Below are 71,368 nucleotides of genomic sequence, written 5' to 3' on the forward strand. Positions count from 1 at the left end.
TAACAAGACTCTTCCCCATCCGTTTCTCCACCTCTTGTTGCAGCGAAGCGGCCACCATGAATTGCTCCTTGAGGCCTAGGCCCTGTGAAGTATATTACGCAGGTCACCCAGTGAGTAAGGGGATTTGAACCTTGTTTGCTCCCAGGTCCGCTACCGCACACCGGCTCTATTGAAGTCTCTCCAGGCCCATCTCTACAAGCACTTTCTGAACAAGATGGGATGAATGTCCATATTCCTTTTGCCTCCCACGAGCCCTGGAGATCTTTAAATCCATCCTCACCAACATGGTTCATTAGCCATGGAATGTGGCTTGTCCGGTGCTTAGCCACCCACCTTCTTTTGGGGGTCCATGCCTGGTTTGGTGAAGGTTTCAGCCTACCCGCAACGCCATCTGTTGACCTGCCCTCAGAACCGTTTCCTGGAATCGCTTGAGCGTCACAGATCTATTCCCCCACTGTTGCCTGACATAACAGCTTGTATCAAATGAAGCCACTGTCAGACCTTTTCCGGAAATGAAGCCTTAACAAGCCACACAATTGACTGGGATATTAATGACCTGTTATTTTAGAGCTTCGTGTCTATTGGGGGAGAGGCTGGCTATGATGCTCAGAGTGTGTCAACGACTGCCAGAAATGGGTAGGGATCCTGAAATTTGGACCAAGGCACTGTTCTCAGCTCTCCTCCTCCTCTTTCTGTCCCTCTGGCCACATTCCCGCCATACATTTTTAGCACTAGAACTCCCCCATAGAATTATGGGAACTGTAGTTTGGGCAACGGTTCCAGGTGTTGTTGGGAGGCCTCCATGCCCTTCACAGCGCTACAATTTCCAAAATTCCCTGGGAAGAGGGTTTGACTGTTCAACCACTCTGGGAATTGTAGCTCAGTTTTGGAATACAGTACAGTTGTTATTTGAACTCTCTTTGTGAATCCTGATGACACCTTTCCACTCGTAACCAATGTCCAAGGCAGCTTACCATAGATTAATAAAATTAAAAACCAGGACTCTATCCTTCCTGATTCAGTTCATTAAAAGAGATAGATTATCCTACAACTCGCCTTCCAAGTTAAGTGTTGAAACTCTCAAGAGCCACGTGTTTTGCTCCATCCCATGTTATTTTAGAGTTGTATCACCCCACACAGAGCATCTTGAAGAGCTAAAAACATCCTTAAAAAACAAAACAAAACATGATAAAGAGGAATTAGTGCTCAGAGTTCTCAAAAGCTGCAATAAGACCCCAAAGAGACATAGGCAGAAAGGGCCTTTGAAATAATGGAAAATGGATTTAGGTTATCCATAAATATAACCTTTCCAAAAGTGCTGACTGAGCAAAGTTTATAGCAGTGATGAATCTGCTCATAAAGGGCAGAAGACTGGAGGGAACTGGCAGATCCAAAACCCTCTGCACAGACCGTGCCACTCCCAGCCCACAAATCCATCTTCATTCCTTGCTAAGGCTATTGGGGGATTTCTGGGTAGGGGCTTCTCCCTGGACATAGTTCCAGCCCCCTTGCTCCTTTCTCACCTACAACTCAGACTTCACCTTTCACTGCGGTATATTTTATTGGAAATGTGGGTGGTTGCTCTGCTCTTTCCTCTTCTAGCCGGGGAAAGTTTGGGAACCACTGCCATAGACTATTGAGCTAAATGGATCAATGGACTGCATAAGGCACCTTCCTGCGTGATCTCTAAAGCAGAGCTGGCTCTATTAGTAAGCAGAGGGAGGCAATGGCCTCAAGTGACAGATGGAGGGGGCACAGCAGTGGGAGCTTCCTTTAAAAAAAAAACACCCAGGTTCACAAAGACTCGAGTATGGAACAGAAGAGAAGGCACACAATGGTAAAGGGCCCCCTAAGTTATTTGCTGTTGCTGTTGAACTGACCTGCATTGCAGGGGGTTGGAATAGATGACCCTTGGGGTCCTCTACAATTCTGCTGGGATACCAGTTGCAATTTAAAAGCACCACCACAATCAAAGCACACCCTAACAATTTCTGCACCACTGCCAATTCAGAGACTTCCCTTCCACTCCATCCAGGTTCCAACCTAGAGCTAAGGAACACCCCCACCCCCCACCCTGAAAGGCACAGTCCACCAAAGAAAAGAACAAGCAGGAAAAGAAGCTCTCTCCACTCCATCGTCCTTTATGCACCGGCATGGCCTTTAATAAAAACAGGTAGTTTTTTTCATCTTTTAAGCCATAGTGTTTTGTATTTTTTTTCTTAAACCAGATCAAAATCAAAAATTAAAAAATAATCCATAAAAATGTGGTATAAAAATTCTCTTCCATATGCTACATTACAGGGCAAGATCTTCTGCTACACAAATACGTAGATTTTTTCCCGTGTTTAAATTTTATTTTCTCCTTTAGTACAAAAAACCTCAGGAGGGCGAGTCTCCCTCCTCCTCCCCTCCCACTTTCACTTGATCCAAGAGGCTGGGAGAGGGAAGATTTGCCAAAGCCACACGAAACCCCCACTAGATGCCAACGCCACCCCCAGTCCCCGTCGCACAGAAATCGCTTCGTGTTAGTAAACTTTTTAAAAACAACAACAACCTGCATTTAAACGTTACCATCTCTATCACTTTTACTTTCATTGGAGTGTTTAAAATAAAATAAAAAAGCCCACACAAGTTGCTATTATCTTTTTTCTTTCTTTCTCTCTGGCTCCCTGAGCATATTGTTGAACGTTGCTTTCTTGAAACCCCTTCCTCAGCATCTAGGCCTGAAGGCCGCATGTGACAGGCATGGTGGGGTCCAAAACCTATCCGGACACGGACCTCTCATTGCTTCGCTCCAAAGACGGAAGTGCTTTTAAAAAATAAAAAGAAGAATCCCTATAGAAGACGGTGGGGATTGTTCCGTTGCTGCCGCCCGTCAGCGGCTGAAGGTTGCAATCCGGACAAGGGCTCGGGTCTTGGAAAAAGAGACAGCGGATGCTTCACAGGTACGGCAATAGAAGATGGGGTGTTGGAGGGCAATTTCGCTCCCGCTGGGGGCAAGTGGTGGGTCAGCAGAGTCTCTCTACCAAATGAGGGTTTGGAAGGGGGGGGCAGGAGAAAGATGGCCACCAAAACCAAAAAGCAAAACCCCAGTGGAATACAGTTACAGCAGACCAAAGTAAGGAGAGAAAAAAAAATACAGAGCTGGCCCCCGAGGCCAGGAGGAGTCCCCCACCGTATTAAAACTCGTCCGCTATTTACATTTCCCACAAGTCTTACGGAGAGACAAAGGAGGAAGAGTCTCTGCCGGGAAGCAAATCTGGTCCAGAGTTTGCTTCCCGAGATCACAGGCATGAGAACCAAGAAGTTAAAAACCAGGAAAAACCACAAGCCAGCTGAGGTCTCCGGAGAAGACGTTTGCAAAATCCCGCACAGCTGGACCAAGCGCCAAGGTCTCAATCGCCACCAGAGCAGCAGCAACCCCAAGAGGGTGACGGAAGATCTCCCCCAGCCCCACAGCCAGGTGGCGCAGCTTCCACAACAGAGAGCATCATGGGAACGTGCTCAGGCACTCTCCATCTGCCTGCTGGAGTCCCGACCACCGCCTGGTCGGATCGCAGTCTGCTTGGAGTGTGGTGGCCCTGCAGAATCCCCTGGGCTCAGTAGATCACCTCGTAGACCGTGGCCTTCTTGTCCCCCGAGCCCGTGACGATGTACTGGTTGTCCGCCGAAATGTCGCAGCTCAAGACAGAAGAAGATTCTTTCGACTGGAGGCAGGAAAAGAAAGGGAAAGGGAAACAGAGCAGGGCTTTAATCAGCTTCAGCAAACGCTTAGGGGTGTCACATGTCAAGATCTATCAATACTAAGAGACAATAAGGGTATAAGTGACGTATCAGAAACGTGGTGGAAACGTTGAGGATGGGGCTCAATGGGACACAAGAGCTAGAACTGGGGTCCCCAGTAAGGTTTGGGTTCCCTGGGTTAGACCGTGCTGGTGGTGGCTGTGTCGTTCTGGACAGTGCTGGTGGATGCAGATGATAGAACTGAGCAACTACAAACACATCTGTCAATGCTGCTGCAATGGATCAAACCCTCCCCTCACCTGCAGGGCTTGCCAAGGGCCTCAAGGAGGAGGAGGAGGAAGGGAGGTATCCTGCACCCTCTGGCTCTGTTTACAACCCTACTCCTTTCCGTCAGTCCTTCATCAACCCAGCCAATTTGCTTCAGCTCCACTTTGCCTTCCAAGGTCTGTAACAACTCACGCCCCACTCCACCCCTGATCTTGTTACTCAAGTTAACAGGGGGGAAAGCACTCTGCTCGTGCTCAGAGGTGCTGTTTCCTGTCCCATCAAGTCACACTTTCCAGCTGGCGTCTTGGCACCAAGATGGAGTGGTAGAATCCATCCCCTTTCAATTCAGATGGCACCCAAGGCAGGACTTGGATCCTGGTAGCAGGAATGACCCTTACCTGGAATATGCTTGCTCCATAGGGAGTCCTCCAAGCATTGAGGAGGTTATCTTTCCCGGTGCTCACAAACCACTTCCCTAAAGGCACACAAAGCAGAGTTTCAATTCTTCCAGGTCAGAAAGGAGGTCAGAATAGTGACAGAATCCAGTGACGTGATCCCTAGAAACCCTAGAAAAATCTCAACCAGGAAATTCAGCTCTCAGTAGGATTTAACATAGGAGAGGGAAGACTTGTGGGGTCTCTTTTTTTTTTTTAACTAGAACCACCAAGAGTCAATGTGGTATAGTGGTTAAGTGTGTCAGAATAGGGCCTAGGAGACCTGGGTTCAAATCCCCACTTAAGCCATGAAGCTCACTTAATGACTGAGCCAGTCACTTAACCTCCCTCACAGGGTTGTTGTAAAACAGCAAGGAGGAGAATTATGTATGTCACCTTGAGCTCCTTGGAGGAAAGGTAGGATAACAATGATATAAAGAAATAAAAAAGGTCTACCAACCAGGGCAAGGTACAAAAGGCGTAACACTTGGAATTAAATAATTATGGGCCCAAGATTTTGCTTTTGGGGACTAGAACTGAACTGGACCCCAAAAAACCTTCACTCCTGCTTACCCCAAAGCTTCCTTCACTTCAGCAGTAGAATTTACTCCCAGGGAATGGGGGGTCATTTACATGTTGCCATTGTAAAACCATGGGAAATCCTTGCAGATCTACCAAAAATCACCCAGAGATGGACTGGTTGACTCCGATTTACCACTTTGTCCACCACCCCAATCTAACTTTTGTAAATGGCAGTAATGGGTTCATACTCTCCTACAACATAGGTATTCTATGACATCCTTCCCCAACCTGGTGCCCTCCAGACGTTTTGGACCACAACTTGCATAAGCCCTAGCACCCTAGGGCTGGCTGGATCTGGTGGGAGTTGACGTCCCAAACATCTGGAGGGCCCTAGGTGGGAAGAGGCTGCTCTAACTCACAACAGCAGCCACATCTCAGGTTCCACCATGGAAGAAAAGGAGGCAAATAAACAAAAAGCAAGCAACTCCATCAGGTCAAGACCTGTTCTGATGTTGCTCTCCCATACCTCCTGCCTGCCACCCAACTAGGAATCTCCCCAGAAATTAAGGTAAGGAGCAGACCAGCATTCACCCCTCCCTATGGGGCTCCCTACAACACACCTCCCATGACGATTAACTCGTCTCTTAGCAAGCAAGCGCCATTTGGGCAGCTGCTTTGCACTGAGTCTGTGGTTTATCAAACCCAGTCCCCTCTATTTGGACAGGGCAGAGGGCTCTCCAGAGTCTCAGAGAGAGAGAGAAGGGGGACCTTTCTTGGTGCAGATACACTGAGGATTGAATCTGGGACACCTCAGACTCTGCAGGCCCTTCCCCAAGAAAGAGGCAACTAACTCCGTTGATATTCTGGGCCCCTTACCGCAGTAGGCAAACTTCAGCGACAGGACGCAGCTCTCGTGAAGGTGGAGCTGGTATTTGTCCGGCTTGGTGTGGTGAAGAACTTCCACGTTGCTGCTCTCCATGCCCACAGCCAGCCATTCCCCTGTGGGGCAGTAGCCCAGCGAGAAGATCTGTGGGGAAGAAAGGAGAGCAGGTCTGAAAGGGGCATCTCCTCCAGGAAGCAACCACACTGAAGTCTGCTTGGGAGGACACACACATACACGCAAGCTTTAAAATTCAATCCGATTGTATATGGCAAGTGGAAGGAAGAGAAGTTGTACACTGGTAAGAGTTGGGGAACTGGAGGAAGAGGGTTCTCCACTCAGGGCCCTGAGGCCGCTGCACATTCAAGACCCACCTCCTTCAACACACCCCATTGATAAGCAGGCAGCTCCTCTGGCTTGCAGATCAAACCATCTCCTAACCCAGTGGGTCCCAAACTTTTTTGGGGCCCCCACCCCCTTGGTTCTATAAACTCATCCCCAGTGCCCCCTACTCTACCAAAAGCATTATTCAGAATAGCGCTTTGCCCGACCCACTAAGGAAGGTACGTAATAGCACAATAAAATCCAAAACAATAATTGCACATTTATTCAAAATCCAATTCAAACTACTGAGTTTAAATTCAGTCGACAAAATTGATGGACTTGGTCCAGGGATACCAGCTACACCTCCAGTGTCATCTTGCCACCCCCTTGACTCTTAGCCCCCTCAGGGGGTGGTGCAGCCCCACTTTAGAACCGTTGTCCTAGATAGATTTCCAGAAGTGTTCCCCAACTATTTAAGGGCTCCTTCTCAAGCACGGAGTGCCCTCTCACCTCCAGCACTTAAGTGGGTTGAGATCCCTGCCGTGGATCAAGCTGCTCAAAACCTCAGCTGTCCTACAAATGCGTTCCAAGTCAATTCTCACCAGCAACTGGAGCTGGGTGTGTGGGGTTATGTCTGCAACTGCAGCAGGAGAAGCAAATGTAGGGGTGCAAAGGCTCCCCTTTCCTTTCCTGGCCTTCAGAATTTGAGCACAGCCTAGCACGGAGAGACTCCCAGCAGCAGAGAATATCCTTGTCAGGGTTGCACAGAAACTCCCCTAGACATCAGAAAGATGCCATCGTTTCCAGCTCAGCAGCAAGTTCCCAAAGTGCCCCATGAAGGCTCATGTGTGAGGTCCAGCTGAGAGATAGGGATAGGAACTCACTCAGGTTGCCTGGACTGTTCATCCTGAGGCTTGCAGGTCCAAGAGATACCACTATGAAAGTTGGTAAGGAGTAACACTGCCAAGCTTTGCTAGTGAGCACACCAGATGCTCTGAGCTTTCTGTCCCCCTTGTCCAGGCTTTTTCTCTGCTCAAAGCCTCCCCTTGTCGGGAGGCCGAACGCCTCTGCATGCCGGTTTCAGAGCATCCCAAGTGGAGAGAGACACTGTTGCACTCGGGTCCTGCTTGCGGGTTTCCCATTGGGGCATCTGGTGGGCCACTGAGAGGGCAGGATGCTGGACTAGATGGGCCCCCTTTGGCCTGGGTCCAGCGGGGATCTTGGTATGGTCTTCAGAGTTGCTTCTTAAGGAAGCCCTCCATCCTGAGCAGGGCAGTTCCTGGAGGGTTGCTGCCTCTAGGAGAAAAGGCTGAGGGAGTCCCACACCGGCTTACCTGGGAGGTGAAGTCGTGCTGCTGCAGCTGCCTGCCTTCCCGGAGATCCCAGGACCGCACTGTGTTGTCCAGGCCTCCCGTCCAGAGCTTGGTGCCGTCGTGGGAGATGTCAATGCAGCTGGCACCGTCTGTGTGGCCTTGGAATTGCCTGAGAGAGAAAACCAACATTCAGACCAACCAACCAACCAACATTTAGGAGAAGGGCTGTAAGTTCACCAGTGCAGGATCTGCCTTGCAAGCAGCAAGCCCTAGATTCAATCCCCAGAATCTCTAGGTAGGGCAGGGAGAGAATCTTGACTGAAAACCCTGGAGACCCACTGGCAGTCAGTGTAGACCAGGCATCCCCAAACTGCGGCCCTCCAGATGTTTTGGCCTACAACTCCCATGATCCCTAGCTAACAGGACCAGTGGTCAGGGAAGATGGGAATTGTAGTCCAAAACATCTGGAGGGCCGAAGTTTGGGGGTGCCTGGTGTAGACAATACTGAGCTAGATGGACCAATGGTTGGACTCAGTGTCAGGCAGCTTCCCATTTTATTGTGAGAGGGGGGGAATTTAAACCTCTACTGTCTGGGTCCCAAAGGTCCTTATCTCCAGCTTCCAGTTATTTGGAAAGGGAAGGCTTGATAGACACAGCTGCTGAGGAATCCTGCATTTGGGTTGCAGGTAAGGACCTGAGCTGAGCATATTGGGGTGGGGGATGACAACTTAGGAAGCCAGGAAGCTTACCCGTATATTCCGGTGTATAAGACGACTCCCAACTTTTCCAGTTACAATATAGAGTTTGGGATATACTCGCCATAAAAGCAATACGACCCGGCGTATAAGACGACCCCCGACTTTTGAGAAGATTTTCCTGGGTTAAAAAGTAGTCTTATACGCAGGAATATACAGTAAAAGAGGTCCCAGAACACAGGAAGTTCAGTCAGAGCACTGGGCCCAGCTAGCTTAGTGCAGTCTACAGGATCTGGCAGCAACTCCCCAGGGTCTCAGATGGGGGACATTCCCTGCAGGAAGGGCCTGCAGGATCAGGCCAAAGGGGGCCCATCAAGTCCAGCATTCTGCTCCCACAGTGGCCAACCAGTTGCCTCAATGGGACAGCAACAGACCCAAGCACAAGAGCCCTCTCTCCTCCTGTGGTCTCCACAACTGATATTCAGAAGCATTGCTGCCTCCAGCTGTGGAGGCAGAGCACAGATGCTGGGGACCTTCTGCATGTGAAGCAGGTGCTCTACCCCTGAGCTGTGACCCTTCCCCCTTAACAACAGGCGTCCGCTCTTCCAGAGCAAAGGGTGAACAGAACGTGGTGCAAGAATGCAGCTCTTTGAATCCCTTGGTTTCATTTGGACAGGTGCTTCCTGCAGAATCTCCTTCCCCATCTACCCAAGACTTATTTGAAAGCCCTTCCTTACCACCAGGACCCTGAATTTTGGAGCAGCTCACCTGACCAGTGTTTGGTTATGGAGATCCCAAACAGCAATGTTGCCGTCGCTGCAACAGGAGAAGCAGACTTTGGCGTCCGGGCTGATGGCCAAGGCATAGCAGGCGGGGGCGGAGGAGGTCAGCTCTGCCTTGATCCTGGGGGTGGGGGAGGCCAGGTCCCAGATGGTGAGGGTGCTGGCCTCACCCCCCACAATCAGTGTGCGCCCGTCTGGGAGGAGCTTGCAGGAGCGGATATAGTTGTCCCTGTTCTGGGGGCAGGAAAACATAACGTCAGTGACAGCCCTGCTCCTAACTCCATGCAAACAGAGTCCACATTGTTCAACTAGGTAACTTTGGAACATTTGACCATTCCAGATACATATAGGGGGAGGTTCTCTTAGCAATTTAAAAGAAAAAAAAAATTCCCAGAGCAAAATGGACTCTGGGTGCTGAGTTAGGCAGCTTGAGCAAAATATTAATTCTATTACCATAATCTGATTTTTTAAATCGAGACATGATTAATCAGATGCAAGAATATTATTACATTTTCACTTTTTGCCAAATAATATTGATTAGTTTTCCAAATTTTTAACAAATCAGTGCCAAATTACATCAAGTTTAATACAGTTTTTCCAAAAAGTTGACTTCCCGCTCTTCGACTTAGAAAATTATTACATTCTTGAGATAAATAAGGAAGAGGTTGCATTGAGCATGGTAAATGTCCTCTGAAATATATGCCATTTCCAAATATAGCGAGCTTATATGTGACCCATGCAAATATTGCTATTGTTCGTGTGCATTTATAATGTTTATATATAAATCAATTATAATACATGGAGAAACAAATGAAGGCGCAAAGAACCCAGACTGAGTTCCCTAAGGCCGGCTGCTGACATGGAAAATCCTCAGTCGGTGGCTTTTGAGTCATGGACCCAAAGAACAAAGGCTCCTTGGACTTGAGAGGAGGGCCGTCCGTTCCCGCCGCTTACCAAGCAATCCAGCTGGGAGATGGGGCTCTTGGTGCCAGGCTGGCTGATATCCCAAATCTTCACACATCCTTTCCCACCGGTGTACACGTGGCGGGTTGGGTTGCTGATGGTCACAGCACATACCACCTCGCCATGGCTCAGCGTGTTGATCTGACGGGCATGCCGGGGGATGCCGGGGCCAGCCAGGGCGTCGTGAGGAAATGGGACGGGTTGCATCTGCCCATCGGCACTCACGTGGAAGGAGTAGGCTCTAGGGAGGAGACAAGAGAAGGGGCGCTGAGACTGGCTGCTGGTGGTGGGGAATGAGGGCTCTGAAGACCAGTTGCTGGGAAAGACAAGTGCGGAGGGCACTGGGCACTGAGGTTGCATTCATGGCCTGATTGTAGGCTTCCCATTGAGGCATCTGGTTGGCCATGGTGAGAACAGGATACTGGACCCGATGCTGGACCCTTTGGCCTGGTCTCAGAACCTAGTTTAGATTTCTTCTTTTCCAGCCTAAAAAAGCTGATAGTGACCGCGGCTTCCATGAAAGCTTATGCCTCTATTTTAAAGGGAGTATGTAGTACAGAGTTCAGAGGCATCCAAGGCAGGAAGAAGTGTAAGAGAATTATTTTAATCCTCAGGCTTCTTTGCAGCCCTTCATTAAAGGGTCTTGCACCGTAGCAGTCTAGTCTTGAGAGGTGATGATAAGTCTAAATTCAACACTTATCTGCTGTATCATGCTGGCTTTTCTACAGTGGTACCTCTGGTTAAGAACTTAATTCGTTCCAGAGGTCCGTTCTTAACCTGAAACTGTTCTTAACCTGAAGCACCACTTTAGATAATGGGGCCTCCTGCTCCTGCCGTGCCGCTGGAGCACGATTTCTGTTCTCATCCTGAAGCAAAGTTCTTAACCCGAGGTACTATTTTGGGTTAGCGGAGTTTATAACCTGAAGCGTTTGCAACCCGAGGTACCACTGTATTGTATAAGATACTGTTTTTAAATGTTTGATGTTTTATTATGTTTTCACATATGCTGTAAGCCACCCAGCCGGATGGGTGGATATAAATAATAAAATATCATCATCATCACCACCACCACCCACCAGCCAGGTTCTTTTGATGCTCTTGTCTGCTACACCCCAACCGTCCCCTAGGCTGGTGTAGTCTACCCTTCCTAGCAGTTGCCAACTGATTTCCGGACTCAACTCAAAGTGTTCTCACTGGTGTTTAAAGCTCTAAACCATGCATCCCCAAACTGCGACCCTCCGGATGTTTTGGCCTACAACACCCATGATCCCTAGCTAACAGGACCAGTGGTCGGGGAAGATGGGAATTGTAATACAAAAAATCTGGAGGGCCAAAGTTTGGGGATGCCTGCTCTAAACAACTCAGGCCCCAAATATATGAAAGACCCCCTCCTTCCCTACGGGCCCTATTGGGAACTGAGATTGGCAGAAGGGGCCCTTCTTAGTTGTCTCCAGGAGATGACCTTCTTAGTAGTGGCCCCTATGCTGTGAAACTCGCTCCCCACACAGGTGGCCCCTGGCACCTTCATTCTGCCGCTTTCAGTGCACATTTTTAGCACCCTGCCTTACTTTCATGCTTGGAAGTTGTTTTTAAATTGTTTTCAATATTGTGTTTTAATGCTGTAACTCACCATCGGGACCTTAGGGTGAAGGGCAGGTAATAAACAAAAATTAGCAGCAGTCCCAGGGATTAATTAAGACATCACATCGCCTAACTGTCGCAATGCTATGCAAGTGTGGATGGTGCCAAAACAACCACGAGGAACATCCCACGGGAACACCAACACTTCTGTTCCCTTTTCAAACTCTGCTTACCTCTTCATTTGAGGAGAATAGGATTTCTGCAACCGGAAACCTCGTCGCTGTGCTCGCAGAATTTCTTTTAGACCAAGACAGCGCCGAAAACTTCCACCGGTGCCTCTAGCTGGCTCCCTTTCCCCAGCATGCTTATTTTAGACTTGGAGTTGGGAAGGAGGTTTTCCTTTTTGGTTTTCAGACTTTTTTTTCTTTTCTTTTATTAATTTTAATTATGACTCAGGCAGACGTATTAAGCTACCTAGATGAGCTCCTCCCTGCAGCCATATTTACATGGGCAAGGAAAGGGTCAAGGTCTTCCTCAGAGTAGGCCCCCTGTCTGGAGGTGGCGGCAATTGGTTTTCAGACTTGTGGACTGAACGCTTTGGGGGAGAAGGTCGAGGGTTTAACTTACGGCTTCCCGCCAGGGATGGACGCCAGGCTGGTGGACAGGACGGGGGTCCTCATCGGCGGATGCGGGTCGAAACCAACCTGGGAACCAAACAAAAGTGAAGGCATCAGGAGCCTGGGAGAAACAAAGATGTACTCTCACAGGCTCCCACAGAAACCACCCAGCAAAGTGCTGCTGACTGGAGCGGAAATTCAGTTCTCACAGAATTGCGGTCAGTTGGGTTTTTTTCAGGGGACGAGAGGAGATAGTTAGGGAAAGACCCCTCCTCCAAGGCTAGGAAAATGAGCATCCAATTCTTAAGTCGGGCTTCCCCCTTGTTCCACAAGCTAATAATAATAATAATAATAATAATAATAATAATAATAATAATAATAATAATTTATTATTTATACCCCACCCATCTGGCTGGGTCTCCCCAGCCACACTGGGCTGCTTCCAACAGATGATGATGATAATAATAATAATAATAATAATAATAATAATAATAATAATAATAATAATTTATTATTTATACCCCACCCATCTGGCTGGGTCTCCCCAGCCACACTGGGCTGCTTCCAACAGATGATGATGATAATAATAATAATAATAATAATAATAATAATAATAATAATAATAATTTTTTATTTATACCCCGCCCTCCCCAGTCAAAACCGGGCTCAGGGCGGCTAACACCAATAAAATTACAATAAGACATAAAAGAAAAGAAAACAATTAATTAAAATACAGATTAAAATACAATATTAAAATTTAAAATGCAGCCTCATTTTAAGTAGTCCATAAATCCAAACCATAAATCTATTAAACATTAAAAGATTCCCTAAATAGGGCTGCCTTCAGATGTCTCCTAAAAGCCTGGTAGTTGTTTTTCTCTTTCACATCTGGTGGGAGGGCGTTCCACAGGGCGGGTGCCACTACCGAAAAGGCCCTCTGCCTGGTTCCCTGTAACTTGGCTTCTCGCAGCAAGGGAACCGCCAGAAGGCCCTCAGCACTGGACCTCAGTGTCCGGGCAGAATGATGGGGGTGGAGACACTCCTTCAGGTATACTGGACCAACATAGCATGGACTGAGTGGGACACAGAAAGCTGCCTTGTACTGAATTGGACCATTGGTCCATCTCACTCAGTACTGTCTGCATTGACTGGCAGCGGCTCCCCAGGGTCCCTACCTGGAGATGTTAGGAATTGAACCTGGAACCTTCTGCACGCAAGGCAGATGCTCTGACCACTGAGCTACAGGGGCCAGAAAGGGAAGAACTAGCAAAAGATAAACTGGGAAGGTCCTGCTAGGCAACAGGCCCAGAGGGGCATCAGAAACTGCCTCAGACCATTGGCCCATCTAGGGCAACTTTCACACTCTACATTTAAAGCACTCAAATACCACTTTATATACAGTCATGCCTTTCCCCCAAAGAATTCTGGGAGCTGTAGTTTGTTAAGGGTGCCGAGAGCGATCTCCCTCACAAAGCTACAGCTCCCAGAGTTCCCTTTGGAGAAGGACTGGCAGTTAACCCACCCCTCACCCACCGCCCCCCCCCCATTGAAAAAGGAGCTAAAAGGGTTTTACGTACAGCTCCAAAGCTCACCATTGGCGACCGGCCATAGGCAGCGGCAGCAGCGGCGGCGGCAGCCGTCATCTGAGGCGGGATGTTGTGAAGGCTAGCGTAGGCCCCAGGGCTGGTGAGGGAGCCGTTCATCTCATGGTGCCCCATCATGGCAAAGGGGGTGGCATAGGAACCGGCGATGGAGATGGGTGTCCTCAGGGCAGATGCTGGAGAAGGAGAAAAAGGGAAAGGGTGTGTGTGTGAGAGTGAGTGGATCAATTACTCGGAGGCAGAAACGCTGACTGTGGTCACCAACTTGGATGGCTTTGAAAGAGGATTGGACAAATTCATTGGGGAGAGTTGTCAGTGGCCAGTAGCCATAATAAGTAACAACAACAGTTATTGTTGTTGTTGTTATTTTATTTATATGTCACTTATCTGACTGGGTTACTCCAGCCACCCTGGGCGGCTCCCAAAATATTAAAAACACACACAAAAAAATCAAACATTAAAAACTTCCCTGAACTGGGCTGCCTTCAGATTATCTTCTAAAAGTCAATTATTCATCTGTTTGACATCTGATGGGAGGGCGTTCCACAGGGAGGGTGCCACTACCGAGAAGGCCCTCTGCTTGGTTCCCTGTAGGTTCACATCTTGCCGTGAGGGAACTGCTCAAAGGCCCTTGGAGCTGGACCTTAGTATCTGGGCTGGGCAATGGAAGTGGAGATGCTTCTTCAGGCCGTTTAGGGCTTTAAAGGCCATGCTCTGCTTCCACAGCTGGACGCAGCAATGCTTCTGAGTACCAGTTGCTGGAAACCAAAGGAGGGGGGAGTCCTCTTGTGCTCTGGTCCTACTTGGGGTCTCCCCTCTGGGGTCTCTGGTTGTCCACTTTGAGAATAGGATGCTGAACTAGATGGGCCACTGGCCTGATCTAGAAGGCTTGGCTCGTTTATATCGCTCACCTTTCCAAGGGTTATGTACAGACTTCTCCTCTCTCCTCTTTTATCCTCGCAACAGCCCTGTGAGGTAGGAGAGGCTGAGAGGCAGTGACTGGCCTTTGGTCACCCAATTACATTCATGGCCGGGCGGTGATTTGAATCCTGGTCTCCTAGATCAGAGCTTTCCAAAGTTTTCATGTTGGTGACACACTTTTTAGACATGCGCCATTTCACGACACGGCAATTCAGTTTTACTAACAAACCAGAGGTTAAACTAAACCCTTTCCAGCCCCTGGAGGAGCGTGAGGGGCGTTTGTGCAACGCAGATGACACACTCATGTGCCGCGACACACAGTTTAGAAAGCTCTGTCCTAGTCCTACATTCTAACCACTGGCCTACACATTCTCTTGTGCGACAGGCTGCTCAGATTCGTAGAGGGAGGGGTGGAAAGGTGGGTCAGACAAGCAGGAAGCTGGGAGTTCCCTGTCCATTCCACGCAAACATTAAAAACCTAAGCCCTCTCCTTTTAGCACCAAACATTGCTTTGCCTTGGCAGAAGTGGCGAACGCCTGAACCACATGCACAACAACCCTGCGATGGGAGCCACATACCTAAGGGATCCATTCCAGATGGCTTGCCTGGCATCGGCCGAAGGCCCGGGGTGGTGCTTGTCCCAGGCGTTGGGGCATCGTTCCTTGGAGTAGGGGTGTTGGACTTCAGCCCTGGGGTGGAAGATTTGTCGTTCTGGTGCAAAACAAGATTGGGGAAGATGGGTTGGCATCAGCAAGATCGATTCCACAAGTGCTTGTGGGGTCTCTTAGCAAACAAAGAATTTGGGAGGTTTTGGCTCAGCTGGAGTGCATCTGCTTTGCATGCAGAAGGTCCCAGATTCAACCCCCAGCAGCATCTCTTGGTACGGCTGGGTGAGACCCCTCCCTGAAAAGCTGGAGGGCTGCTGCCAGTCAGTGCAGACAAGACTAAGTGAGCTGGACCAATGGTCTACCTCAGGAACCCAATTCTCCATTTGACATTTTAGAAGAGTTCAAAAACTGTGGCAAGTTTGTCTTTCTGCTTTCTTCCTACGAAGGATCCTGAAACAAAGCCAGTCTTCTGCATTTGCTGAGATTCCCGAAATGAAGAAAGCTCTCTGAGCAGAGCCACCAAATCTGAAACCTCAAATAACTCAAATGTATCACCAACCCCCCCTCCTCAGTTTACTCCAAGATGGAGTTTTGAATTCCTCTAGTCAAATGTGGACTCCTGTATTTATTCTTAGCAAACATGGAAAATGTTGAAGATTCGTTCTGGCTCTTGCTTCAATGCAGCTCTTCTCAAATGCCAAAGAGTTACCAAACATTACACATCAAAGCATGTTCCAATCAGTAAAGCATCTCCCTTGGATCCTTTGGGTGGGGGTTCTGTGCCCAGCGCCCCCAACTATTGCCCCAAGGCAGGCATGTTCTTTGCTTTTCCAACACACAGATGGGGAACAAAGGCCCAGACTGTTGACTTTAAACTGGCTCGAAATGAAAGCTGCTTTCTGGACCAATGATCTGCACAGCAAAAATGGTCCCATCCATAGCAATTATTACCAGGCCCTCTTCTGTGTGATCAGGTCTATTGGATCACTCCTGATCTCCACAGTCTGATTCATGCATTTATATGCCACCTTTTCCTCCAAGGAGCTCAAGGTGGCAAACGTGTTTAACCCCCTGAACAACCCTGTGAGGTGGGCTAGGCTGAGAGGCAGGGAATGGCCCAAGGTCACCCAGTGAGCTGCATGGCTGAGTGGGGTTTTGAACCCTGGTCTCTCCCAGTTCCTAGTTTCATAGAATTGTAGAAATAAAACGGATCCTGAGGCTCATCTAGTCCTGCAATGCAGGAATCTCAACACGTGGTCCCCCATCCAATTTGAAACCATGCCAGACCCTGCTTGGCTTTGCAAATGGGCTAGCAGCTTTATTGCTGTGCCACTAGGTTAAAGACTCTAATCACTCCGCCAACACTGCCTTTCTCTACATTCACTCATAAGCCAGACTTCTGCTCCTCCAGGGAGAACCAACCCCACAGGTCCACCTTCAACAAGCATTCCCAAGAGGGCCGAGGCATCTTCTGCAAGGCCTTCACTTACATGGCCCAGGTCTTTAGTCTTGGAGGAAGGGGTGCTGCTGGATGAGGCCACCGAGGCAGGGCTGTTGGGGGCATCCTTCTTCAAGCCACGGGCTTTGTCGATCCCGTTCTCCGGAGGTGAGTGGACAGGGCTCACCCGAGGCGTAGCAGGATCCTGGGGAGCGGGGCACACAAGGAGGCTGTTAGCAACAGGGGCACCGTGGAGTCCCTTTGCCAAAGTAGGGAGGAGGGGGGCTGCAAAACACCCTAACATAACACATTTACTTGGTATACTAAAACATATTTATGTGTGTGTGTGTGACTAGCAAACTTATGAGACTTTACAGACTTATTCTGAGGCACATAGCAGCATAAAACAAATTGCTGCTGCTCTCACAGAAAAATTCACTCTCTACAGTTGATAACAGACCTAACGGGGGTGGGGAATTGCCTACTGTGGTGATATCCTAGGATTCTATACTGCATTCACTCTTTCCAGAGCATTTTGGATGCAGCACCCCCACAGTAAAGCCACTGGACGCCCACAACTTCTGCATCAAGAGAAAAATCTCTTTATTCTTTTTCTACAGATTATGCACTTAAATGAAGCCAGGCAAATCTGCTCCATCTCCATATAAGGTTAATGTGGACTTCTTGTTTCAGACTCTGTCGTACCTCATTGGAGACGTCCACCACCAAGTCATCACTCTTGTCACCGTCGCTGTCCTGAAACAAGAAGCAGTGACTCCGTTGACAGACAGAAAACACCTCCTCCTTAAAGCCTGCAAGGTCTGCCTAGGATGACACTCCCTCTGCCTACTGCAAAGTAGTGGATGAGTCATTATTAGCCTGCCCCTTGGCAAGATGACATGTTTGTGCTTGGGGAAAAAATTATGTGACTTTCGTGATTGTCACAGTTTGAGGTTTGTGCTGTGATCATATTTGTTCTGATGTTGTGAACCGCCCTGAGATCTATGGTCCTTGGCCAAAACCAGGTCAGATGGAGAGCACAACAGGGGCCCGCAAGACTTACATATCGGCTCATGCTGTCCTTCTCCTCCGCTTTCCGCTTCTTGGAATCGATGCTGTAGTCAGTGGGATTCCTGTGCTTCTCGCTGGCTCTCAAACTCTCTGATGGGGAGATGGAGTTATTCTAGAACAGGAGGAGAAAAAGAAGAGGGGGTTATGCTGCCCGCTTGCCTCTTAGTGCACCTCCTGGTTATTATCCCCCGCCGCCTTGAGGTGGTACCACCCATGTTGGGAACCACTGCCCTAAACCCTCCCAAGTCCAGCCTCCAAGGCAAAAGACCACAATACCACATAGCCAACTTGTGTGCCTGTTTCAGACACATGACTTAGAACCTGTGTACCAATCTTAAAAGGGAGAAGCGAGTTTGTTTCCATTTGTGGTCCCTCATCCCCTTTCTAGATCTAGGACTTCCTATTGCAGTTTTCCCCAGCCCAGTGGCACCTCCAGGTGTTCTGTACTACGAAACCCAACATCCCCATTCACAGCATGGAATGATCCCCATTCACAGCAAGGGCTGATGGGAATTGTAGTTCCAAACACCTGGAGGGTCCCAGTTTGGCGAAGAACCCTCGCAGCCAAATAAATGTGCTTTTATAAAGGTTTTGCAAGTATGTGATGGCTTTATATGTTTTTATTGCTCTGAACTGCTTTGCTGTATATCTTTATATTTTTTGCATAAATAAAATATTTTTATTAATTAATAATTAGGGATTGGGGGGGGGGGAGCAGCTCAGGCTTAAACTTTACCGCCACTGCATGTCCGTGCACAGAACACAATTCTGGCCTCTTGGCATCTCCTGCCTCTGTAGCCAAAATTACGGGCATTTTGTTTCTGCACAGAACTCAACCCTCACCCCCACCCCCACCCTGCAAAAGCCTTTTGCTAAAGATAAAGTGACTCTAAGCCAGCCCCCATCCTCCTTCTTTCTTTCTCCTCTGAATGGGAGAAGCCCAGCAGTTCATGTTTCCCTCCTCGCATCCCCAATAAGCTGCTTTGGGGATCAACCGGCCGCCTTTTCTTCTCAGCCAGTCATGCTGAAAAGGCTCACGGTTCCCGAGGAAGAATCGCATTAGGGCCTCTGGAGCCACTGAGGCAGGCCGCCAAGAAACTCCCCTTCTCAGAATACATCTATCTCAATATTTTTGCTGCTGCAGCAACCCAGTTAGGAAATGTGAACAAAGCAACCTGGAGATGGATCTATGAGTGTCAAGACTGTGCCCCCCCCACCCTAATTTGGCAAAAATGCTCCCCCAGAAACTCCACACCAGCCCCCGCCCAGCCCCTTCATGGGAGCTTTCGGGGGAGGGGCTGCTGAAGACCATCTTCCCAAGATGGCTCTGCCCTGTCATGGCGTCTGACACTCTGAGGGGCCGATGGGGTCCCTCTGGACAGCCCTCGGATGGCAGAAAATCAATAAAAAGGGGGGGAACTTTGCGCCTCAGGGACATCCCCTCCTCCAGTTAGAGCTGAGAGGTGGAGAATAGCTGAGGCAGAGTCTACAAAGACCCCTCCCTCATCCTTCCTCATTTTCAAAGGATGATGATAATGAGGGTCTGGGCCACTTTGTCCCCGCTCTCCTCACAGCCTCTCTTTTTGTGTTGAAAGTCAGCGGAGCCCTCATAACTGTAGCTGGAAGCTGAGCTCCATCAAGGACCATTAATGTCCAGATGGATGGCGACTGGGGAGCAGGGGGGGGGGCGCCATCCTCGAGAAGCTTAGTTAACTGCCTGACCTTCCACGTCCCTGCCTCACACAACGTAATAACCCAAGTCCTTCCCAAAAGATTAGATGACCCAAGATAATGGAACAGCTACCAGCAATGAAATTGCTTCCTAATTGCTGAGGGAGGCTTCTCGCTTCACTCCACCCACCCAATCCCCCAGGTCATCAAGCTCAGACTGAACCACTCTTGTTGACAACAGTCAAATGGATAGAAAAAGCAGTAGAGAAGTCACCCTAAATCAGTGGTTCCCCTCCAGGGAATCCCCACCACTACCCAGGGGGAAATATTGCCCGCTATGGGCAACCTTTGCCAAACTGGTGCCCTCCAAGTGTTTTGGACCACAGCTTCCTCCAGTAGGGATCTTGGGATATTGGGGGTGATGGGAGCTGGGGTCATAACACCTAGAGGAAACCAAGTTGGCAAAAGCAGATGCCAACCAAGCTGAATCCAAGGATCTCAAGACCATCCAAGTGGCAGGGAAGGTCTAAGCCAGGCACCCCCAAACTTGGCCCTCCAGTTGTTTTGGGACTACAATTCCCATCATCCCTGACCACTGGTCCTGTTAGCTAGGGATCATGGGAGTTGTAGTCCCAAAACACCTGGAGGGCAGAGTTTGGGGGTGCTTGGTCTAAGCAGAGTAGAATCCAGGAAAAACAGTGACAGAACCAAAGCTCAGGGCTAGAGCAGCTGCCTTGCAAGCAGAAGGCATGAGGTTCAATGTTCAACGGTGTCTCTGAATAAGGCTGAAAATGTCCCCTGCCTGAATCCCAGGACAGCCCAGCCCAGACATTCCTGGACTCTGGAATGGAGAAACGTTTTTCTGGGGAGTTGAAGTTTCTAAACGTGACTTTCGATGGAAGGAGAGCCAGAGCCCAAGGAATGGCAAAACTCATCAAGCGTTCAATACAAAGATGGTGTGATGTTCAGAGGGGAAGAAAAGGGGACTTACTGCACTGGCATCCCGATCTTCCAGGAATGAAGGCCGAGTTGGCATGGAGGTCAGAGGCAGCCGAGTTGAAAGGGAGCACGAAAAGAAGTGGGTGGGGAAGGCAGGGGAAAAGAGAGAAAGTCTTAAAATAGAACATCAATCCAACTGTTCCTTTGCACGTAGCGATCTCTGGTCTGGCTTGATAAAAAGCCCCGCTGGCCTTTTCATCTTTGTTCTCTGGAAGGAATCTTGGCCCACACGGCAGCAACCCCCCTCGCTCCTTTTATTTTATTTTTTGGCAAACAATTACTGGGCCAAACAAGCAGCAGCACACAAGGGGGAAAATGGAACAGACACACGAAGAGGGAAAAGGGCAACTAAAAAAATATAACTGCAAAATGGTTTGTTGACAGGTTTCTTTCCAAATCTGGAGACGGAGCCCATTTCCTTCCCATGTTGGTCCTTAGACAGAGAGAGATTTCTCCAGCAACTAACTAGACGGCTGTTTTCTGTCAAGGGAAGAAGGCTGGAAAAGCCCTTTGGCTGGTGGAAGAGATCCACAGATCTTGGGGGGGGGGGGAGGAATTTCACTAGTCTGGGAATGGATTGAGACATGGGTGGAGAACTTCAGTCCCAGAGCGACCCTCAATGCATTTCTATCTGGCCCCCAGCCACGCTTTTCCCAGGCCCTCTCCTGTCCCCTCCCTCAAGTGCATTTTCCTGCCTCAAGAGGATGGAGCTGTGGGCATGTAGAAACACCTGCCTTTTGTTTGGTTGGGCCAAGGGCACAAAAAGAGCCTCATGCATCACTCTGCCCTCTCTTGCCTCTGGTTGCCTGCGAGAAGATGCTGCCCCTGAACTGATACAAGAGTCCCTCCCCCTGGATTAAGGCAAAAACATTTCAAGGAAACACGTGCCTACATTAATGCCACCCCCCCTGCATTTCCCATATGCCCACACAATACATTTAGAGCACATCGCTCCCCCTAAAGAATTCTGGGAACTGTAGTTCTCCAAGGGTGCTGGGAACTGTAGCTCTGTGAGGGTTAAACTACAGTTCCCAGGATTCTTTGGGGGGGGGCAGCTTTGAATGGATGGTGCATCCTTCCTAAATGGAAATTACATCCACAACCCACTTTAGAAGCAGGGCTTCAGAGGCCCGCCTGCCCTTTCCTCACCTCGGTGGTCCAGGTCGTGGTGGTTCTTCTCATCTTTCACCGTCAAGTGGGCTTGGCTCCCCAGCGCCCCGAGAGCCAGTAGCCCTGAGCTGCTCCCCGTGACCGGTGGGATCCCAGGTGGCGGCAGGCCCGAGGGGTGAGGCGGGAGCTGCACAGGGGGGCCGTGGGCCGCATGGGAGAGGTGCTGGGCCTGGAGCTGCTGCTGCTGCAAGAAAGCCAATGGTAAGAAGCGCTGCGACGAAACCCGGTGCATCGCTCTCACAAAAATCAAATCAAATCCAGATGGTCCAATTACATTGACAAAAAGGAAGGAAGGAAAACTTGAGCTTGAAAGGACGGTGGCTGCAAGGCTGGGAAAAGGTTTCAAGCCTTCATGCAGGAAAAAAATAAATACAGTGGTACCTCGGTTTAAGTACACAATTGGTTCTGGAAGTCTGTACTTAACCTGAAGCGAACTTTCCCATTGAAAGTAATGGAAAGTGGATTAATCCGTTCCAGACGGGTCCGCAGAGTACTTAAACTGAAAGTACTCAAACCGAAGCGTACTTAAATCGAGGTATGACTGTACAAAGTTGCAAAAAGTTGCTTATGTACTTTTGGGCACCACACCCATAATCTAGATACAACTGAGTTTACATTGTGTGTTTTTCTAAAGGTGAAACAGTATAAAGGTTATGCACTTTGATACGCTAAGGATAAGCATTCATTGCCTTGAGTTTTACTGACAGCACTTAAAAGTTCTGAAATCTGGAATTCTGAGATTTGAATGGCAAACCTGGGCCAGGTTTATTTTTGGCTTTAGGCCTGGGGAATCAAACCTGAAATGAAACATTAAGCAAGTCAAAGTGTAGGCTGCAGAGAAGGGAGGGAGAGGAGAAAGAGAAAGAGAGACTTTTGACAAGAACTGCAAGCCAATCATCAAAAGAAGAAAAAGATGCAGGCAAGATTAGGAACATAAGAGAAGACTGCTGGATCACTCCAGTGGCTCATCCAGTCCAGCTTTCTCTTCTCATGGTGGCCAACCTGTGCGAAACCCTCAAGCAGATCCCTCTCCCCTCCTATCCCTTCCTGCAACTGGTATTCAGAAGCATAGCACAGCCACAGATTTTTGTTTTGTTGCCAGCAACCTAGAAAGGATTTAGCATCCTGAAAGGCAGGGTGGTGGTGATGGTGGCAATAACAAGGTATACAAACTTTCCCGATCCTAGCCAAGGCCAAAACAGCACCGATAGCATTTGCCTTCCTGCCAGAGCATTGGAAAACCTGAAGCTTGCGCCTGTCCTTAGTTAATTATCCCCTCCTTTCCTCTAAGAGATTCTTTGTCAACTTGCTGCCTACCTCCAGGTGTTTTTTCACTGCCACTCCCATCAAACCCAGCCAGGCACTGGGGGAGCAGGCCATGCTCAATGCTAGGTATTTAACCATACTCACTTGGGACTCACAATCAGGGTGGCAAAAAAGGGGAGCACTTTGCAGTGTTTCAGTGCAAGTTAGCAAGAGTGTGGGGAGGGGAGCTACTTCCATTTTAAAAAATGAAGGGATGATAGCCCCCCACAATTAGTTGCACATAACAGTGTGGTCTTGTATGGCATTATTTATCAGTATGCATTTAATATTAATTTACTTATGGACAGGTTATTTTTTGCTGGGGGTTGGGTTTATTAACTGTACTGTAGTGATATTAAACTTTCTTTTTTAGGAATCCAATCTTACTTATTTCACAAAATCTATACACTGCTGGATTGGAAAAAAATAAAACCCTCAAAGTGGTTTGCAAAAAAAGATAAACAGTGTTATCAATAAAAAGAATTAACAACCATAATTTAAGATTTGTTGTTAAAATAACAACAAACTGAAAACAGATTAAAACTCGCATCAACTTTCTCAACATCTGGGTAGGCTTGCCTTAAAAAAAATGTTTTTAGGAGGTGCCCAAAACAGTACAGTGAAGGTGTTTGCCTGATATCAATCTCTTGTGTGTTTGGCAAACCTGCACAAGTTGAAACAAACAACACGGGCAAAAGTGTGATATGCGCACATGCATTTTCACCGGAGGTTTTTAATCAGAGGTTGGCTGGCCATCTGCCAGGGATTCTTTAGGTGTGATTCCTGCACTGCAAGGGGTTGGACTAGATGACCCTCGGGGTGTCCCTTCCAACTCTTACGATTTTTCAAAAATAGAAACAAACCAAGGAATAAGTATGCAAGTGATCTCATGGCGGCTGCCTGAAGATAGGAACCTCTTGGTGCCCTGTCCCCTCTCCCTCCCAAGTTCATCTCAGCGGATTACACAAGATCACTTAACAGGGATCAGTTACCTCTATAGCACAACACAGGCTCACCGGCAGGGCAAAGGGGAGAAGGAGAGGGGTGTGTGTTAAAGAGCATGTGCCAGATCCCTTTCATTTGCTGTGTGTCAAGGTGGGGTTCCTGGGAGCAAAGAGATTAAATGATGCAGGGCAAGTTGAAAGCCTGGAAATTCTCCCTCCCTCTCATTTTTTGCCCCCATCTGGGTGGAAGGCCAGCTTCACGCCCATGGCTTGCAAGTTCGTAAAGCCACATATGGGGCGTGTGGTGGGTGGGGAGTACTTATCTCAATATAACTGTGATACAAAAAGATGCCGTAAATTCAGTGTGCAAGGAAGAATTACTGTTAGGATATGAGAGGTTACGGCCACCATATAAGGACGTCTGGGCAGATGAATATCTTGGTATGTAGAGTGGTTTTAATTGGATTATGTACATCCTGCTTCCTGGCTTTGTTAACCGATTTAATGGTTCACCACTTGCATTAAATTTAGTCAAGTCTTCTAATCATTTCCAGAGCTACAAAGTGAATCCAGGGCTCGGTTTCAGAGGCTTGAAGCAAGGCAGGGGTGGGGAGGGACAAAGTCAACCGCTTTGAGGTTTCTCTATAATCAAGTGGTGTATAAATTTTATGGAACACACAGCAAACAAACAAAATAAATGACTGTGCCCTGGGTGCACAAGGCGACTGGGAGGGAGGAGGAGAGCCAAGCATGTGGTCATGTTGCGCATTACTCTGATGCTTCTGCCTGATGTGTTCTTTCTTCCAAAAAGGTGCACCACTCGACACAGAACCTGCACTTTCAGTATACAGGTGAAACTCGGAAAATTAGAATATCGTCAAAAAATGCATTTATTTCATTAATGCAACTTAAAAGGTGAAACCAGTATATGAGATAGATGCATGACATGCAAAGCAAGATACAGTGGTACCTCTACTTACGAATAACTCTACTTACGAATGTTTCTACTTACGAACGGAGCTCCGTCCGCCATCTTGGATGCGGTTTAGATAGGATTTTTTCTACTTACGAATTTTTTCTCCCAATGCATTCCTATGGGATTCGACTTACAATTTTTTTCGACTTACAAATGTGCGTTCGGAACGCATTAAATTCGTAAGTAGGGGTACCACTGTATGTCAAGCCTTTATTTGTTGTAATCGTAATTATTTGTCGTTAGGTGGGTCAATTATAAATGGAATGCAATTAATGAAATGTAATTGCGACATTTATTTTTGTATTATTGTAACTGTTTGTTTTATTACTGTGGAATTTCCAAAAGAAAGCATTTGTAAAAATTAAAAGAAAAAGAAAAAACAATAATTTGCATTACTGAAATAAATGCACTTTTCGACGATATTCTAATTTTCTGAGTTTCACCTGTAGCTCTGGGTGCAGTGCAGGGACTGGCAAGGAGACACAGCACCCGCCTCTATTGTTCTCCCTTGGCTACTTCCTTCCAGAAACACAGATGTTGGGAGGTGGGGGGGGTACTTCTTTTCTTGGGTGCTGCAAGAGGGACACTCTCAGACTGATGCACCAGACAGGCCTCCATAGGAGATGTACCGCAAGCTAAGTGGCAGAACATGTGCCTGGCATGCAGAAAGCCCAAGGTTCAATCCCCGATGGCATCGCCAAGAAGGACTGGGAGTCTCCCTGAGTCGTGGCCAGTCAGCGCAGACAACACTAGGCCACATGGACCAAGGACCTGACTCGTTACATGGTAGCTCCCAATGTCCTCAAGAGAGCGCTGCTTCAGTCTGCAACAAGGGATAGGAGATAATCCAGGAAGTCTCTCTTGAGACTCCAAAAAGGCTCAGGGCATTTCAACCCTTATAACACGCACCCCCAAACTTCGGCCCTCCAGATGTTTTGGACTACAATTCCCATCTTCCCCGACCCTGGATCATGGGAGTTGTAGGCCAAAACATCTGGAGGGCCGCAGTTTGGGGGTGCCATAAAAAGAGCCTACTGGATCAGGGCATATGACCCATCTAGTCCAGCATCATCTTCTCACAGTGGCCAACCTGTAGGAAACTAGCAAGCAGGATTCGAGCATAGAGACCTCTCCCCTCCTGTGTTTTCCAGAAACTGGTATTCAGAAGCATTGCTTCCTCCAACTATGGCAGCAGAGCAGAGCCATCATGGCTGGTAGTAGGTTTGTCTGAACAAAAATGTCTTTGGCAGGCATCAAAAAGAGCACAGTGAAGGCACCTGTCGGATATCAATAAACAGGGAATAAGCATAAATCACTCCATGTATGAGATAAGCCAACAGGTGCAAGGTCAGCCAAGCCAATTGCTATGTTAATGGCCCAGGCCTAACTATAGGTGATAAAGGCATGTTAGCTCATGTGTCTTGTGCTGTGTGTCAAAGTCAGTCTTGAGAAGTGAGTTTGAGTCTGTGCAATGTCTTGAATTGTTGCAGCAACATAAATATTTAATCCTCTATATCTGCAAAGCCTACAAGCTACAGTATATGTATATATCAACGTCCAGAACTGTTACTGAAGCCTTATCTTCTGCAGCAATACACTATTTTGGACTTTAAGCTGCCTCTGTGAACAACTGCCACTACGTAAGATTCCCAACAGTTAAGGGCTTTATTATATAATAATAACACCCTGAACTTGGACAGTAGCATATTGGCAACCAATACAGATCTCTGAGCAGAAGTATAATATGCTGACAAGGCCCCACTCCTGTCAGCCATACATATATCTGAAATTTTGCCTTCTCCTTTCTTTCATATTCTCACCACCACCTCAATCTCCTGGGTAAGAGTCTTGGTTGGTTCTCAGAAAATGTGAAAGCAAGCTACATTTCCGCCTAAGCCAAGCACAACCTTGTCAGCCTTCTGAGTCAGAGAAAGAGATCACACAGGAGCACAATAATTCCTGCTTTGGAGAAATCTGTCAGGTGGGCCATTATCCGCTCTCAGAGCTGAGAGAGGCTTGCACTCCATCTCATCCAGGAAGCAATTACCTGCTGGAGGAGGGTGGGGTGTGGGGTGTAGGGTTCAGAGGCCTCAATTGTTTACCTAAATTGAATTCCAATATCTGCCTCTGGCTGCTGTGACCTGCCTTGCAGCCTTTGAAAAGAGGAGCCCATTCAGGCACAGAGCAGCCTCACCCACCCACCCACCTACCCCCATTTCACACTCTTCCCTCACACCAAGCAGCAAAGCGCCCCAAAGCATCATTCACACCATCCATTTAAAGCACTATGGGTATGCCTTCAAACACTCATGGCTCCCCCCCCCCCAATAATTACGGGAAATGTAGTTCATTAAGGGTGCTCAGAGTTGTTGTTGTTTAGTCGTGTCCAACTCGTCATGACCCCATGGACCAGAGCACGCCAGGCACTCCTGTCTTCCACTGCCTCCCGCAGTTTGGTCAAACTCATGTTCGTAGCTTCGAGAACGCTATCCGACCATCTTGTCCTCTGTCGTCCCCTTCTCCTTGTGCCCTCCATCTTTCCCAGCATCAGGGTCTTTTCCAGGGAGTCTTCTCTTCTCATGATGTGGCCAAAGTATTGGAGCCTCAGCTTCAGGATCTGTCCTTCCAGTGAGCGCTCAGGGCTGATTTCCTTAAGAATGGAGATGTTTGATCTTCTTGCAGTCCATGGGACTCTCAAGAGTCAACTCCAGCACCATAATTCAAAAGCATCAATTCTTCGGCAATCAGCCTTCTTTATGGTCCAGCTCTCACTTCCATACGGACCTTTGTCGGCAAGGTGATGTCTCTGCTTTTTAAGATGCTGTCTAGGTTTCTCATTGCTTTTCTCCCAAGAAGCAGGCGTCTTTTAATTTCGTGACTGCTGTCACCATCTGCAGTGTTGTTAGGAGACCCCTATTCCCTCCACAGAGCTACAATACCCAGAGTTCCCTGGAAGGAGGGATTGATTGTCAAAGCACATGGTAGCCCTGCAAGGAGCATGTCTGTCTCCGAACAATACTCAGCACCCTTAATGAACTACAACTCCCAGGATTTTGGAGGCAGGAAATGTTCCACAAACATGGGGATACCACTGAGAAGGGCCGTTCCATTCTCTCATTGCCACCCTTCAGGTATCTCAAGTGTGGTACCTGGAGATGAATCTCAGATTAAGACGATGAGATCTGGGAAAGCTCATGCAGTCAAAGATCTATAAAAGCAGAGCTATTTTTCTAGAAAAAGAGGTGCTGGAACTCAATATAAGTGCCTCCCTAGTTTGTTTATAATGGTGCCCACCTGAGAGGGGCCCGTTCCGACAAGTTCTGACTAAAAAACCCCCCAATGTGGCTAAGGTATGAGGGTCCTAGACCCTCTTAAGACTTCACAGGTGTAAGAACAATCTGGCAGCCAGTACAGTCAGGACATAACTGGCAATGTATGTTTGGACTTTCTGGCCACCCTTGAGGATCTGCCTGCCAACAAACAGAAGCAGCTGTTTCCAAACAGTCTTTCAAGGGCAGCCCAGCATTTAATACAGGCACCCCCAAACTTCGGCCCTCCAGATGTTCTGGACTACAATTCCCATCTTCCCTGACCACTGGTCCTGTTAGCTAGGGAGTTGTTGGCCAAAACATCTGGAGGGCCGCAGTTTGGAGATGCCTGATTTAATACTTTGCAGTAATCTAACCTAGACCTGACGGGCCTCTCCGTATGAAGAGGTCTCAAGGTATTTGGAGACTAGGGCAGTTGCGCCAACCGCATGGCACCCGAAAGGGTAGCGAAGTGGGCCCCACCCACCACGAATGAACAAGGCACATTCAAAGTGTTTCCATATGTCATCACATTCCTTTGTCTGCAATGAATGGGGAAAGCTTTGATCTGCACAATAAAGTTCCTCCGCTCCAAAATACAGACTCCCCCCCCCCCAAAAATGAGTTATTTGCAAAGCAAAACAGTCTTGTCACTGTTGCAAGCAGTCTATTTCCATGGGCCATTATAACCATGCAGGAAGTTGAGAGACAGAGAAAGGAAAACTATGCCTAGGAAACAAGGAATTTGTTAAGGGGCAGCGGGATTGGGGGGGGGGGGGAAATCTGGTGTCATAGCAAGGCTGCTTTTTGACCCAAGGGTTCATCTACCTTCATTTTTACAAGCAAGCATGAGAGAAAATAAACATGTAGAATTCCAAATTCACAATCAGAAGAACCACAGCAGAAAAACAAACAGGAAAGAGTTCCAGGTCATGTCATGTTAGCAACATCAACAGGAACAAGAAGTTAAGTAACTAAAACATCCATTATTGAGGGAGGGACTCGGCTGAACAAAGGCAAGGCCCTGGTTTCCCTGTGATCTAAACCCAAGGAGATTCTTCCTGCCCTGAATCCGCATCATCGGCAGCCAACATGGGACTCTATTTTGAACCACAACTCTCAGCAGGTGAGGCTGATGGGAGCTGCAGTCCAGCAACACCTGGAGGGACAAAGTGTTAGCCACACCTGTGCTGCCTCAATGCATTTGGGAGGCTGTTTACCAAAGAACCAGGAATAAGCTCAGAAGCGGCAGGTGTTTTAAGTCAGCAAATTAAACCCAGTTAGAGCCTGTAAGATCTGCAGCACCTCCTGGAGCAAGGCAAGGCAATGGAAACACCAAACCGCCCCAGTTCAACATCACACATTGCACTACAACGGCGAAACAGAGACAGAACAGACCTCAGCGAAGCCAGGAGAAGGGCTAGCAATTGACGGACATTTTTAAAATGTGTGTGTGTGTGTCTCACATAAAGGAGAACCAACTCCAAAATTCTTCAGGAGTGTTTTGAACCCATGTTGCATCCTGCAGGATCTTCTGAGGAGCAAATACTCTGGGCTTAATTTCATAGTCTAGTTCTAGATTTGCCAGGCATGCAAGGAAGATCATCTTGCAAATAATGTATATATATTTTTAAAAAACAACAACTAAATTCGCAGAGGGATTTAAGTAAGGAAATAATGCATTATATATATGTGAATATTTTTCACATTCCATTAATGCCCACAGTTACTCCCTGAGGGGCAGGTCCTTGTTTTGCATTAAGCCAGCCAGCCCATCTACGTCTCAGCAGGTTTTCCCAACTGGGCCATGTCAAATTTGGCTGCAATTCCTGCACTGCAGTGGGTTGTGGGCGGTGTCAAATTTAGGCCTCGCTTCCCCCACCCCTTGTAGGACAAGGCAGTGTGCAACCAACAGATTCCATGTCAAAGCACTCTAGAGACCCACGTGCTATGAAAAGTTGGACCGCCCTGGTGTAGATGGTGTTGAGCTACATTGGCAAAATGGCCTGACTATGTATAAGGCACCTGCCTCGTACAGGTGATCTGCACTTTGGAGGTGAAGTAGCTCTGGGACCGGAGGGGAAGCTGAGCTTGCTCCATCAGGCCCCCTCAACTGTCATCTGGAGGCGGTCATTGCCTCAGACTGCTGCCATGGGAGAGCTTTGCTAGAGGCCCAGCTGTATTGGGATATTCTGCCCTTGAACTCCACCAGCAGGTCATTCTAGGAACAAGTGTTCAGAAATTGGAGATTTAATTTTCCTCTTCCCTCCCTGTCCCCTTTCCCTTGAAGGCCGTGTCTTTTCTGTGCAGGCAGGGGCTGCCTTGTTTGGGTCAATTGTATGAATGGCCCTCCGGGAGCCTTTTTTGGCTGAAGATGATCTGAAAGCAGTGGTTCTCAAAGGGGGCAGTATTGCCCTCTCGGGGGCAGTGGAATTACTTGAGGGGGGGCACTAGGAGGCAAGGGAGCAGCAGAAGTTCACTAGAGGCATAAACAACTATGGGACTTTGAAAAGCTGGCATCACTGGATCATGTTCATCAATTTCATTGAATTAACTCAACTAAATAGTTTTAACCAACTTTTGAATCAATGCACAATTGTCACTGTTTTAACCGATTGCATTATTGCCTTCCTTAGTGGGCTGTGCAAACTGCTATTCTGAATAATGCTTTTTATAGGGCAGGGGATGAGTTTATGGAACCGATGGTGGCCCCAAAAAATGTTTTGGGAAATAAATAAAGCACAGGATCACTCTTCAGGCTGCTCAAGAGCCCAGCAGCCAACTAACTGGGGGGGGGGACACTATAATTAAAACCATGTGTGAGCAAGAAACAAGACAGAAGCTCTTTCTGCCCCGGCTGCTGGGAGAAATTTAAACCAGGCATTTGGTCTCCAGTCCTCTCGAGACACAGCAGCAACGTGGGCCTTGCAGAGAGGCTGCTTTTAGCTCAGGGCAGCGGCAGTGTTGTTTGCAAACGCAGCCCTTCTCTGAAGCCATGGCAGGGAGGATAGGGCTGTCTCTGTTTACGGTAAATGATAGGAATAAAGGGGTAATACACACGGTGAGAGGCAGATTGGGAACTCCACGTACCCCGATGATGGCGTTCAGCTCCGTCATCGTGACCTGCTTGGCACGCTCAACAGCCTGAGCCACTTGCTGTTGGTGCTGCGGGGACAGAGAGAGAGAAAGTCTTGAGGCATCCTGCGTCCAAGGAAAATGCCGACAATCAAAAGGTACACCAGTTTGGCTTTACAGTGGTACCTCTACTTACGAACGCGATCCATTTCAGGGTGCCATTTGCACCCCAAAAAGTCCGTAAGGAGAGCGCCGCTACTGCGCATGCACAAAGCGCAATAGAGCACTTCTGCGCATGCGTGAAGCGCACAGATCACTTCTGTGCATGCACGAAGATCGCTTCTGTGCGCATGCACCAGCAGCGAACCCGGAAGTAAACACTTCTGGGTTCGCCACGTTCGTAACCTGAAAAACTGCAACGTGAAGCAAACGTAGTATGACATATGACTGCATTTCATTTATAGCCCAACGTTTCCTCCAAGGAGCTCAAGGTGATGTACACGGGTCTCCCTTGTCTTATTTAACCCCCACAACAACCCTGCGAGGTAGGTTAGGCTCAGAGAGGCTGGGGCTGGCCCCCCAAGGTCACATCCAATGAGCTTCATGGCAGAGTGCAAGGGGTGGAGATTTACCCTGGACCCTCCCAGGTCCTAGTTTGACACTCCCCACCAAGGGAATTCTGGGAACTACAAGTCTGTGGGGCACCCCAGAGAATTCCGATAGCAAATTATCAGCATCACCCCAATGCCAAGAACCCCGTGTGCAAGGAAGGCATGATGATTAAAGCCAGATTTGTGGCGTGGATGTGTCCCGAGGGACTCACAAAAACAGAGGGGAAGCGATGTACTCAAGAGATCAGAAGCCTCTTCTTAAGAACTTGGTCGTACATCAATATTTCCTGTCTTCTAGTATGTTTCTCTAAGGAAAGGGGGCTGGGAAGTCTTTTCAGGCTAAAGGCCACATTCCCTCTTAGAAAACTCTCCGAGGGTCATATGTCAACACTGGGTGCGGCCAAGCAGCCAAACACCCTCCCAGCCATTAGAGGGTTAGAGAAAAAAGTATTTCATCCATTTCAAGCCTAATTAGCGAGTTTCACAGCCAGTTGGGGGATTTGAACCCTGATCTCTCCCAGATCTTAGGCTGACACTCTAACAGCTACACCACACTCGCTCTCAAATCTGGCTGCTAACACTGCTGTGTGGACAAGTCCCAGAGATGCAAGTCCAACCTCTGGGGAACATGCAGGAAGCATTTATTGGCAAAGAAAGAAGTAGCTCAGGATGGTATTGAAGCAAAATGGTGGGTCAACAATTATCCCACACTTGACCAAATTAAAGTGGTGATTCTTCTGCATATCCATCGACTCATCACTGCATTGGTCCAGCCCTCCTGTCTGCAACCAGGTCTTTAAAATGAGAGGAACATTTGGTCTAAAGCAGGCACCCCCAAACTTCGGCCCTCCAGATGTTTTGGCCTACAATTCCCATCCCCCCCGACCACTGGTCCTGTTAGCTAGGGATCATGGGAGTTGTAGGCCAAAACATCTGGAGGGCCGCAGTTTGGGGGTGTCTGGTCTAAAGCCTGCAGGGCTCCTCCGTAGATCTTGCTTACTTCTCCCCCAGCAAAACCCCTTGGCATCCTTACCTCTTGTGACAAAAAAGGCATGATCTGGGCTAGAATGGTGTTCAGCCTTTTAGCGATCTCCGTCTAGAAAGAAGATAAGAAAGAGAGAGAGTCCATTTACTGTCATTCGGATACCATATTACAGGTGTGCGTGGTTTTTTTAGGGGGGGGGGGGTAAATGGAGGAGACATGATCCAGGGTTTAGAAGCAGCTAAACCCCCGGAACAGCATGCCCACATCTTTAGCTGAGATTCCTGCACTGCAGGGGGTTGGACTAGATAACCCCTGGGGTCACTTCCAACTCGACATTTAAATTATCCTATAATTAGTCAAGTTTCCAGTAATCCAAGGCCAAATGAAAAAGTCTTTGGCTCAGCTGCCATGCAGCAACTACAGATTCCATATGCATGTTTGTAACAGCATCACTATGACCACATTTAAACCATACATTTAAAGCACTATGATACTATTTTAAACAGTCAAGGCTTCCCCTAGAGAATGCTGGGAGCTGTAGTTTTTTTAAGGGTGCCCCCTATTCCCCTTCCAGAGCTACAGTTCCCAGAGTTCCCTGTGAAGAGGGACTGATTGTTAAACCACTCTCCTAACACCTATCAGGACCCTTAACTACAGTTCCCATGATTCTTTTGGGGACGCCAAAATTGGTATCATAGTGCTTTATGTTCCAGGTCTATGTTCCAGGCCTATTGCAGTATCCTGCAATACAGTGGTACCTCAGGCTACAGACGCTTCAGGTTACAGACTCCGCTAACCCAGAAATACCATAGTACCTCAGGTTAAGAACTTTGCTTCAGGATGAGAACAGAAATCGTGCTCCGGCAGCATGGCGGCAGCAGGAGCCCCCATTAGCTAAAGTGGTACCTCAGGTTAAGAACAGGTTCTTAACCTGAGGTACCACTGTACTGTAGTTGGGTGGGGCAGGGGGAACAGGGCACAAGCACACATCAAGTTTCTAATCCTCATGAACCCATAGATGAGCTTTGAAGTACACAGAGAGCATCTGGCGAAACTTCAGGACTCGGACATCCTTCACTGCTATCAACGGCAAATATGTGCAAAATATACAAGAACACTTCTTTATTTCAGGGGGTATTTGAGGATACATAGTACCGGCACCTTTTTTTGTTGTGAAAAAGTGGCACTTTCTGTAACCACTTCATGGTGAGTATCAACATCTATATTTCCGGGGGGGGGGGGAAGCACTGTAAAAGCGTGTCCATTTCATCCAGGATGTAGAACCCAGGTTATCCTAACACAGAGGAAGCCTCCGTATAAGGAAGGGTTAATAACAGACAGGCACTCCTGGACCAGGGCAGCTGTTAAAACAGTTCTGGGTTCCAAGGCAAACAAAATCTGATCACTGGCCAAGGAATCCACAAACAAGGCTAACAATGGAGGCTGGTCAAAAGCACACATTGGAATGGGATCAAATGATCCAAAATTCCTTTTCATAAGTCAGAGCAGCTTGTTATCAATAAAGCATTTAATTTTTAAAAATGATTTAACAACTCAAGACACATCTCTTGAAAGCCAAAAGGGTCCTCTGTTCTTACAAGCTGCTGATTTTCCAGTGAAGGCTATCCAAACAATATCTCTTCTCCTTTGGACAGGAAAAGCTACGGCGAGCATGATGCATGTAGCAGAAACTATTTCTCCTCTAATGGACTTTGAAAACTGTAGAGGAAACCTCTTATTCCTGCATTCTACTATTCTTCCCCCTTCACAGAACATCAGCTGCAGGAAACATTTATATGCAATGTTTTAACACTAGTCAGTTAATAATTGCTGCTCCCAGGATCAAAGGAGTGGGCACTATTCCCCCCCCCTCCTCCATAATATTTATATACCACTTGATTGTAGAAAACCTCTAAAACAACAATTTTGTTACTAAGAAAAAAACAAACACACACACCCACACCCAAATTTACAAACCAGCAATTAACTAAAACCACATCAGCATTCTGCATAAAACAAGAATGTTTTTAGCAGGTGCTGAAAAGAGTACCCCTGCCTGATGTCAAGAGGCAGTGAGTTCCAAAGTGTACGGTGCTGCCTACACTTCCAAATGCGGAATGGGTGTTATGCAACACCCGTAACAACGCCAGTTCTGCAGACTGAGGAGGTCGAGAGAGAATATAGGGGGTAAGGGAGATTAGTAGGCCTGTTGGCAGGAGAATAATCCTCTCTCTTCCACTGTCATGGCAGCAAAGGGTTAACCAACAATGGACTGAGCAGCAGATATACAGAAGCATTCCACCGAAATTTGATCTGCCATCTCCTCCTGCCCCCAATTAAAAAGTTCAGCTAGGAAGCAGCTCTGCATCTATCTGCAATCTCCGGAAACCCCTTTTCAAAAGCTTTCCTACTCTTTATTTCTTTGTCTTGGAGGGGGGCTGAAATTTAAAGAGCTACGACCATATTGCTTTTAAAAGAGCATCCTGGAACGGATATCAGAAGCAACCCTTCCCCACTCCAAGAACAGGCAATCAAAAGGAACAGCAGCCTGGCTTGCCCAGAAAGAGAAGCTTTTGCCCCAGTGGCACAAAGCCCCATGCACACACCCCTCACCCTACAGAGAGGCTCACGGGCAAAAGAAACAGGGGCTGCTCACTCCAGAAACCACCGCCAGCAAGACACCAGAGTCCCGTGGCCTCTGAAGACAGCCTCTGCCAACCTGGTGCCTTCTAGATGTTTTCGACTAAAAGGTAAAAGTTAAAGGACCCCTGGACGGTTAAGTCCAGTCAAAGGCGACTCTGGGGTTGCAGCGCTCATCTCGCTTTCAGGCCGAGGGAGCCAGCCTTTGTCCACAGACAGCTTTCCAGGTCGTGTGGCCAGCATGACTAAACCACTTCTGGCACATGGAGGACTGTGATGAGTGCCAGAGCGCATGGAAACACTGTTTACCTTCCCACCGCAGTGGTACTTATTTATCTACTTGCACTGGCGTGCTTTCGAACTGCTAGGTTGGCAGGAGCTGGGACAGAGCAATGGGAGCTCACCCCGTTGACCTTTTCGATGGGCAAGCCCAAGAGGCTCAGTGGTTTAGACCACAGCGCTACCCGCACTATCAATGCCTCTTAGCCATGATAGCTATTTTCTCCCTCCAGGCTTGGAGGATTCTGGGAATCTCAAGTGGGGAGAATTGCTCTTGCACTCAAGGTCTTGTTTTGGGACTTCCATTTGGGGCATCTTGCTGGCCACTGTGAGAACAGGATGCTGGACTAGATGGTCTGATCCAGCAGGTTCTTACATTCTTATGGACAACAGCACTAGGACTGCTGAGAGCTGAAGTCCAAAATGTCTGGGGGGCACCAGTTGGCAAAGGCAGCCTTAAATACAGGTGGTTTTGTGTGTGTGTGTGTGTGTGTGGTGGTGGTGGATTCCACAGGTTAGAGGACATCCAGCCAATCAGGGGTGAAGAAAATTCTAGGAGGATTAAGGCAAGACTTGCTACATCCTCTCAGCAGCCTTAGAGTCACAGAATTGTAGAATTGGAAGGGACCCTGAACGCAGCAACCACACCTTGACCGCTACTCTGGCTGGAAATTCTTCCTGCTAAATCTTGCTACCAAATGCATTCCCTTCATTCTGCTCCTCCCTTCAAGTCCCTCAAGGCAGCCCACAAGGATACGGAAGCCCGTTTAAAATCAACAAGCAGGCCACAAAAACTCACAAAATTAAGAGTTATCATTAGAGGCAGCCTAAAAACTAAACACTGAGGTACTCTGGGGTCCCAGACAGGACGCAGATGGCCCTTTTGTCACAAAGCCTGAGTTGTAAATATTTCTGCCGTTGGCAAGGATTTCAGAAGCAAACTTTTGTTAGGTTTGTGTGTGTAGCATGGGGGGGTGGAAACCTCCAAGTTCTGCGTTCCGAAACACGGCCTCATATCAAAGCTACACCTTCCTGCTTAACATCCAATTCAATAGCCCATTTAAAAATGTTTGTTCACTTTAGTGAAGTTTGACAAATGAAAAATTGAAAACTCACTTGTCCCTGGTTAAGGCTGAATGAAGGCCTGCCAGGAGAGAGGCGGGGGTCTTGGAAAATGCACCTTCCTCATAAATTCACCCCATTCATCGCAGCATCGCAGCCCCCTCACCCCTCCCCACCAACCAACCTTAATTCATCACCCTCCCGTTTCCACAGCAACCCTAACCCCTCATTCCCCACTAGGACATTATGCAAATAGCTCCTTTGCCTGACCACAGCTCTCTGCAAAAATCACAATGCCTGTGCCAAGGCAGGTCCATTCTGCTGAGTGCAGGAGCCGCCAATCACGTTGGCTCCACAAATTAACACTGGATAAAAGCCACACTTGTGAGAGGAGCGGGCAGCTGCGGGTGCAGGCAGAGACACTGTCAAGTGAGTGATGGTGAACAAAGGCAACTTCAGCCCACTTAGGAAAAACAGATTCCATCAAGTGCAGTAAGTGCAGGACCAGAATTCTTACCATATGCACAGAATGCTTGCGAATGTAATTTTTGGCCAGGTCTGTGACATATCCCAAGAGATGGCAAGGTGGTGGCAGCAATCACTGGGCGTGATTTAGATAAAGTCAGCGCCAAGCAGGAAGGGTCATGACCCACTGAAAGGCAATTGAAAGCCTGTGTGGTGTTGGTGGTTATAGTGTTAAGACTAGGACCCAAGAGACCAGGGTTCGAATCCCCACTTAGCCAGCCATTATGTAGTTCAGTGGGTAATCATGGGCCAGTCACTGCGTCTCAGCCTAACCTACCTCACAGGGTTGTTGCGGGGGACTAGGACCTGAGGAGACCAGGGTTTGAATCCCCACTTGGCCATGAAGCTCACCCTCTTTGTGCTGGGAGATGACACCCACAGGAAAAGTCAATTTTTAAAGAAGGAACCTCTCAAAGATTTAGCACAGGCATCCCCAAACTTCGGCCCTCCAGATGTTTTGGACTACAATTCCCATCTTCCCCGACCACTGGTCCCGTTAGCTAGGGATCATGGGAGTTGTAGGCCAAAACATCTGGAGGGCTGCAGTTTGGGGATGCCTGATTTAGCAGTTTTCTCGACTGAAGAACAAACTCGCTTTCTCTTCTGCCAAACATGAGGCCAAACTCACCAGGGAAGAACATTTTGAGGGGGACAATCACATCACTCAAAAGCAAGTCTAGCTGACTGCTGACTCAAGTCCATCTTGAAGGAACACGACCCTGAAAATCTCCCAAAGAAATGGATTCTCCAGCCTCCCTGAGTTGCTGCCAACTGACCAGATGCCCACCAACTCCACCCCATGTCCGAATCTTCAACTCAACATCCCTGCCACCCAAGCCTGTTGCCCCTTCTCCTACCTGTGTGATCTACACAGACTTGCCACCCACCATATCAGGGGGTAGACAAATGTGGTGCCCGTGAAGGGCGATGGGAGGAGGAGGGCAAGACAGGCAGAGGGCACCCACTTGGCTGGCCCACAGTCCAGCAAGCTGTGAAAAGGGAAACCCAAACGATCGAGGGGAGGAAGCAACTATGAAGAAGAGGTTGCACTGTTTGGGGCTTTTTAGAGGAAAGGAGAGCAAGAAGTGACATGCTGGAATATTCAGGACAGATAAAAGGAAAGTCCTTCTTCACCCAGCACATAGCTAAACTATGGAACTGGGGTGGCTTTAAGAGAGTCCATGGAGAAAGGCTATCATTGGCTACTAGGTACGATGGCTGTGCTCTGCCTTCAGAGTTGGAGAAAGCAATGCTTCTGAATAGCAGTTGCTGGAAGCCAGAGAAGGGGATGTTCTTGTGCTCGAATCCTGCTTGCAGTTCTCCCAGAAGAGGCATCTGGTTGGCCACAGTAAGAACAGGATGCTGGACTAGATGGACCATTGGCCTGATCCAACAGGCTCTCCTTATGTTCCTATTTCTGCCCAGCCAAGAGGATAAACGGCTTGAATTCCTCCCTTCCCCTTTGGGAAAAAAACAACAACACAACCACCTATCTGCTTCTGCATACCACCCTCCAGTTTCCCAATGAGTCTTTAAGGGCAGAGGCGGGCAGGGGAAAGGGATGGGGATGAGGCCATCCGCCCAAGTGCCTCCAGCATTTGTTGAAAGCAGAATATTGTCTCTCTAAGCAGATGAAAATAAGGTCCTTGAGCCTCCAAGCGGTTCTCACTCGGGGAGACAATTAGGGGCACTTCCAGCTGTCTAGCACTCGCTCAAGTGCACTCTTCAACCAGGCTCTCAATGGCGTGTTGAAAGCTATTTGCGGCAGCAAAGCGTTATTAGCCAGGATGGAGAGCGCCGCTGATGAGAATTAAATTCAGGGAGGAGTGTGGGCGCGCGTGGGCGCAAACGGTTATTACGGATTTGCCAATCGCACGAGGCAAACGAGGCCGATTCAGGAGATAAAAATAAGGACGCCCAGCCAGGAGATTGAACAGATATTTGGGGCGGCAGCAGGGTGGGTGGGGGTTGTAATGTGAATCCAGGCATCCCTGCCATTAACTAAAGGAGCCAGCTAAATGGGAGGGGGCTCCTGCAACTGGGGGGGGGGTCTTAAGCACTTGGCAGATTCCTAGAATTATCTCTTGAGGATATCACTAGCTGGAGCTGATGCAATGTTCATGGAACCTCAAAACAGAGAGGGCTGGGCTGGGCTGGGCCGGGGGGGGGGGTTGTGTGTCTCACCAGCAGGTTCCACCAGGCTGAAAAGGCACTCTGGTTTGGACAAACAGGTCAAACCCTACGCCAAAGGATAAATGGACATAAATCTGACATCAGGAATCACAAGACAGAGAAACCAGTAGGAGAACAGTTCACTCTCCCAGGACATTCTATACAAGATCTCAAAGTAGCTGTCATGTTACAAAAGAATTTCAGAAATACACTGCAATGAGAAGTTGGGGAATTACAACTTATTACCAAACTTAAAAACATGGAGAGACCTGGTCTGAATAGAGACATTGGATTCTTATCTCTTATACATGATAAAGCTATTTTTGGCCATCTCATCCCTTGCTTTTTCCTGTAAGACCAAGTGCAGTCGTCGTCAACAGGTTTACCACACGTCTCCCACCACCCTTCTGAGTAATACCCCTCCCCACCCTCTCACTATAAATAAAAAGGTCTGGTGACTTCTGTTTCAGTGTATCTGAAGAAGTGTATATGCACATGAAAGCTCATACCAAGGACAAACTTAGTTGGGTCTCTAAGGTGCTACCGGACAATTTTTAAAAATTTTGTATATATTTCTACTGTGTCAGACCAACACGGCTACCTACCTGGCTTCCCTCTGCTCACCCAACTAGGAAGATACTATCTTTTGGCGTTATTTTACCTATTTTAAAGCAAGAAGCTTGAACAGCCATTTGAACTGCTACAATGCAGCACAGTTAAAACTATGAAACTCACTCCCGCAAGGAAGCAGGGATGGCCACCCATCTAGACAGCTTTAAAGGATTACCAAAGAGTATCAATGGCTGCTAGCTATTATGGCTATGCTGCCCGCAGCTGGAAGCAGCAATGCTGTGGAAAACAGTTGCTGGAAACTGCAAGAGAGGAGAGGACTCTCATGCTCATTGGTTTGCCAGAGGCAGGAGTTCTTGTACCACACAAAGCACCACCCACCGGCAGCTTAAACCTGCTTTGAAATTTTGCTTTAAGAGCATCCTTCAATCTGTCTGGATGTATCCTAAGTGGCGACAAGTTGTACTTGATGCATTTTTAGGCCTTTTGGAGAAAGGCTCAGTGGCAGCACCTGCTCTGCAGGCAGAAGATCCCATGTTCAAACCCCAGCAGCATCTCCTGGTAGGGTTGGGAGAGTCTCTCTGCCAGAAACCCCCAAGAGTTTCCACTGCTACCGCCAGTGTTTCCCAACCTTGTGCCTCCAGATGTTTTGGGACTACAACTCCCATCATCCCCAGCTAGCAAGACCAGTGGTCAAGAATGATGGGAATTGTAGTCCGAAAACAGCTGGAGGCACAAGGTTGGGAAACACTGGTGTAGACAATGCTGAGCTCGATGGACCAATGTTATGTCAGCTTCCCGTTTTCCCAACTTCTCCTACCGTAGTTATCCACTACTCCTACCGGTAGTTATCCACTGCTCATCAAAGCCTCCAGACAGCCGCCCCCGCTGCAATTTCCCCAAAAGAAATCTCCTCCCTTTTTTTTATATACTCAAAGACAAACATCCACCAAGGAACCCTGCGCTTTGCTCTGCCATGCTAGTCTGGAGGGCACAAAGCAGCATGAATCATTCAAGCGTCTACCCGATGGTGTGCAGATAAAGCTAATGCAGGTCACCTGAGAAGTCTGTTAGCTCAGAACCTCCTTGCTCAGCATCCACACACACCACTCTTAGTGGCTGGGATTTACTTGAGGGAGTATCTAGGCCAGAGGAGCAGCAACAGGGGTCTTTTCATTCAGGCCTTCTATTTAACACCTCCTGGCTGGGTTTCTTCAGTGTGTGTGTGTGTGTGTGTGTGTGTGTGTGTACACACGCACACAAACACATAAGGCAGCTTGTGTGAACAGCTGTTCTCATCCAGCTGCTCAATATTTTTTTTTATGAGATAGACCCCTTCTCACTTCCCACTCAGGATTCACAAGTAGTAAAAGCCAATCAATGACTAATCCTTAAACAGAGGCCATTCAAAGGCAGCCTGCACAAACCCCGCCAATGTTTTCTCATTTGATAAAATTTATACACTGCTTGGTTGTTGTTTTTAAAAAGCTCAAATTAAGAGAAATTAACAATTTAAGACATTCAAAAAGTTAGCATAGCAATAGACTAAAAGCAGGTAAGACTTGCATCCAATTTCTAAACATCTAGGTAGGCTCAGCCGAACAAAACTGCTCATAGCAGGTGCTGAAAAGAGTACAGCACCGCACCTGCCTGATATCAATAGGCAGGGAGTTCCAAAGTGCAGATGCTGCTACGCTAAAATATCAAGTTCTTCCTCGTCCTGGTGTCTGAACAGTTCCACACTGGATGGATTGTGATGAAACACTACAAATCCTTCAATGTCGGCTGTGTGATGATAGCCTTACATTTTTGTGTATATAGGAAGATTACCCTAGAATTCCTTGACTGTTCCCCCAGGATATCATCCCAGAATTCATGACTTGCCAGATGGAATCCTTTGGGGATGGATTGAGCAAGTACTTGTATTCCCAACAGACTAAAGCACACACCCTGAATCACCATGACTCTAGGAGCAGCTGAAACAAAAGGAGATAGCAGTGTCCCTTCTAGGGCTTGAATGGGATGTCTGAAAGCTTTCCATTTCTTATATGAATTGGGGATTGGTGATGGACTTTCCCCAGGCAAAAAGGAGCCAACAGGTGGTTTCCAAACCACCCTAAACCCTTTCAAAGCGCCATGGAAACACAGAGGAAGCAGAATTAAAAAAAGTTCCCAGAGGCCACTTGAAGCAAGTAACTGCTTTTGAAAGAGTCATCCCACAGATTTCAAGGGGTTGGTTTTTTATTATTATTACAATCAAACAGTGTATAAATTTCATGAAAAAAAATAAACAAACAAATAAATCCTGCTCCAACTAAAAAGAGGGCAATATCTAAAGCTTAAGGATGAAAAGAAAAAAAGTATTTCCCTGTTGCCTAAAGACAAATAAGATTGACAGCAAGGATGCTTCCCTGGGGACTGTCATCCCCAAACAGGGAGGGCCACCACCAAAAAGGCCGTGCTCATGAACCTCCCATGGAGGAGCAGGGGCACACGAATTCTAACACACCTTAGAATTAAACAGTTCTGACATGTTCAGCAACTATACAGAATGTCTTACATTCAAGGGGAAAATACATTTTTAACGAAGACTGGGTGAGGTTTTGTTCCCAGCCATCTCTAGACTTCTCAAGACACCCCAAATTGTCTTTCCCCTGCCCCACCACACCCATTGCAGGGAACCTCACCCAACTATGAACGTTGTTCCATGGGGTCCCAGATCAGGCCAGGTGAGCACATAATGGACAGCCCCACACTTCTCTCTGCCGTCACCAGGCAGACATTTGCCTTCAAATCAAATCCCACAAAAGCCATAGTCGCCCCAAAAAAGTCCCATTAGACCAGCTTTCTTCACCCTGGCCACTTTGCCCTCCAGATGTTCTGGATGAGGACTGGGGAGTTGCCGTCCAAAACTGCTGGAGGACCCCAGGTTGGCAAAAGCAGCATCAATGTGAGTGGATGGGTGCGAAGGCAAGGTGAGAGGAGAGCAAAGCAAAGCAAACTCCCTGCTACCAGCTGAGCCCGGCAAATCCTCTCCCAACCTGCTGGAAGAGGCAAGGCAAAGAAGGCAGATTAAAGGATTGGTTTTCCCTCCCCTCGCAATCAAGGCAGCTCATTTCATTTTGTTCAATAATCCTTAAAATGCCATCTCCAACCAAAAACATCACACAGACACATCGACTACAAAGCTGCCCGCCCACCCCCTCGCAGAGATATAAATCTGACATAATTACCAGCCAGGGAACCCGGCATCAAAAGGAGCCGTCCCCCAAAGCAAGACATAGGTTGGGAGGGGTTTGCTTGCAGAGAGTGAATGCCCCCCCAAAAGAAGAAAAACAACAACCACCCAGCCAAATTGCCAAGTCTGAAGAGTCCCTCTCTGGCACTTTCTTCGCCTCCACAGGCCTTTTCAAAGCTCGAAATCTACAGCCGCTAATTTACGACTCTCTTAGAGGGGGGAAGATATGAAGCAGCAAATGGAAATAGGCATTTAAATCAGGTTTGAGAGCAGAGTTCTGGGGGGGGGGAGCAGCCACACAATAAGGGGAGGGGGGAGACCGTCTCTCTCCACTGGGCCAGAAAGCTTTGTTAGGAAAAATATCAAAGTGTCTCTCAGTACCCCGGGTTCAGTTGCCTGGGACAGCCAACCGAGGTATCAAGAGACATTTTGGTATTTTCCCCAACAGCTTCTAAACTCTCCTTATTTCTTTATTGCATTGGCTAGTTGCTCTTTGGGCCGTAAGTGACTTGTAGAGAGTGAGGCACACGCTGGAGCCCAGTTTAAAAAGCAGAAGAATACAAAAACCTAAAAAGCGCGAGATCTCTTATGCCTTGGTCAAAAAGCCCACCTGGAGTCCTGTGTCCAGTTCCGGGCATCACAGCTTTACGAAAGATGCTGATAAGTTAAGGACATGTACAGAGGAGGGTTTGTTTAGCAGAGATATGATAGCCATTCTCAAATATCTGGAGGGAAGATGGAGCGAGCTTGTTTTCTGCTGCTCCAGAGGGTAAGACCAGAACCAATGGGTTCAACTGACAAGAAAGGAGATTCTGGCTAATCCGTAGGAAGTATTTTCTGAGGGCAAGAGCAGAGGAATTGACTCCACTGGAATGGTGTGGGCTCCTGTTGTTGGAGGTTTTTAAGCAGAGCTTGGATGGCCATCTGGCAGGGATTCCTTAGCTATGATTCCGTCACAGCATGAGAAGAGCCACTGGATCAGGCCAGCATCCTCTCCTCACAGCAGCCAACAAGATGGCTGAGGGAAATCAGCAAGCAGGTTTCATGCACAAGAGCAATCTCCCCCTCCTGTGGTTTGCAGAAAGTGGTGTTCAGAAGCATTGTCTGCCTCAAACTATGATGGCAGAGCGTAGTCATCATGGCTGGTAGCCATCAATAAATAGCCTTTCCCTCCAAGAATTGGTCCAATTCTGTTTTGAAACCATCCAAGTTGCCTCCTGAGACTGTTTAACCATGTGGTGCACGAGGAAGCTATGGTTCGCTTTTAAGCTCTTCCCCTCTAAGGCATCACAACTAATCAGGCCTGATCTCAATAACTTCATTCCTTGAAGTTTTGCTATCATGCGCCCAGGCCCTAGGCTCCTTAAGGTTTTAAGCTTATCAAGGAAGCAAATCGCATTCCCAAACAGCTCAGCTTGTTCTGCCCTGGGGGGGGGGAGAGAGAGAAGGGGGCGGGAGCCATTAGAGTAAGACAGAAGTTGCCTCTTCGGCAGACAAACAGGTGGGGCTGCAATAGTCATTAGATGCTATCGCCTGGAAGAGGAGTTTAACTCTTTGCAAGCCGGTCACTCTTGGGAAATGGTGGCAGTTCAATCTAATTTGACTATGGGGTCTGAACTTAGTCACAGACAGCATTTCGAGGTCAACTATACCGAGAAAAGGGGAAGGGGATCTGCCAGAGATGGGAGATCTTTGACACTCTCAGCCAGGGGTCAGCAAACTTTTTCAGCAGGGGGCCGGTCCACTGTCCCTCAGACCTTGTGGGGGGCCAGACTATATTTTGAAAAAAAAATATATGAACGAATTCCTGTGCCCCACAAATAAACCAGAGATGCATTTTAAATAAAAGGACACATTCTACTCATGTAAAAACATCAGGCAGGCCCCACAAATAACCCAGAGATGCATTTTAAATAAATGGACACATTCTGCTCATGTAAAAACATGCTGATTCCCGGACCGTCCGCAGGCCGGATTGAGAAGGCGATTGGGCCGCATATGGCCCCCGGGCCTTAGTTTGGGGGGACCCCTGCTCTCAGCTGTAGGGGGTTGGGAAAGGATTTCAAATTCCTAGTGGTCCAAGTTTTTTGGGGGGAGGGGGGATCTTTTACAGCACCCTTTGCCAACCCAGTGCCCTCCACTTGTTTTGGCCAACAACTCCATGCTGGCTGGGGCTAAGAATTGTTGTCCTAAAACATCTGGATGGCACCAAATTGGAAAAGGTCATCTTAAAAACACTGAGCAAATTACTAGTTTTCTGCTGCTCCAGAGGGTAGGACCCCGAACCAATGGATTCAAATAACAAGAAAGGAGATTCCAACTCAACATTAGGAACAGTGGGACTCCCTCAGAAGGAGGTGGACTCTCAGTCATTTGAGGTTTTAAAACAGGGGTTGGGTGATCATCTGTTAGAGAACCTTGCATTGCAGGGGGTGAGCCTAGGTGACCCGCAGGGTCCCTTCCAATTCTAGGATTCCGTGACCACTTTCTCAGTCTCATCTGCCTTCTATCCATCCCTATGTATGTACCACAATCTACTCCCTTTTAGCTCTGCCCCTTCTTTAAAGAAGCAGGCATTCGGTGAGATTATGTAACAAAAAAGTGCGCCCTTGAACACATACAAAGCACATTTCTATCAACACTCATTTATTTAGAGGAATACTAATACACTGCCCTTCACAACATCATCACAGGGCTGTGTACACATATGAAACAAGGACAAACCTATACCAAATTAAACTTACAACAATAGAAAATCAACTTCCATAAGCCAATCTTTCTGAGGGCAGCATCCAAACACCCCCTGGACAATGTTGTGAGACAATTACAACTTTCGCTAAGACCTGGGTGCTTGGCAACTTCATTAAGCATAAACTTCATTAAAACAACAAAAGTGACTTTAAACACAAAATGCTCCAGGTTTCTGCTAATTACTTTGCTGCTTTAAAAAATAAACACAACCTGGGCTATCCTAGAATTAAATAAAATTTAAGCAACACACAGTGAGGTTTCCAAAAAGAGAGAGGAGCAGGTAGGTCATTGAACTCATCTACTGTTTGGTTTCTACCCACCCAGGTACACCTATAGCCAGGCTACAGTTTTTATATATTTTAAATGAATTTTTAAAAAGAAATAAATCAAAACTACAGTAGCTATAAAAGTCAGTTGTGTTAAACAGGCCAATGCTTCCAATTTTTGACCACAGCCCAGTCACTCGCAGTCAACTGATGGACTTGCTGTGCTCTCCAACCCCACAGATCTCCTTATGCCAGGACCCCATGTGAGCAGCACCCTATTGCCATGGTGCATTCCAAGGGGCCAGCAGACAAACTACCTGTGTGATCCTGGGATCTCCACAGCAGTGAGGTCACCAATGCATGCATTGCAACACATCATGTGACAGAGACAGGTGTTGCAAAAGAGGAAAGTGCAACTTTGCTGGAGAAGGGGCAGGATGCGGAGGTGCTGAGAGATGGGGGTGGATGGAGTAAGACTGCTCTGGTGCAACACAGCAACCGCAAAAACACAAGTATTTGCTCAAAACCACAATTGCGAAAGGGTCAGAGTTCCACAACCCCAAAGCCCAACGAAAACAAAGGAATTTGAAACGCCAAATAAACGCCACCTCCGTGCACACCTCTTCACCTCCACAAGTCATTCTGAATCGAGTCCAAAGGGGCAACATTTGCAGTGCCCTGATTTTCGCACAAATCTCCCTGGCAACAGCTTAATGCTCTCTATCCCCCCCCCCAAGCCTTGTTCCTGAAGTAGCCGAGGAGAGGGAGGGGAGAGGCAACAGACCACTGAACAGGGACACAGACTGAACATGCTGTAAGCAAAGACACTCACCTGCTTGTGCATTTCAATGTTCAAGCCATAAGACATTTCATAGTACTGAAAAAGAGAGAAAATGGGGGGGGAGAGACCTTCATTAATCATGCAATAAATGCTTGGAAGCATCCTGAATATGGTAGCCAGTATCTCAAAGCGAAGGAGGGGGAGAAAAGAAAGGTTGGCTATCGCTTTGCAGGAGCCCAAGAAACTGCTGCAGCTGCAGAGTGTCCGCCCTGCTCGACATATCTTTAACAAGATGACAATGCTTTGACACGCCTGCCTCTTCTCCGAAAGCTGCTTAGGAGAGCTCTAGTCGTGAACTGCGTGCTCCTTGTCTCCTGGATGCAAGACAACCCACACAGGCTCTGGGGAGACATCTTGAGCTATTTCTGCGCTGCGCTCAACATCACAGCTCAAGGGTGTAACACACCACACATGCAGAAAGGCGCTTATTTGATAAGCAGCACCTGTCATTAAGGGATTTCAAAAAGCGGGATTGAGAAAACCCGCTACCTTTGACCAGGAAGGCCTACGTCCAAAAGTGCTCTGCCGGGATCAAAGTGTCCTACATTGATGAACGTGCTATTTTTCATTGTTAATTAAAGGTTGTGCTGCACAGCGGTGGGGATGGGGCAACACACCAGGAATTCACTGCATTGCTTTAGACATGCTCTCTCACCCACACCATGACACACACAGACAGTTTGACATAATGCCACTCAACTCCCTTCTCAGGTTGTCGTGAGGTTTACAATTTATTGAGCTTCTTGCATTTATACCCCTTTTCCTCCAAAGAGCTCAAGGTTCTCCCTCTCAACAACAACCCTGCAAGGTAGGTTACCCTGAGAGGCCCATGACTGGCTTCAGAGCTGAGTGAGGAGTTGAACCCAGTCTCCCAGGTCCTATTCCAACACTCTAATCACTACACCACAGTGGCTCTCAAGCCCTTTCAATACTGCAGGGACTGGCTGCATGCATGCTAAGCCAGTGGCATGTAGATCTGCATGTTATACACGGAGATAGGACCAATTGCACTCTGTGCTATGTGTAACTGATGAGAGCACAGCCAATCTTCAGATGTGTTGGTCCACAGCACAGCCAGTGGAGAGGAGTGATGGGAGTTGCTGCCCACATGACAGACCTCCCCAGGAGCAAAATCCAGTGGACATTGTGGGTCTTATTTCTGAGTATAACCACCTGCATTTGTTACAGGGTGGCCACAATCTATCATTTGACATGCGCCAGCCACAGGAGGAAAGGGGGAGATTTTGGAGGCTGCAGACACACCAGAAGTGGTCAACCTGTTTCAGGACTGTATCACTTTCCTCGGTGTGTGTGTGTGTCTCACAGGCTTAAAGGTGCAGCAAACAACCTCCTCCAAATAGGAAACCAGCAAGTCAAAGAGAAACTGAATCTAGACCCCTTTACCCCTTTACGTCTGCTGCTCTTTTAAAATGTGCAGGCCAGACCACCTCAGTGAGAACCCAGCTGAGAAAAGGAGATGCCCTTGATCCTAATCCCCTGCAGCCTTGCATTACAAACCCAAGTTTTTTTGGGGGGGGGGAGGCAGAAGGGGGGCAAAACCTCAATTGGGCGTTCAGTGTCCTAATGAGGCTCCCAATGAGGTCAGACCCAACCATCCCTGAAAGCAGTAACATGGCAAATAGTCAGACTCAACTCAACTATTCTGCCATATAGCCAGCAAGAGCCAATCCATCACATTTGCTGCAAAAAAGGACCCTTTAAATGCCGTTGAGCTGCGTACAGCCGATCAGTTTCTGACAGCCATTCCCCAATACCTGGTTCTGCCAGGGCTATTAACCTCTGGCATTCCCCAAACTGCCACAACCACAGGGATTATTAGCAACTGCAAAGACCACTTCCTGGGAAAGGCTTCCCTGTAGCAAAAGCAACAACTGACCACACACCGCAGCGATTAGGCATTTATACAGCTACAGGGACACTTGGGCCAGGAGGGACTTGCGAGGAGCTGAATCAAGGCACTTCCTGGGGTTGTGGGTTTTTTTTTCCTGGGAGTTTCCTGCGGCAAAGAAGCGAAAGCCCAGGTCAGGCACCCACCACACCACCAAGGGCTTATAAACACTGCGGTTGTTCACATATGCCCACAGGGAGCCAACAGCTATTATTTTTCAGATATGGAAAAACCTGTCATATCAGCGGCATATTCCATAGAAGAGCAGAAAGCGCTCAGGACTGCCTAAGAAAATCCTATTGACATGAGCCATTTAGCCAGGTGTGTTAAAGTGCTTCCCTGAAAGCACAAGGGCACACAAAGTTGGACAGGTAGAAAAGGGTTTGTGGAGCGGGATGGGACGGGAACCTCATACGAGACCCCGTGAGTTCCAAAAGAAGCCTTCTACCCAATGTTTTGGGTTACAACTCCAAGTGACTCAGCTTGGGTCAGAGAAGTCCGGTTTTCCCCAGACAAACAGTCACCATCAAAGAGTCTCTCTTACCATCACATAGTGGCGCTGCATCTCTGTCTTTTCATTCGCAAGCTTGTCGTACTCTACTTTAAGACTAGAAAAGAAAAAAAAGAGAAGGCACCCGTCACAACTCAGAAATCCCAGAAAAACTCAAGTTGCTAACAAGACGGGCAGGGTGGGATGTGGGCAGAGTCAAGGAAAGAGTACCTGAAAGTCACACCTTTTCACCCCAAAACCCTTCCTTCCCCATTAACTCTGCAGGCATGCAAACTATGAAAAAGGATGCACTCTGCATATGCTCCAAGGCACTTGATCCTTCACAGAGAAGATTCAAAACAGGGTCACAAGGCTACAGGTGAGTGAAACACAGCTCTTGTGAGGCAAGAGACTTACCAGATTTTTTAAAAAAATAAACAATGTGTCACTGGAAATTCAGCAGAGCCTGAATTATATACACTGCCAATGAGCAGCATTTTTTCATTGATTTACTGGAGATTGTGATAAAAAGTATTTTAAATCGGAGATACCCTCAGTGAAAAGGCAGCCTTTTTCTGACAGATGAGTTGCAAAAATGATCTGAAGAAATAGGCTTGAGGTTTTTTGCCTAACCCTCGGAGCTTCAATTACAGAAACTGAAAAAGGACCTGTCTTGAACCTCTTAATGATGTCAGCAAATTAAAAGCCAGAGAGTTGATATTGGGGTGGAAAGGTAGGGGGGGAATTACCATGAAAATTTCGGATCTTCTTAGCAAATCCTCCCAAAAATGCCTAGAAGCTGTGCAGATTAAAACTCTCAGCTCTGAAATAGCATGCCCAATTTACTTTTGGTATTAAACACACAGCCTCTGACTGTGTGCCAGCAGGCTTTCTATGGAAGCCTGCTTGGGACTGCCTCTTATCTGAGAGTAAATCCCCCTAAAATAAATGGGACTGACTCCCAAGAAAACCTAGAATGGGATTGGGCTGCAAGTAAGGAAACTTAAGAGTGCTTGATGGTACCACTTGGGGTGTTCGTTGCAATCAAAACAGCTTAGCAAGCAATGGGGAAGAGGAACACATTTGAAGGAATGGGGGGTTGTTTTCTTCAGCTAAACAGCTACTAACTAGCAAAGACAATGTGCAGGAAATAAATGGATGTTCCTAGCAGACAGGGCTGCAAAACTCCTTTATGGAAACTCCCCCAAATGTTCTTAAAGAAAGTGAAAGGGGGGGTGAGCCCCAAGTTGACAGAGAGTGGAGAACAATAAGCAGTCTGGAAGTCAGCCAGCTCTGTGGTTTCTAAGGCACTCCAGACCGCCTGCTCTTTTAACCCTTCAGCGTCTGTCAGGATTAATAAGCCTTTCACCTTCGCAAGGTGGGAGGAAGGAGCCAGAGAAAGGTTACCTGTGGTACTGAGCCTGCAGGAACTGGAACTCGTCCTTAATCCTGTCGCAGGATTCGGCAACGGTGAATTTGAAGCCTGGCTGGCCAGGCTGGTGGGGTGCCTGGAAAGGGAAGAAGACAGCCCCCCCACCAGGTTTATCAGTAAGTCCTCTGGGGCAGCCAGCCCATCCAAGCCCATCATCAACACCCCCCCCAACTGTAGGCACCCAAAATGCCTCCCACAGGACTGGGAGAGAAGTGCAAGTTACATAGTAATCTCACCCAATTAAAAGGGGGTGCTGCACAATTATCCAAAAATATAAACAAGCCCCCCCCCCGCATTTTTAAAGCACTAAGTTCTCTGTGACACCACTGGCAGAGGGCTCGGTGCTCCCATTCCCTCCCCACCCCCAGCCCCACATATGCACGCGGGCTTGCTGGAGGGAAAAGTGAAGAGGGGGAGGGGGGAAAAGAGCACCACGACAAACCTCACCCCACAAAAGGGCGAGTTCCCAAGCGGGCCCCAAGGGGCGCTGCTCAGTTTACACGCGGCTCAAGCCCCCAGGGCCGCGATCCGGATCAAAGGCCGCGGAAAGCCGAGCAGGGCGCCTCCCTCCCTCCTTCCCTCCCTCGACTCAGCCACCTACTCACCGGGTGCCTCCCTTGAGGATACATGGCCGGCCCCGCGATCGGAGCGACGGTCCCTCCGGAGCCTGGACAAAGGAGGCGAGCGCGGGCGCCTCAGCAGCCGCCGCCGCCACGGCCGAGAGCCTGACGCGCCTCCTCGTCGTCCGAGCTCAGCAGCAGCAGAGACGACGACGGCCGGGCTTCCCCCGGGTGGGCAGCGGCGATGGCGGGCGAGGGGGAGCCGCCGCCCCTTCCGGGCATCCTACCCCCCCTCCCCGGGCTCGGAAAGGCTCCCCGCCGCCGCTCGAGGACGAAGGCAAGAGACGAACGCCTCCTTCTAACAACGGCGCCCCTCCGTTTGTGTACACCCAAGCGCGCGCGTTCACACGCACAATCCGCAGCTACTCCGAAGCCGGTGGACGGCTGGGCTTTTCTTTTTGTTAGCAGATCCACCAGAAAAGCTCCCTCGGGCAGAGCAGGAGACGAGACAAATGCCGCGGAGTGTTGGGGGGGGGGGTACTTCCTTGCAAATCCACCCGGTTGCTCTTTCCCTGGCCGCCGGGGCTGCAACGATTTCCTTCTCCTCTCCTCGCTCGCAGGGAGACAAGAAAACCACACGAAGAAGAAAAACAAAGCCCGGATTGTTGTTGTTTTTCGGGGAGGAGGTCTTTCTCTCCTCCGCAGTAACTCCACCGAGATCCGATCCGCGCGCGCGGAGCCGAGTCAGGCGGGCTCCGTTCCTTGTTCTCCTTCCCACGGTCCTCCCCGTCGCAAGAAAGCGCAGCCGGATCCAGACGGGGTCGCCGCGGTCATGGAGGCGAAGAGAGCCGGGGGGGGAGGGGAGGGGAGGGGTGATCGCTTCTTCAAAGGAGGCAAATCCTCAAAGGCTGTGGCCCCCACCCCGAACAAGCCGCGAGCAAACGTCGTTCGGCACCCCCCCCCTTCTCCAATCCGGCCTTGCAATGCCACCCACAGAAGGCGAGGCTCCTGCTGCTGCTGCCGCCGCCGCCGCCGCCGCAACACGAGAACTCCGCGTCGCGCTCCAAATAGGGGGAGGACCGAGAAAGGCGAAGCAGCAGCAGCAGCAGCAAACACCGAGCAGAGAAGAAAGGAAGAAATGAATTGAAGGGCTGAGCGAGCTCTGCGCCAATCACAGAGCGGGGATCCCACGTGGGGGCCGTAGCCACTCGCCGCGTGATTGGTCGGCTCCCGGATCGAGTGCGGGAGGGGCCGGGGAGAGGAGGAGGTGGGAGGGAGGGAGGGAGGAAACCTCGGTGCCACCTGGCGTCCGAACGGGGGAAAGGGAGGCGAAGCGGAGCAGCGGACCCTCCCCCACCCTGCACCCCTATATACCCCCACCCCCAACGCTGGGCCGCTTCCTTCCTTCCTCGCTGCAGGCCCCCCCCTCCCAGCAAGTCTGCCCCCCTCCCTTTTCCTTTTTTTCCCACGGCTCCTGCCCAGGCGGGGAAGGGGGGGGGCTTCTCCTTCTCTGTCCGGGGATCATTTGGTTGCGGTTTGGGCTGATGATATAATTCGACGTGAAATGCCACTGCGCCCGGTGGGGGGGGGGGCGCTTCTGATGATGAGTTAGGAAGTTGTGTATGTTTGTCTGTACACTTCCGGGGGCGGGGGGGGTGAGGAGGCAATAGCAACTAGAGAAGCACCCCGCCCCGCTCATCCAGGCTTTGGAGTGGGGGCACAACGTGTTAGGCGAAGGAGAGACCATCGGATGCGAGAGCCAATGTGTTATAGTGATATAAGCGTATCGGACTACGAACCGGGAGAGACCAGGATTCGTATCCCCTCCGCTGGGCCATGAAGCTCACTGGGGGATCCTTGGGCCCAGTCATAGGCTCTCTCAGCCTAACCTACCTCACAGGGTTGTTGTGGGAATTGAATGAGGATGGGGGGGGGGTAAAGAACGTCACACGCCACCTTGGAGGGGTATAAATGCAGTACAAAGTAATAACCCAAGAACTGCTGCTGCCGCCGTCCTCATCCGTTCGTTAAGACTTTGTAGCGCTGCCAGCTCTTGTTGCTGTTTTAGTAACAATGCTTTAGGACAGGAGTCCAGTTCTTCCTCCCACCCCAGCAGTACAGGCAGCAGAATTGTCCTCCCACTTGTTGGGTGCAGATAGTATTGCAGCGGGATGGTCAGTTCTCACCGAAAGGCCTTGGCAACCTGGGTGTTGTTTTTAATTTATCAGATTTCCCTAGGAAGGGGACAATCCGGATTATACTGGGGGAGGAGGGGAATAGATACCAGCTCATCCCACAATAGCCACCTGTCTGGTAACACCCTTTGATCTCTGAATCAGCAAACATAACCTTCTGAATGGCGGACAGTCTGGCTGTAGGCCCGTTTTCCTCCCGAATCGAAAAAGACCTTTGGAACTCCCTGCGGGTGCATCTAAACACCGACCGCGCTTCAGAAGCTTCAAACCGGCTTAGCCTTGAATCCCTCCTGGTTGGGATGGGAAAGTGTTTTGATGCAGCTGGCCAATGATGTTTTATCACCTTTAACTTGGGAAGGATTTGAAGGTTTTAGCTTTCCTCTTCTTGATTTTTCTATCCTGTTTTATTATTGTTAACTGTCTTGGACGGGCAGGCGGCCTAGAAATATTTCAACTCAACATTTTCAGCAGAATAACTCCACCGTTGAGCGATATTGTTTGGTTGTGTGCAGTCCAGTGGCCACTTTTCTAGGGAAACAAGGCATTTCAAATAAAATAAAAAATGAAGAAAAAAGACTGGAAGATGACCTCATGATACAATTTTACAGAATCATAAAATTGTAGAGTTGGAAGGGGATCCCCAAGGGTAAAGGTAAAGGGCCCCTGACCATCAGGTCCAGTCGTGTCCGACTCTGGGGTTGCGGCGCTCATCTCGCTCTATAGGCCGAGGGAGCCGGTGTTTGTCTACAGACAGCTTCCGGGTCATGTGGCCAGCATGACAAAGCTGCTTCTGGCGAACCAGAGCAGCGCACGGAAACGCCGTTTACCTTCCCGCCAGAGTGGTACCTATTTATCTACTTGCACCTTGATGTGCTTTCGAACTGCTAGGTTGGCAGGAGCTGGGACCGAGCAACAGGAGCTCACCCCATTGCAGGGATTTGAACTACCGACCTTCTGATCAGCAAGCCCTAGACTCTGTGGTTTAACCCACAGCGCCACCTGATACAATTTTTGTAGAATGTAGGTAATTCAAAGCGTTTGGACAGAACGGAAACCGAGGCTGGGTGGCCGGGCCCTCCACGAGGCTGAGGGGCGAGCAAGGTCTTGCACCGACTCGCTGTCTCCCAGGCCCGAGGCGACCCTTCCGTCGAGGCGAGGGGGAAGCGCCCCTCCCCCAGGCAAGCGCGGTCCGGACAACAATCGCGGTGCTTGTTTCCGCAGCCCGTGTGAACGCGAGAGCTCTTTTCCCTCCTAATCTCATTAGATCTGCAAAGCAGCCCCAATTAGAAGCTATAAAACAAACAAAATCGCTTTTGTCATTTTAATGTTTTCACTTCGGAAGATTTAGGGCCGATAAAACGGTTGGCAGGGCTGCAAAGGGAGAGGGGAAGCAGTCAGGCGGTGGGAGAATTCCTGGGGGGCGCTGGGCCCACCCCTCCCCCTGCCTTTGATGTGCCCACCAGCAGGACGGGGGGGGAGGGGATGCCTTGTGCTTTATGCAAACACGACCCACCCACCCCCACTGCGCTACCTGTTATTCGCTCCCTTTTCTTCTGAAAGTATGAGAGACTTTGATGGAGGGCCCCCCATGGGCGGGGGGAGGAAAGTAATTTCATTAAAGTCACACACTCGGCTGCACCGATTTGCAACAAAGCACCCCTCAGGCAGGCCCCGGAAGGGCCAGAAAGAAGCGTCGGCCTGTTGCTTGCGCCGGGCCGCCCCCTTTCCGGATCCGGCGCAGCAGCTGCGCGTGATCCCCAGAAAGCGGGGGAGCCGATAGCGGCGGTAGCTACGCCGAAACAGAGTTGTTTCACATGAGCCCCTCTTGGCACGAGCGTCCCGCGTCATCCCCAGCCTGGGCTCACAACGCTCTTTACGTGCCCCAGGATACCAATGAGGCGGAGGACTTGAAACGTGGACCTTTCAGGGGATTCTAAGTCACTTTTCCTCCGCGGTAGCAAGTATGGGCCAAATGACAGATTGCAATCCTAAAGTTGCGCGCGCCAAATTTAATTGCTGGTGTTGTGTGCCTAGATGCGTCTTGATACAATGACGATGATTCAAAGGCAGCACTAAGCCTCCCTTAAGCCTCCCAAAGAGGGACGCGGGTGGCGTTGTGGGTTAAACCACTGAGCCTAGGGATTGCCGATCAGAAGGTCGCGGTTCGAATCCCCGCGACGGGGTGAGCTCCTGTTGTTCGGTCCCAGCTCTTGCCCACCTAGCAGTTCGAAAGCACGTCAAAGTGCAAGTAGATAGATACCGCTCCAAGCGGGAAGGCAAACGGCATTTCCGTGTGCTGCTCTGGTTCGCCACATGCCCGGCAGCTGTCTACGGACAAACGCCGGCTCTCTCGGTCAATAATGCGAGATGAGCGCGGCAACCCCATAGTCGGTCAGACTAGACCTTTGGTCAGGGGTCCCTTAACCTTTAGCTTTTTGAGCCTCCCAAACCACGAACCTGCCTTGCAGAGCTTTCTTACACAGCGTCTAACACAAGAGTGCCTCTGGGGGTGCGCAGAGTGCATTTTCCAAAGCCAGGAAGCCGGGCTCTCTTGGGGGCTGAGCCCAACTCTTCCTGGACCCCGAGGGTTGCCAACGCAGGGCACAGAGTACAGTCCAGTGGGCCTCCGGGAAGCGGGGCCGGGGGCCGTTCCCACGCCGCGGAGTTCAGCTGGAGCTCCGACAGCGAGACAAAGGGGAGCATTTGCATGCTAACGAAGCGGGTGCGGGGCATTTGTAAATTGCTGCTGCTTTTGTCGAGCATTTGCAAATGGCAATTGCTGCTGGTGCTGAAGGGCCTTGCCTTTGCCGTCCCCTCCTAAAGCCCAGGCCCGGCCCAGACGGCTCCCAGCTGCGGAGGAACAGAGGCAGTAATTAATTGAAGGAGAAACCCAGGCCAAGCTCCCGCCCGCCCCTCCCGGGCAGCGCCCATTAAGCACAAAATGGCTCCCCTCGCATGACGTCACGGGGAATGAGAGAGAGTGGCGGGAGCCCCGCCCCTCCCCGTCTTCCTGTCCCACGTGGGGCGCGGCCGTGTAAAGAAATGGGGCGGGGAAAGCAAACCACACGCGCGGGAGGGAGACGGAGAAGCGGCGCCCGGCCAATGGGAGAAGAGCGAGCCCTCCGCCGGCTCCTCATTGGTCTGGGCGTCTCGCCGCTGCCACTCCAAGCCGGGAGACCTGTCCGTCAAAGGCACGTGGGGCGGCCGGAGCCCGAGCGCTGACAAATAGGTTGCCTTCCCGAGACTGGCGCTCGCGGATCCTGCTTGGAAAGGGCCGCTTAATTAGCTCTGAATGGCTTCTCCTTCCAGCTCAAACAATCTGTCACTACCATGTGGTAAAAAGGGAGCCGTGCATTTAAAAAAAGAGAGAGAAAGAGAAAAGAAAAAGGGGAGGAGGAGGGGCTAAATATCAATTTGATTTTATGCATCAAAGGGAGAAGCTTATATTTAAATAATAATAATGAAGGGGCCGGTTCTCTCGTTTGCCGCGAGGAAGTGAAATGTGTGTGTGTGCATTTAAAGGAATTTGAGGAAAGGGGAAATTAATAGGCCACGTCCCCCCTCCCCTTTTCTAAATTGACCCCCCCTCCTTTTAAAACGGGGACTCAAATCAGAATTTCAGGAAGGGGGATCTCTGCTTGCTTTGAACCAGGGGGGAGAGGAGATGAGAATATGGAGGGACTCCCCTCCCCCCATTTGTTCTCTCCCTCCCCGGGCAAAACAAAAGGCTCCGATGCCCCCTCCCCCCTGCAGCTCATTAGTCGCCCGCGTCTTCAGGGCCCCCCACCCGACCCGGGGACGTTGCCTTCTCCTCCGCGCCTCTAATTGGATCCGTTCCTGTTGCAGCCGAGTGGGCGCTTCAGGGTCGCAGGCCGCCTCCCCCCTCCCCGCCTAAGCAGCCGGGCAGCCGCCTCGCGATTGGAGGCCTGCTGGAGCGCCGGGGAGCCGTCCCCACGTGGGACACATGGCAGGCGAGGCTGGCACCGCATCGCGCAACAACCGCCCTCCACCCCTAGCGCGGTGGCGGCCAGGGAACTCCGGAATGGAATACAGGAGGGAGGCGAGGAGCTGGATCAAGTGGGGACAAGTCCCCTGAAGCTGGCCTCGTTTTCTGCCTTGTTATCGTTGCGATTAATTTATTGATTAGGGCGATTTTCCCAGGAGATAATTTTAAAAGCTTTAAAGCACAAAAACAGTAAATACATTTAAAAGAAGACAGTGTGGTGGGAGTGGGTAGAGACTCAGGGCCCTGAAGCTCACTGGGTGACCTTGGGGACCAATCACTGCCTTTCTCAGCCTGTCCTGCCTCACAGGGTTGCTGTGAATATAATACAGAGGATGATGTATGTCACCGTGAGCGCCTTGGAGGAAAGATGGGGTGTGAAATGTAGCAAAAAGGGAAACACCAAAGAGTTATCCAGAGCGGCTCCGAGAGTTAACAACTGTGGTCAAAAAAAAGGTGTTAGTCCTCAAGGGTTCAACAAGACTCCTTGTTGGTTTCTCTGTAAAAGGCTAACAGGGCTACTGCCCAGGGCCTGACCCACTTCATCTCCTTTCTCCCCCACCTCCTAAAGACACAGTGCCCTCAAGATGTCGCTGGGCTGCAACACTCTTCAGCACCCCAACGTTGGGAGTTGGGGGTTTAGCTTTAGGTTCTCCATCTATGAGCTGCAGGAATATGGGGAAAGGAAGAAATATGGTTCGTGAGAACAGAACATCAGAAAAGCCTGCTGGCCGAGCCAATGGTGGGAAACCAGATCTGAGCACAAGAGCACTCTGCCCTCCTGTGGTTTCCAGGACCATTTACTGCCTCAGACTATGGAGGGAGAGGATAGCCATGATGGTTGGTAGCCATCCGTAGCCCTCTGTCTAGGTGAGTGGCCATCTCTGCCTCCCATGGGAGCAAGTTCAACAGTTTAAATATGGGATGTGTGGAAAAGTACTTTCTTCATGTCCATGTAATGCACCCCACACCCCACTGGAAGTTTTTTTTTCCAATAAGGAAGAGGAAGCATTCCGCCCAACATGAGTTATTGCTATTCTCTGTAACATTCAGAAGGTCATCCATCCACCATCGCCCAGTATTATCATTCCTGGATTCCTAAACGTTTTGGTCACGGACTGGAAAAGCAGTCAAAGGAATTCCGGAGTCAGCAGAGTGGCTGGGGCAACCCAGTCAAAGGGTACAAATAATAAAATTATTTTAAAAGTTATTGTTGTGGGGGGATGAATGTAGCTCAGCGGCAGAGCATCTGCTTTGCATGCGGAAAGTCTCGAGTTCAGGAAGGGTTGGGAGGGGCCCCTCCTGCAGCCCAGAGGACCTGCTGCCAATCAGTGCAGACAACACTGAGCTTTGCATGCATGCATCTCAAGTGCAACTGCCAGGATCTCGAGACAGGGCTAGGAATGGCCCTTGGAGAGTGGCTGCTGGTCACTGTCAACACCACTGAGCTCAATGGATTGTTGGTCTGAAAGGGTAAAATGCAGCTTCCTATGTTGTGGCATCTTACAAAGGCCTTAGTAGTTTTATTATCTGCCCAGTTTCATCAGGTGCACGATGTGATGATGTTTAACCCTAAACTGGCAAGCACAACATGTAGAACAGATTTCCTCACAAGTTGGTGCACTCTACTTCCTTGGAGGTTTCTAAACAAAGGTTGGCTGGGATTCTTTAGCTGGGATTCCTGCATTGCAGGAGGTGGATCAGATGAACCTCAGAGTCCCGTCCAACCCTACAATTCTATGTGCGTGTGTGCAAAATGTAAATTGCAGAGGGTTGATTTCAGAGAGAACCAAAATTCAAAAAAGAAAGAAAAATAACACACCGGTGACAATTATCTTGAAAGCAAAATAGTGACAGTGACCATTTGAGGCAGTGCAGTGGCAGTCGGTGCTATTGGCACCAAGATTGGCCAGCTAATTAACATAGGTATGCAGTGTGGTAACACAGACACACAAGGACATTCTCAGTTCAAGCTCCAGGTCTTCCCTTTGGGGTTTCATTCATTGGTTTGTTTTTAAAATCCAAGAGGTTCTTGCAAGTGGCAGCCGTCCATGTTTACTGACTTAGCCGGCGGGAACCACTTCCTGCTATTGCAAAGCAAACTGGTCGCTTGGGCTGGCCCCTGCCTTGCAAAACCCTCATGGAGGTCCTCCTGCCTTCCTGCCCTGGGCTAATTTGCTGGCCAAAGGTACTAAGCATGAGGGCCACTTTGCCAGCATTTCCTTCCGGATGCCGTTGGTGCTGCATGTTGACGTCCCTCTGGAAGGGGCACGGCCTTGCGACTCTCAGGCATCTCTGCATGGGAAAAGCTGCAGGAACATGTCGATGGCATGGCGGTGGATGGGCCTGAGCAGATCCCAGACAGCTGCTGAGGCAAGCCAAGCCACTGCCAAGATCCTTCTTGCCTGCCAGGGGGCATTGCTTATATTTCCAGTGAGTTGAGGGCAGGGCCGTAGCTCATTGGCAGAACACCTGTGATGCGCTCAGAAGGCTCCAGGTTCAGTCCCTGACATCTCCAGGTAGGGGTGTGGGAAGGTGCCTGCCAGAGTCACTCTCAGTCTGAGTGGACGGTACTGAGCTAGGTGGAGCAATGGTGCGATTTGCTTCCTGCTGAAATCAGCCCTCTGTTCAGAACCATAAGGACTTGAACCTTGATTCATTTTTAGCGGAAGGACTTGTAGCCCAGAAGCAGAACCCAAGCTTTGCAATCAAAAAGCCCCAGATTCAGTTCCCAGCATAGGGCTGGGAGACATTCCCTGCCTGAAACCCTGAAGAACAGCTGCCAATCCGTGTAGACCAGGGGTCAACAACCTTTTTCAGCCATGGGCCGGTCCACCATCCCTCAGACCATGTGGTGGGCCGGACTATATTTTGAAAAGAAAAGAAAAGAAAAGAAAACGAATTCATATGCCCCAGAAATAACCCAGAGATGCATTTTAAATAAAAGGACACATTCTACTCTCATAAAAACACGCTGATTCCCAGACCATCCGTGGGCTGGATTCAGAAGGTGATTGGGCCGCATCTGGCCCACGGGCCTTAGGTTGCCTACCCCTGGTGTAAACAGTACTGAGATGGATGATCCAGTGGTACAAGGCAGCATCTGATGTTCCTACAAGTGGTGCCTGAATTTGGGAAACGGCACAACCCACCCAAAACCTGACCACAACATCTAAACTGCTATATCAGTCTCTGCCTCCTCCCAAGACCTTCCCTCTTCCATCTCCTCAGGAGGGGCCGCACTGCCTCTTCCTTCCCATCTGGGTCTGGCTATGGGGTCAGCTGTTTCCCACTTATCTCCAAAGGCTGGCCGAGCAGGGTCTGAAGCCATGACTAAAGTGGAAAGTGACTTCTATGATCAGCATCCACAGTAAATGCCCACCCACCCCTAGCTCTCGCTCTCTCTCCCCCTGTGTGTGTGTGCTCAGTTATTTTTCAGAGGATTCCCCGCTTTTCCCTTAAAAAATTAATCTTGTTTGGCTCAAGGCTCCCAGAGGAGGCTGAGTGTTGAAGCAGTGGCCCTTACTAGTTGGGCACATCCAACAGAGCAGTGTCAAAAGTGTCTATATGCGAGATCACAAGAGGCCAAGCCCACGAGGACCCTGGACAGATCACAGTACCGTGGGACTCATCCAAGAAGAGCTGTTGTCTCAGCAGCAGTGCAGAGGCACCCTGAGGCCCTCTGGAGGCTGGCTGGATCTCCTCTTAACCCCACTCCCTCTGAAAAGCTCTCTCTCTCTCTCTTAACACTAAAACTCATAGGCATCCAAGGAAGCTGAATGTTGGACGATTCAGGACGGATAAAAGACAGTCCTTCTTCACTCAGTGCATAGCTAAGTGCAAGGTTGATGGCCACCAAACTCTCGCAGGTCTTAGTCCGACAATTTAACCACTACACCACACTACCAGCCCTACTGAAGCCAGGACCTTTTGCAGGCATAGCATTTGCTCTGCCAGAGGTACCCAGCCCTTCCGTTCCCTCTAGCCTTACGTCATGAGACGTGAGGTCATGGAGTTGTCCTTGCAAGGACAAAATAGGGAGGGTCTGTCAAAAAGAGATGAGTATCCAGACTTTTACACAAAGCTGAGGATTCTCAAGAATGCTGTACAAATCTGCTCACTTCTTTACAGCCAGGAAGGCTAAATGTTATACCAAGGGATGTTTAAGAGTAGGAAGTCTACAGAAGGGAACGGGGAGTGAGCTGAGCCCCTTAGGTCAAAAGAGCCAAACATCCAATTGGGGAAGGGTCAATAGGAACTCAGTAGCAGAGTATCTACGTTGCACGTAGCCGATCCCAGGTCCGATCCCCAGTGGCATCTCCAGGTAAGACTAGAAAGGACCCAGGGTCATGTGTCACCCAATGTGCCGCCATTCAGGTGTTGCTTTCAGGTTAAGTCTACTGTGGAATCTTGCAGGTGCCAGAAAGTTTGCTGAGGAGTAAAACATAAAGAAGGGGGTTGCAGGACCGTACCAGCTGCAACTCTTACCTTCTGGGGCTCATTCTCTCGCCTTCTGTTTCCCAGATAATGCCAACAGCCCCCTGCGGATTGTGCAATCATCTCCCCCAGGCTGTAATATCCTTACTTATTTTGAGAGCAGCAATGGCAATTTTTAAGACACATAATCCTGAAACACAGGCAGCATTATTCACTCTTAAACCAAGAAATAGAAACATTCATCATCCCACCAGTCGTTTATCCTACTTTGCCATTCATGTGTCGGCCTGTCATTTTCTGTTTGGCTCAGCAGCTGGGGAGGTTCCCTTCCCTTCCAAACAGGCACGTACAACTCTTGACCGGCCAAGCCAAACACCAGAAACCAATGATGCCTTGTGACTTGACAGGTGTTCAACAACCCCGCGGGACTCTGCAGTCCCAGGTGGGCAGCAGAGCCAGGAAGTTTATGAATCCCTGGGTGCACAGGATTGTAAGGCACAAATTGTGTAGGCTCTTAATTCACATCCAGCTAATGACACTGAGATATTCTGAGGGATGGTTCTTCCTGGAGTGACACTGACTTAGCAACAGAAAGGAACATTGATGATGTCGTTGCAAAGCCTGCCTCTCTCTGTCAGAGTGCTTCTCGTGAGGAGGTGCCCCTAGCCTCAAGTTCAAGTGGAATTCTGAAACAGGAACAGGACGGTGATCAAAAGCCCCCTTGCAGTCTTGCAAGGATTCTCTGGCAAAGAGCTCTTCTCAACTACTCTGATTATGGCAGGATTAATGACCTGACATAAGTGTGCCCGCTTTTGGTCGTATCATTACTCTCTGCAAAAAAAGAAAGAAAAAGAGCTCAATTTCTTTGGAAGAAATTAGTCGTTCAAACCAATAATTCATTGGATTGGCTTTTTTGACATCTGAGAGAGAGCTTGTCTCCACGGCGCTCCATTAAATCATTAAACAGCTTCTCCTCTTTAATAGTTTCGGTGGATGAGCCCATTAAAAGGACTCGGTTGCGCCGTCTCCACCTTCAGGTTGTGCAAATTCTCCTCCAGGTTCAAAACAGGCGAGGCAGGGCCCAGATGGCAGAGATAATTGCCTGCCTGAGTACCTGTGTGTGTTCAAAGGAGAGCAAACATGCGCTGCTTGCAGCTCTCACACTCCCACAAAGTGTGCCAAGCCGGAGAGCAAAGACAAGGCCTGAAAACTGTCGCTCCAGTCCAGAGGGACCTCTCACGTCTCTCGACAAACAAGTCTCTCCCCTTTCCACAAAGAGGAAATATGTAAATACAAATGTACCTGGAGCTTGTTAAAATAGTTTAAGGTCACACGACATGTTTGCTTATGATTAAAGCTACAAAGGGAAGGAGAACGCGCTCTCCGTGCTGAGGGCTGCCTGCTGCACAACCTCCCTGGACTCACTGGGTCTGGGCTGCTTCTTCCTTGGCTCGGAAGGGGCCCCTTGGCCACAGAATAATATGGTGGGATCCTTTGCTGCTGCTGCCACGTAGAGAAATACAGGGCTCACTTGAGGATGCTGTCAATCAGGAAGCCAGGCTTTGCAGCCTTAAGAAACATCATCGGACCTCCCCATTCTTGAGGAATGACAAGTCGGGTGGTGTTTAATTTTCAAAGCAAAGAGGGGCAGGCCTCTGAGGGAAGATCCTAAACCTTCAAACCAGCCTGACCAATTGTGGTTTGTTTGGGTTTGGTTTTTTTTAACCAAAAACATATATTCCGTAAAAGCCAATGGAATGATTTTATACTGCAGATCTTAAATTAGTATAAGCAAACAGTGCATAGCGTAACCTTTTGGAAACATTTTCTATGTGGCAGTGGGTGGACGAGGGACTTCCCAAATGTATGACAGGAAAATTAACTGTATTCCGATTCACCTAGATAAAGAGCGCCCCCAGAATGTCACTTTGTGTGTGTGTGTGTGAACACGTATACCGGAACTTTAGGTTCATGCAATTAAAGAGGATTTTTTAAAACCACCTGGTGTTTTGTGGTTTAGAAAGTGATGGGGAAATGCATTGAAAGGTGTGGGATTAACGAATGACTAACAGGAAGGTGTATAAACACCCACAAGCAAATCAGGGTGACTACAGGATGGCTGCTCATTGCCTTGAAAAACTGCATCAACAAAGAAGAGTTAATACTCAGTAAATACATGATCTAATCTTGCCATTGACTGAGCTTTCTGCAAGCCTGTCAGGATGAATGCTCAATAAATAGTTCCTCTGGAGGAGCCCAGAGTTCATTAAAGGTAAAGGGACCTCTGACCATTAGATCCAGTTGCGGACGACTCTGGGGTTGCGGCGCTCATCTCGCTTTACTGGCCAAGGGAGCCGGAATACAGCTTCCGGGTCATGTGGCCAGCATGACTAAGGCATTTTTTTTAAAAAATAATTTTTATTAACTTTTTCCAAATAAACAAAAACAATTTATTTATACCGTTCATCTTATATTCACCCATCTCAATTCATTTCGCTCTGCCGAGCTGTGACTTCCCTCCCTCCTGTCATTTGGCTTTATTTCTCACTCTTATCTCGCAGTTCCTTTTTACCCACATTTTAAATCAGTTCGTAGGATTTATTTCAGTCCTGCAAGTGTCTTTAAACTTCTACAGTTCTTCTCTATATAGTCAATGAATTTACTCCATTCCCTTTGGAACTTTGTCTCTCCCTGGTTGCGGATCCCGCAGGTCAACTTTGCTAACTCTGCATAGTTGATCATTTTCGTCTGCCACTCCTAAATCGTCAGTATCTCTTGTAGTTTCCATTTTTGGGCTAGTAGAGTCCTTGCCCCGGTTGTGGCATACATAAATAATCTCTGGTCTCCTTTTGCTATCCCCTTTCCCATTAGTCCTAATAGAAAAGCTTCAGGTTTTTTGGGAAAGGTATACCTAAACATCTTTTTCAATTCATTATATATCATTTCCAAAAATATTTTTACTTTTTCGCATGTCCACCACATATGATAAAATTCACCATCTTTATCTTGACATTTCCAGCATGATTTACTACTCATTCTATACATTTTAGCTAATTTTACTGGTGTTAAATACCATCTATACATCATTTTCATAACATTTTCTTTCAGAGCGGTACATGCAGTAAATTTCAATGTTTGATTCCACAATTTCAACCACGCATCATATTCAATTTTATACTCAAAATCTCTTGCCCATTTTATCATCACATCTTTTGTCATTTCATCTTTCGTAAACCACTCTAACAAAAGATTATACATTTTCGATAACAATTTCACTCTGCCTTCCAACAATTCTATTTGAAATTTGGACCTTTTATCTTCAAAACCTATTTTCCTGTCATTTAACAATACATCATTTACTTGGTGGTACTGCAACCATCTGGTCAATACCTCTTTTATTTCTTCATATGGTTTTAATTCCCAACCTCTATCTGATTTCATCAGGATCTCCTTGTATGGAGCCCTCCCCTCCATATTTATCTTTTTAACAGTTAACACCTCTACAAGCGAAATCCACCATGGGGTCTTTGTCTCATGACTAAGCTGCTTCTGGTGAACCAGAGCAGCACACAGAAATGTCGTTTACCTTCCCACCAGAGCGGTACCTATTTTTCTACTTGCACGTCATGCTTTCGAACTGCTAGGTTGGCCGAAGCTGGGACTGAGCAATGGGAGCTCACCCTGTCATGGGGATTCGAGCCGCCAACCTTCTGATCGGCAAGCCCTAGGCTCTGTGAAAACAGAGAGGATGAAATGTTGGCCCTGCTAGCAAAAATGGAAACAAACAAATCCTCTGGATTCCTAAAAGCAGAAGGCCGGTTATTTCCCCCCCAAGAAGCAAAGGACTTTTCTGAATCTCGTCTTTTGCCTTTGACCTTCCCATCCTCCCAAAAAATGTCCTGGGCTCCCCAGCCCCGCACTTGCCATTCTATCTCCCTTGTACAATTCTGCAAGCCTTAACATTAATATATGTGGGACTTAACTTGGTTCTTAGTAGCTGTCCATTCTGGGACCCTGCAGACATTTGGACTACAACTTCCATGAGCCCCAGCATCACACATCCCTGATGGGAGTTGTAAGCCAAAACATCTGGAGGGCACCAGGTTGGGAAGTCTGACATATACTGGTACTTTTGTCAGCCTACTAACTGCAAAGTCAAAAACTGTGAAGGCGCTTTAACCTCTTGAACAAATCTACTGGTAGTTACTATCCAAGAACCAAAGACAAGGATCTGGTTGGCCACTGGGAGAACCTTGGGCTTCTGGCCTGATCCAGCAGGGTCCTCTCATGTTCTTAAAAGGAGGATGATCATTAGAAATCTGCTGCTGAGCATCGCTCAGAAATTTGCTGGCCTCTGTTTCCAACTGCAGATCCAAAACCTGGAAGGGGGGGGCTGTTTTTAGTTAATCCAAGACTTCCTGAAATTGTTGTTGTTTAGTCGTTTAGTCGTGTCCGACTCTTCGTGACCCCATGGACCATAGCACGCCAGGCACTCCTGTCTTGCACTGCCTCCCGTAGTTTGGTCAAACTCATGTTCGTAGCTTCGAGAACACTGTCCAACCATCTCGTCCTCTGTCGTCCCCTTCTCCTAGTGCCCTCAATCTTTCCCAACATCAGAGTCTTTTCCAAGGATTCTTCTCTTCTCATGAGGTGGCCAAAGTATTGGAGCCTCAGCTTCACGATCTGTCCTTCCAGGGAGCACTCAGGAATGATTTCCTTAAGAATGGATAGGTTTGATCTTCTAGCAGTCCATGGGACTCTCAAGAGTCTCCTCCAGCACCATAATTCAAAAGCATCAATTCTTTGGCGATCAGCCTTCTTTATGGTCCAGCTCTCACTTCCATACATCACTACTGGGAAAACCATAGCTTTAACTATACGGACCTTTGTCGGCAAGGTGATGTCTCTGCTTTTTAAGATGCTGTCTAGGTTTGTCATTGCTTTTCTCCCAAGAAGCAGGCGTCTTGTAATTTCGTGACTGCTGTCACCATCTGCAGTGATCAAGGAGCCCAAGAAAGTAAAATCTCTCACTGCCTCCATTTCTTCCCCTTCTATTTGCCAGGAGGTGATGGGACCAGTGGCCATGATCTTGGTTTTTTTGATGTTGAGCTTCAGACCATATTTTGCGCTCTCCTCTTTCACCCTCATTAAAAGGTTCTTTAATTCCTCCTCACTTTCTGCCATCAAGGTTGTGTCATCTGCATATCTGAGGTTGTTGATATTTCTTCCGGCAATCTTAATTCCTGCTTGGGATTCATCTAGTCCAGCCTTTCGCATGATGAATTCTGCATATAAGTTAAATAAGCAGGGAGACAATATACAACCTTGTCGTACTCCTTTCCCAATTTTGAACCACTCAGTTGTTCCATATCCAGTTCTAACTGTAGCTTCTTGTCCCACATAGAGATTTCTCAGGAGACAGATGAGGTGATCAGGCACTCCCATTTCTTTAAGAACTTGCCATAGTTTGCTGTGGTCGACACAGTCAAAGGCTTTTGCATAGTCAATGAAGCAGAAGTAGACGTTTTTCTGGAACTCTCTAGCTTTCTCCATAATCCAGCGCATGTTTGCTATTTGGTCTCTGGTTCCTCTGCCCTTTCGAAATCCAGCTTGCACTTCTGGGAGTTCTCGGTCCACATACTGCCTAAGCCTGCCTTGTAGAATTTTAAGCATAACCTTGCTAGCGTGTGAAATGAGCGCAATTGTGCGGTAGTTGGAGCATTCTTTGGCACTGCCCTTCTTTGGAATTGGGATGTAGACTGATCTTCTCCAATCCTCTGGCCATTGCTGAGTTTTCCAAACTTGCTGGCATATTGGGTGTAGCACCTTAACAGCATCATCTTTTAAAATTTTAAATAGTTCAGCCCGAATATCATCACTTCCACTGGCTTTGTTATTAGCAGTGCTTTCTAAGGCCCATTTGACTTCACTCTCCAAGATGTCTGGCTCAAGGTCAGCAACCACACTACCTGGGGTGTACGAGACCTCCATATCTTTCTGGTATAATTCCTCTGTGTATTCTTGCCACCTCTTCTTGATGTCTTCTGCTTCTGTTAGGTCCTTACCACTTTTGTCCTTGATTATGGTAATCTTTGTACGAAATGTTCCTTTCATATCTCCAATTTTCTTGAACAGATCTCTGGTTTTCCCCATTCTATTGTTTTCCTGAAATTAGACCTAGGGAATTTTCTAGTACATTTCAAGTTGCCTACTCTGTAACATCATCTGCCAAACTGCTCCTCCCATCTTGCTAGGCATTACACAGCAGTGAAGTTAATCCTTGCAATTTGCATGGTTCTTTTAAAATAGTTTTCAGGACATTTCAGTAGTTAATAAAACTCAAAGGCTACTTTGCTTAATAACTAATAGATTACAACCTGCTAGGTTTTACCCAAGCTGGGTGCATCAATCCAACACCTCATATGTTAGGAGCTGAAACCCATGAAAAGCACTTTGCGGTGATTGAAAGCAGATTTGCTCCAGATCAGCAATGCCAGACCCTTGGAGTGGGTTTAAGAGTTTCAAGGAATTTGGTCACCTTTGGCGAGCACCAAATCTTGAACAGCTTTCCCCAGTCTTGTGCCCTCCAGAGGTTGTGGGAACAACCACACTTATTACCCACAGCTGGCATGGCCATATGATGGGAGCTGTAGTCTAAAACATCTGGAGAAGCCACCAGGTTGGAGAAGGCTTCTCTAGAACAAAGACACTGATGGCTTTTGGAAGGAGACTCACAGAGGACCTGGTGCTTCAATACAGCTGCCCAGATGTAGGAAGTCAGATTTCATTCAATCAAAGGTGTTGTGCAAAGTGGAATTGACCCAACTGGACACCTGGGTCTCAGCTGCCTCTGTTAGGAAGAGACCTCAGCAAGCAGAAAACAGCAGTGCTCCTTGAGCACTGTTCTCTGCAAATGCTGGGCTATTGTCTCTGTTCTCAATAGACAATAGGCAACCCTTTCCTTTTTCTCCTTTATTATTTGCTCTCTATTTTTTATTATTTGCTCTCTATTTTTTAAGAGGCCACCAGCTTTGCGAGTAGATAAAATGAGGACTGTCGGTTCTTTTAGATGCGAAGCTATTGCTTTGGCCCAGTGGGTCCCAAAGTGGGCAGTGGGATTACTTAGGGCGGTGATAAGAGGCAAGCCTCCGCTTAAAGACCTCCAAAGAAGGAGACTCCACCACACTCCTTGGCAGCAAATTCCACTGTCAAACAGCTCTTACTGTCAGGAAGTTCTTTCTAATGTTTAGGTGGAATCTTCTTTCTTGTAGCTTGAATCCATTGCTCCGTGTCCGCTTCTCTGGAGCAGCAGAAAACAACCTTTCACCATCTTCTATATGACATCCTTTTATATATTTGAACATGGCTATCATATCACCCCTTAACCTTCTCTTCTATGAAACATATGAAGAAACATGATCATATGAAGAAATATGAAACATGATCATATAAACATTTCATGCAAGATAGGAAACAAAAGAAAAGCTAAGGAAATGAATATGAAATATTCTCATGCAACATGTCACATATACTTCTAAGCAGAGCTGACCTGTGAACTAGTTCAGAACAACACTTTCAAGTCTTAATTAGAATGATACTAATAATGCAGTAGTGCCACGAGTGTTTGATAGGAGATATAAAGTAGATCTTAATAAATTGAAATGGATTGGCTTTAAGAGGTGTGATTATCTTATTAACCACTTAACCAGCCTGAGTTGTCCGTTCCACCTCTTCTGACATCACAGTGACTTTGAGATCACAACTTCCTCCAGGGGATTAAGAAAGGAGAGGCAGGTGTTATTCAAGCACCGATAGATATTAATGATCCAAGATGTTGTGCTCTTACATGGATTTGTAATATTACATGGCAGGAAACAGCAACTCTCTTCCATCAACACCCACATACAAGTAAGAGCTCCTACTCTGCCAGGTTAGTCTAGAGAACGGAGTGTCTGTCTTTTGTTTCCTTTATCCGGCTGTCACACAATCTTACACCAGTCTACTTGGAAGTCCCACGGAGTTCACCAGGGTTAAGAAGCAGCCATTTGTGGGCTTGCCATAGGCATCTCGCCACTGTGGTTGTGCAATACAATACAATACAGTGGTGCCTCGCAAGATGAATTTACAGTGGTGCCTCGCTTAACGAATGCCCTGCTTAACGAAATTTCCGCTTAACGAAAGGATTTTTTCGAGTGGAGGTTGCATCGCTAGATGAATTCATTTTATGAAAAATTCGTCTAGCGAATCGCGGTTTCCCATAGGAATGCATTGAAATTCAATTAATGCGTTCCTATGGGCAAAAAAATAAATAAAAAAAATTCACTGCATTCCTATGGGATTTGCTAGACGAATTTTTCGTTATAAGAAAAGACCCGTGGAACGAATTAAATTCGTCCAGCGAGGCACCACTGTAATTCGTTCCGCAAGTCAATTCGTTCCGCGAAAAATTCATCTTGCAAATTGCGGTTTCCCATAGGAATGCACTGAAATTTCGTTTTTTGCCCATAGGAACGCATTAATTCTATTTCAATGCATTCCTATGGGAAACCGCGATTCACAAGACAAATTTTTCGCAAAACAAATTCGTCTTGTGAGTCACCATCAGATCGCAAGACGCATTTGTCTTGCGAAAAATTAATCTTGCAGGGCATTCGTCTTGTGAGGTACCACTGTATATATTTAAATCACATTCTTTCCCTCAAAGAATTATGGGCACCGTTAATGCATAAGAGAAAGTACTTCTCCACCCAGTGTATAAACAGTGGAACTCACTTCCACAGGAGGCAGTGATGACCACCAACCTAGATGGCTACTAGCCATGAGGGCTATGCTCTGCTTTCACAGCTGGTGGCCACAATGCTTCTGAACACCAGTTTGTGGAAACCACAGGAGGGGAGAGGTCTTGAGCTCAAATCCTGCCAGAGGGTTTCCCATTAAGAGCATCTGGTTGGGCACTGTGAGAACAGGATACTGCTTTAGATGGGCCACTGACCTGATCCAGTGGCCTCCTTCTTATGTTCTTATGTTAAGTGCTGATTGGAATTGGAACTCTGTGAGGGGTAAACTACAGTGGCCAGAACTCTTTGAAGAAAGACATGTGCTCCAGATATGTTTTAAAGCTGCAGAGTGTATACAGTCTGTGAGAACAGGATGCTGGACTAAATGGACCACTGGCCTGATCCAGCAGGCTCTT

General features: G+C 48.4%; 1 protein-coding gene across 7 annotated transcripts; it reads right to left on the minus strand.

Annotated features, from left to right (window-relative positions):
• Positions 1-2,136: 2,136 nt before the first annotated feature.
• Positions 2,137-52,637, minus strand: TLE3 (TLE family member 3, transcriptional corepressor). 7 transcript variants are annotated; one of them, XM_035130885.2, is made up of 20 exons: positions 51,586-52,637; positions 50,956-51,056; positions 49,603-49,666; positions 47,141-47,185; positions 32,854-32,916; positions 31,225-31,299; positions 21,581-21,782; positions 20,424-20,440; positions 17,754-17,873; positions 17,396-17,446; positions 16,743-16,895; positions 15,223-15,355; positions 13,715-13,899; positions 12,133-12,209; positions 9,916-10,165; positions 8,948-9,195; positions 7,506-7,653; positions 5,844-5,994; positions 4,410-4,486; positions 2,137-3,707 (listed from the first exon to the last, which is right to left on the minus strand). In XM_035130885.2, the coding sequence occupies exons 1-20, from the start codon at positions 51,607-51,609 to the stop codon at positions 3,600-3,602; spliced, it is 2,292 nt and encodes a 763-aa protein (XP_034986776.1). In that variant the 5' UTR covers positions 51,610-52,637; the 3' UTR covers positions 2,137-3,599. The 7 variants fall into 7 exon arrangements, with proteins under 7 accessions (XP_034986776.1, XP_034986774.1, XP_034986775.1 ...); XM_035130883.2 differs by having other exon boundaries at positions 13,700-13,899; XM_035130884.2 differs by having other exon boundaries at positions 21,581-21,785.
• Positions 52,638-71,368: the final 18,731 nt, after the last annotated feature.

This window comes from Zootoca vivipara, chromosome 14 (assembly GCF_963506605.1).
Source record: "Zootoca vivipara chromosome 14, rZooViv1.1, whole genome shotgun sequence".
Taxonomy (NCBI): domain Eukaryota; kingdom Metazoa; phylum Chordata; class Lepidosauria; order Squamata; family Lacertidae; genus Zootoca; species Zootoca vivipara.

Excerpts from the sequence above, each read along its gene's own strand:
- TLE3 (XM_035130879.2), bottom strand. The coding sequence starts at position 51,609 with ATGTATCCTCAAGGGAGGCACCCG. Across the intron at positions 31,300-32,853 it reads TGCCTTTTTTGTCACAAGAG|CACCAACAGCAAGTGGCTCA; the intron begins GTAAGGATGCCA and ends CTGTCCCCGCAG. Across the intron at positions 21,786-31,194 it reads TTCCCAATCTGCCTCTCACC|CAGCAGCAGCTCCAGGCCCA; the intron begins GTGTGTATTACC and ends GCTTTCTTGCAG.